Source organism: Acanthochromis polyacanthus, chromosome 15, assembly GCF_021347895.1.
Source record: "Acanthochromis polyacanthus isolate Apoly-LR-REF ecotype Palm Island chromosome 15, KAUST_Apoly_ChrSc, whole genome shotgun sequence".
NCBI lineage: Eukaryota > Metazoa > Chordata > Actinopteri > Pomacentridae > Acanthochromis > Acanthochromis polyacanthus.
The window spans coordinates 4,003,069-4,055,231 of record NC_067127.1 but is presented as its reverse complement, the minus strand read 5'-3'; the positions used below and the strand labels follow the sequence as shown (position 1 = coordinate 4,055,231).

The window sequence follows — 52,163 nt, the reverse complement described above, 5'->3', positions numbered from 1 at the left end:
GTGGCGGAAATGTTTTAGTAAAATGTGATGTTCGAGGTGGAGATGTCTGCATTCTCTCTGAGCCGTGGCGACCTTTATTTCTTTATTACTTTTACCATTCTTTCCTCACAAAACGGTGAAGCTAAAGAACGAGGGTGCTCTGTGTTGTTGCAGCAGATATTTATGCTAATGCGTGTGTGTGCGCGCCTCATGGAGTCGTTCTGCGGGGAGAAATGATAGTCGCATTAACCCTTCAACTCTTATTTCATGGCTGCCTCGTTAAGAAGCTTGTGGATTTAATTACCGGCGGTGGAGGCTGGGAAGGTACAAGGCCCCGTGTCGCCGTGTAATTGGAAGCATTTCTCTCTACACCCAACTTAACATTTTCCACCCATCTCTAATTGTCGAGTACAATTCACGCTCATTAATAAGGAGAATTATGTAATTTTCAAAACAGGACTTGGGTGTAGATGATTGGGGAGGGGTTGTTGAGCAATAGACTGATAATTCCCGCGGACTTGGAGCCACATTCAGCACAAATACACTACGCCGGCCGCGCTGCCTGCATATGCAGAAGCTATAATTAAAACCACATCAGTTTTGAAAGGCTCCTTTTGTGCATACATAGCATTAGTGTTGGTGGAACTCCAAGCGGCCATACAATCTGTGCATACATACTATATTTTAGCTTGTGAAGTCAATTTCAAAATAGCCATCTTTTGAGAAATCTGTTGTGGGCTGCACACACACACACACACACACACACACACACACACACACACACACACACACACACACACACACACACACACACACACACACACACACACACACACACACATGCACCCGGCTAATCTGCGCTGCATTTTGAGCTGTCAAATCAAATCATGGAAACAATGCTGCCATCAACTCATATACCGCGTGACCCTGTTGGAGAAGTTAAAGGATCGCTTTGCTTTAAATAACAATGGTTTGATGTGGAATGTAGCTTGCATCTAAACTGAGCAATCGGGAGACTTTTCTTTACAGAAAAACGACAGCATGATTTTCTGAGGAAGATTTGAAGGTTAAAGCGGCATTCATATATGATTAGAAAAGGATTGGCTTTGAGGGTTATTTTTCTTACTGAATTTGGTGTACTTGACAGCAAACTGCAGTTGTGACTTTTTACAACAAAGTGAAAAATGAGCTTAAATGTTCTGGAGTTCGTGAGGCAGCAAAAAGACTCCACTGTTAAAAATATGACCTTTCCTGAAGAGCATGAGAATATAAATTAGTCTGACTATTGTAATAGACTGGATGACTTCTCTGTGGCCACTGTATGGCCGTTGTCTTCATTAATTAACTCCACCCCTTCCGTCCTTATCAGTTCTCCTCTTTTTATTCGCTTCCCTGTTCCGTCTCCTCCCTGCCCTCCATGCATACCGGCTGTGAAAAACGTTTTTTTTTTTTCCCAGTTTGCTCACATAGTCATATCTTCTCTCACTCTTAATTGTTTTAATCACCATTCAATAACCCGCGATGACTGTGTGAATGGCAACATTTAATAGGCCACACTTCATTTGCTCTTTTAAAATTGGCTCGTCTTGATGGCAAACAACAACGCCGGGCCCTGCCTGGAATAGAGAAATCACACGCGGCGACAGTCGTGGCGAGGCGAGGGCCGAAACCCTGTTGCAAATGAAGTCCTCAGCCACAAGACTCCATTAAAATGTCGCAATGTGATATCAATCTGCAACTTTATTATTGCCAGGCCCCGCTCTCCCCCCTCTCCACCCGCCACTGTAGCCACCGCCATCCTCCGGTTTTGCATTATCAGAAAACACAGTCATTAAAACGCGTTTGACCTTTTTGCAGCGAGTATCGAGAAATTACCTTTCCTATTTGGTTCTCATCCACTCCCCCCTCCTCACCCTTCCTCCCTCCTCCCCTTCCATCCCACCTTGTTCGAGCGAATAAATCACTTCACAGGAAATTGTAATGCAACTCCTCCTTTGCTCTGAGTGGCGTTAGGTTCGCTCTTCCTCGACAGCGCCTGAGGAGATACAGCTCTAATTAAATGTTACATCTGCCAATTGTTTCACAAGGCACAATGAGGAGGGAGGGTGCAAGCTTGGAGAGGAGAGGAGGAGGAGGAAGAGGGGACGGGGGAGGAAGCAGTGGAGGAGACAAGTGGAGGTGAGACAATGGTGGACTGTTTGAAGAGAAGATTGCAGAGGCCAGGGAGTAGACAGGTAATACGAGGAGAGGAGAGAGGAGAGGTTGGAGCGAAAACAGACAGATGGAAAAAGCTCTTGGCCTCACATTGAGCATCTCAGTGTCACCGTCCCAGTCTATATTGATCTAATGTGTGTCGCTGTGCGTTCGTATCCTCACCCAAGTGTGTGTGTGTGTGTGTGTGTGTGTGTGTGTGTGTGTGTGTGTGTGTGTGTGTGTGTGTGTGTGTGTGTGTGTGTGTGTGTGTGTGTGTGTGAACCAGACAGACGGATGGAGTGTTAGAAGTGTAACAGCGTATCCTAACACTTTGAAATCCTCTGCTCAGACAGCAGTTATCTCAGATATCTTGGCCTCGCTGCCATTCGCTGCCTTTCACGGACACCTGGAGCCAATCTCCTCGCGTCGTCGGAAAAACAACCAAAGTGCCGGTCGCTTATGTGAGCGTGCGATAATGAATATTTATTGTCTTACGATGCATCTCATCATACACCTCAGCATCCGCCGACACACACGTCCGGGCTTTATACCCACACCCACCACACACACAACCGAAGACGCACACCGATGTAGCGCACACACTCAGCACCACCCCACATCCGCAGAGTGAGCCTTTGTTTACCCCCGCTGAAATGAAAACTGCGACGGGAGTTGCTCTAGTTGTTACATATCACCCTGTGAGCAATTAGCAAACTGCACAGGGGGTGGAGGGAAAACATACACAATCTCACATGACACCGTCTGTCTATGTGTTTGATTTCTGGAAAGGTTTGAGGAGTGTCTCAGAGATTTTTTGGCGAGGCCTATCTGTCTTTTTCAGACCAAAAAAAAAATAGTCAAAAAGGGGCACCGAGGTAAATGGAGTGCCCCTTTAAGTCACCTGTATTGAAAAAGACAATTTATCCACATAATAAAAAACACATTTTCTCACTCAACTTCAGCGGCATCGGCCCATGCTAACACTTTTCTTTGCCCTGCTCTTGAGATATCCGTCTGTGGGAATTCTTCTGCCACTCAAGTACAGTGCATGTGAATCGTATTACCTCTGTAGTGTGCACAGCATTGAAACATGGCATTTAAAATACTCAATATTTCTTAACAAAATCGGTGTCCCACTTAGTTTTCATGGGGACTATTTCTTAGCAGCAGAAGGTTGCTCCAGTAAAAACTACTCAGAACAAGGTCTCTGGATTATCTAGAATAAGGTGAACACTGATTCTTTTGAGAGACGTAGATTTAAAAAAAAAATGCAATGAACTCTCATTCAGCAGAAAGCTCAATACCTGTGGGAGTAAAATCAAGACTATTTCTGTAGCTTGATATTAGAGGATGAGATTTTCTTTTTCTTTTTTAATGACACACTAACAAAATACAGCAACAAAATATTAATTTTTTTCAGTCATTTTCTGTCTTCTACCTGCCACCACTGATCCCCAACTTCAATAAATATTTTAAGGACATACAGTAACATCTAAGTGCAATAATGTACTGTATCCCCAGGCTGCTGTCACATTAATCTAAGCTGTGCCACCGTGGCAAATCAACAAGAGGATGAGAAACGGATAAATTGAAGGGTTGTGTGGAATAAACCCAGCCTTATGTGCCCGAGGGTACAGATGCATTTCCATAACAGCGATAAATTGGATTTAACGGCGAATCATAGGCAACAATGGTGGAGGACGCTGAGGGCTGTTGTCTGTCCCACCCTACAGCGAGGATCTACAAAGACCTCTGTGTGTAAGTGTGTTGGCTGAGCGGGCCTCGTCTTAGTTAAGGTATGAAATCGCTCTGACCGTAAGCACCTTCTCCTTCCAGCCGTGACCTGTTATCCATTTAGTTGAAGAGAGTCGGGGGAGTCCTCGTTTCTGCCCACGGGCGGATGCCAGCACAGACTCAATCCGAAACGAGCCCCACCAGCCAGACTTTGAGCTGCGGGAAGCACCAACCTGTTACACCTGCTACTCAGGCCTACAGGTACCATTCAGCTGCAGGAAAACAAAGAAACTGATTCGCTAAAGTAGTTGTGAGACTCAAATGAATAAAAGGTGACATTAATTACAGTCACAAACTTTTCAAACATCCTTTAGGATTCTGTTATGTAAAGTTTCTTGGGTAGAATTTCCGTATTTTAATGTTCCTGAATGTGTGAAGTTTGAAGCATTTGCTCAGTAAACAGACACAAATGAAAGAACTGTTGCGAAAACACTCAGTTTGATCAGGATGGACCTAATTTTAGAAAGCAAAGAACACCGAGAATGATATTGTCAAAGAGCAGTAAACAGAGAAATCAGCTAAATACACACTCACACACACACAAATACGCACACCTCCCACTGACGGTGATAACAAACAGTGATTAGCATGTGAAAAACAACACAGACGGGGTGTAAGCAAGCAGATGCCTGTTTCCCTATTAGCCATGTTGATTAGCCCACTGTCTTAATATCTTTGTTTTGGTGGATGCGTGGCTCACTCGCTCGCTCTCCCTCCACGACACACCCAAGGCCACCCTGTAAAACCCAAACTCATCCTAAAGCCAATTCCTGCCTCTTTTTACCCAGAAAACAAATACACAATCAAACAACACTAAGCCAATTTCCTCCCTCGCCGAAGCTTATTCACAGACACACACTCACACACACACACCTCCTCTAATTTCCTGGGGCCGTGGTACTGGCAGGGAGTGTGTTGTAGCGCCAACAGAGCTCTGTGTTTGGGGTAATTGCTCTCTCTGCGTTAGTATGGAAATCTGCGAATGTGTGACAGGGCCAGATAGCTTCCTTCAATGTTGTTCTGATCCTGCCTCTAGGCCCGCAGCCAAACTATTTTATCTCTTAATGCATTAGAGTGATCTTCCAATTAGCCCACGCTCATAATACTCCCCCATTCCTGGTGGCTGCCTGCTCTGGGCTGCAGAGAGACGGGGAGGGAGGCAGCGCGAATGTAAGTGCAAGTGTGTATGTGTGTGTGAACGTGTGTTTTCTGCGGCTTGATGGGATGGTGGCAGTGAAGGAGGAGGTGGTGGAGGTGGTGGTGGTGGGCGGGGTTGGCGACCAGGAAAAAAGTGAAGTGGAGAGGATGCGGTACACGTGTGTGCAAGTGTGTACGTGCATGCAGGCGTGCGAGAAGGGGCGGGTGGGTGGCGGGTTGGTGGTGTGGCGATAGTTCTGCTTGAGAGGTGAAATGAGGTGCTTATTGTGCACGGCGTGGGGGTTGCGCCGTTAGTCCGGGGCTCCTGTTGTAAAGTTTGCTGATAAGGGGAACCCGGCCCTTGAGCATCCATTCTCCTCGGTGTATTAGCGCTCCCTTATCAGGGGCCCAGATAAAAACCGGCATGCCATTTGCCTTCGGTGGAATTAAGCCCTCCTCCTCCTCCTCCTCCTCCCCCACCTCTTCCTCTTCCACCCTCCTCCCCTTGTCTGCCTTGGCTAACCGGGCGGGCTGCGATTAACCTCGACACTGTCCAATATCCTCGGCAGACTCCCGCCTGCAGATTAGCTGCTATTAGTTATGACCAACTAAATTAACCACCGCCGCTTCCCTGAGAGAGAGAGAGAGGGAGAGGGAGAGAGAGGAGAGAGAGGAGGGGAGGGGAGGGGAGGGAGGGAAAAGGAGGATGCAGGGAGATGGAATGAGAATGAGGAGGTTCATTTGGAAAGAGAGGGACAAACAGGGGGAGACTGATGGAAAGAGGTTGAGGAGTGAGTGATGGAAAAAGAGAGGCCAAGTGCTCAGAACGGTGTGTGTGTGTTCACTCTGAAGTGGCTCATTTTGCGTTGCACACTCCGGGACTCAGGTATTGCAACGCATATAGACACACACTGTGCACTGATATCATAATACTAGAAAGATGCGTACACATGGTGCACCCACGCTGCCAAGAAAATGTAAAGAACTCTAAAAATATGTCATTATTTCATCACGTCCAAATGCAAATGTGTATATTTTCTATAATTCCTCATCTACACACACTGACCAACACACTGCCCACCACTGCTGTGATTTTTACGCATACTATGAAATTTCATTTATTTACTTAATGTCATTTCACTTGACTCCATCGCAAATTATATAAAATCTAACCATTGTCTCAGTGGACTCAACCAATCATCACGATAAGTTTGCCTTTGAGTAAAGCGCTTCTCCTTTTCATCAGTGTCAGTACAGCTGAAAAGACCATCAAGTGGAAATAAACACAATTTTCCAAGAGTGCTAACTGTCACAAACACTCTCTGGCTGACAGCGTCTCTTTGGTTTATGAGCCTCGGGGTTCATAGCAGGAAACATTCTCACATTAATGGCATGCCTCTGTTTGATTTTTTATTTTTTTAGAGATCAAATTAATTGCTCGCACCTTGTTGGAAAACATCAGGGGAATTAAACATCGGAATAAACACAGCACGCAGACGGATACGTGGAGAATTCTGCTTTGCTGAAATATGACTTCAGACACTTTAAGGGAAGTTTTTAGCGTTAAATATTAGAAAAACACGCATTCACATTATGAAGGTGTATATTTACATTTAATTCTGGATGCAAGTGATGTTTTTAAATCCATATTAAATGTCATTTTTTTCCAAATAAATCTTTGCTCTAGGTCCGTGTAGGTCCTCAGTCCCACTCTTGACAGGGTGTCACAAGAAACAATGCCACTGGCACAATAGGCCTTGCCGCAGTGTGTTTGAATGTGTGAGTGTGTGTTGACTTGGGAAATAGACCTGGTGGCTGGGGGCCATTCAGTACACACACTGCCTGTCTGTTTGCATGAGCTGACCCCTCACACACACACCCAAAGACACACACTCCCAGCGTCACACCACACCCTGCTAAGCCTGCGCTAACAGTATTAAGCCATCACATCTGGGCTATATTGACAGGAGATGCGACAGGGCAAAGCGCAGCGGCGTGCACGCGACTGCTGGGGCCGATCGCCTATCCTCCTCTCCCTGCGGTTGTGTCTTCTTCTCTCCCTGCTCTCACCGCCTTTTCTCCCAGCTTAGCATGTGCAGATATGATATTGGTATTCCTCCGGCCCCGGAAAGACACAGCGTATGTGCACAGACAACCTCACAGATCCGAAAAATCAATACTCAGCAGGTTTGCTCATTCAAAGACCTAACTGCGGTATTAATCAGAGGTATTTTTTAATGGAACCCAGTGTTTGCTTTTCACACCAAGGGTTCAACTGTGACAATTATTCCGTTTGAGTTTAATTTTTTCGCTTCGCTTGAGGTGAAATTGACTACACAGGTTGTTTTTATATTTATATTGGGATGATCCAGAGATGTGGATTTATATACAGAATTTTACATTCAGAAACTAAAGCGTGAATCATCCTGAGGCTTTCTTCACTAAATTAGCAAATACAGCTTCTTGTATTAATTGATATAAGTGTTTAAAAACATTAAAATGTCCAAAAAATGAATAGTCAAAAATCTAAATGCACTTTTGCTTGTTACAGAATTCTATTTTACCTCAATGTTTTATTTTTGCACAGAAAGTGAAGGACAGTTTCTCTACAGTGCAACACTTGATTGTCACTCAATACTCGTGTCACTTTGAAATGTAACCCGTCAGCAATAATACAACCTAAGCTGTAACTGCTACAACGTGTCCAATGTTGTGTTACAGGAAAACGTATGCGAGTGCTCTCCTCCTGTTTGATGTCGGTGGTATAGTGGTGTGTCTGGTTCACAAGATTGCCTGGTGACAGTATGTCTTCCCAAACCTGTCTTCTCCTTTTGTACTCGACTGTCACTCAGAAGCCTCGAGTATTGGATAATGCCATTGAAAACGGTCGCTGTAATTTTAATGGGGAACCAGTGGGCTTCAAAGGACATGAGAACATGGCATGGTTGTTGCCCTCAACTGTGTAAAAACGAAAACAGAAGTGCAAAGCCGGTCGCCCCACCGCTCCCTCTCCCGCCGCTACCTTCGTCCACAATGGAAAAACCTGTTTATCTCCGCGTACAATTAAGAGTGTGAAATTAGAACATGCCGAATTAACTAAGAAACCCTGCTTTTGTTACAAAAGAAACAAAGCCTCAGGAGAGAAGAGAGAGGGAGAGAGGGAGCAGGGACAGAGGACACAAAAGGATTTCTCAGTCATGAGAGAGAAAGACAGCTTGGCTCACTGATATCCAGAATAATCACATTTCCCTCAAATAAATCAGACTGGTTGGCATGTGGTGCAAACACACACACGCACACTTTCTCCCTCACACACATACTGTAGCGCATCTGCACACATGCACAGGTTGAAACCTCAGGAGAGAGCCGCATTTTCTATGACTTTGCACACTGACTTTTTATTTTCAGCATCCTTCGCCCCAGCACTTGTAAGACCAACCAAGGACATGCACGCACACACTGACACACAAAAGCCCTGAAGCTACATGACAACATGCCAACCCCACCCTGTGTGCTTGTTCATTCACCCACTGTTTTGGCCCGCTAACATGCCCCTGGCATCGCACACCAGCCAGACCACCCTGACCGCCCTCCTCAAGCCAGCAATCCAACCAGTCGGGCTCAGTGTGGCTTTACTTACTGCCACGGCACCTCGCATTGCCCCATTTCCACTTTAAGAGAATGAGTAATCAACATACTGGTAGACATTTGCAGACTGTCAGTCAAATCCAGGACTCCGCTACGCTATCAGTCCTCCGCCCGTCACCAAACCCTCCTTCCCTTCCTTCCTCTCCTCTAATACCAATTTAAATCGTTCAACGTGCCTTTTCTCCTGCTGCCATTATTCAAAAAGATCATAATAGTTTTCCCTGTGCCCAAAGCACAAAAAATCAATTATTTCCCCACAAAGACTTGAAAGTACTTAGCGCGGGCCTGCGAGGGGAAAAGCTGTGGGTTATATCAAATTGAAACTGCACTCATTACACAGGCACACAATTAGTTACCTCTGGTCTGCCTGCCGCTCTTTAATTTCCGAAACGGCATATCTGTATTATAACAGAAACAAGCATGCAAATGCTATTGTTGGGGATTTAGAGAAATCAATAGGACGGCTGGCGAGAGGCGTTTGGTGGCGCTGTCACTCAAAATCTGCTGCCGGCGACTGATAAAGGTCTGAATTCAAATTAGCGCCAAAGCCGGCCAGTGACATCAGAAGTGACATCCGAAATAAAAGGGACGGCTTCATGATATATGTAATTATTCTCCTCGCATTTGCGCTACATTTTTTTTTCTTTTCGCTCTCCCTCCTCTTTTCTCCCCATCCCTCATTCTCTCTTTCTCCTCATTGTGTGTACTTGTGTAACTGTGTTTTGCATAAAGGGATTAGGAGTGCCTTAATGAGAAACTGTAATTGTTTTTTTCAGCCTCGCTCTATGGATATGTTCGCATGTGTGTATCTCTGTGGATATTTGTGTGAGAGAGACAGGCTGAAAATGTGTCTTGAAGGAATGTGGCTTGTTTAATGCAAAATGAATACAGTGTTGAAATAATATGTTTTTTTTTCCTCTCTCTCCCATATCAGAGCACTATTGGTCTGAAAGCAAGGAAGGTCTGGGAGAAAACTATGTTATGAAATACACTTCCTCACAATAATGAGCCAAGAACTGATACTGAACAATGGAAACACAACCAGCCTCGGCTTCAGTTTGTCTCAGATACCAAATTATTGACATCTTTTCTTTTTCAGTTTTACCAGACTTTTTCTGTCTTGCAGAAATCCTGATAAGGCATAAAAGCTAGCAGCACAACTTGAGGGAAATACACGAGTTTAACACTGGATATTACACACAGGGAAGCGTTTATCAATGCTTTTTCCATTAGTCAGTGTTCATAAGCTGAAATGCTCTCTTTAAAGTAAAAACTGTAATTTATGGCTGAAATGTTTCTCGCAAATTCTGCTTGTATTCATCTGTTAAATAACATGTTTAAGGACACCAAACATAGAGCATCCTATATAGCCTATATTAATGTATATATTTAGGAAATATGGACTTAAATCTGGGGAGAAAATCAAGTGGATGTTGTTACTTTTTGTACATTCCTTGATGTTTAATTCAATTTTATTTATATAGTGTCAATTCACAACATAAGTCATCTCAGGGCACATGATTATATTATTATACTATTCCCTTTGAGGCAGTACTTTGGCTACAGTGTTGGAGTATTTTCTAAAGAAATGCTGTAATTTACTTTGTTTGTGATCACGTTTTTCTCATTTATGCCTTCTTCTGTCAGTGATTCCCACCGTTTCCCAAACTCCCCTTGAACAAACCACTAAGGAGGCAACACAAATTTTCACACTTGAGGGAACGTCAGAGTGGAAAAACAATAATGTTTAAATGTATTGTTTGTTCAAGAAGGGCATAATTTTCGTTTCAACTGTTCGAGCGACCACAACACTAATCTTTATCAACAGGAGGGCGACGTTTTTTAATGGGATATTTAAGTGGGCCATACTCTGTCTGCTGTTTGAAGCTCTTCAGAACTTAAGATGGCATCCTGACCTGAGCAGTGTGTTAAGCATTGTTTGTGTTAGCAGTAATTCTAATTAACTCGGGTCACCTGTAATATAATCATTTTGTTTCTAAGTTTTAAGGGGTGGGAATCTCCACTTTCTCTCCTAAAGCTAAAACCACCATTGAAACTCTGATTATGGATTCAAATCTGAGGTAAATTAAGTCTTAGTTTTAACTTATGACAATTTAAACACCTGCATTATAAAGAAGTCATTCAAGAAAGAGTAGCTATGTCCAAATCCCTCCCCATTTAATAAATGTTGCATTATATTCACCTTTTATTTTCAAAATCTATTGTGTGGACACACATAATACCACTGTCCAACATTAGGAGTGTCTGAAATTGCAATTTACTGCAATCTGACTGTTTATTATTCTAAAAAAAGTGAATATGTGCAGGACAGTGTGATTTCAGGAAAAATAAGGGTTAATTTGAGTTCAGCTTTGGGTCGGCTCATCACAACATCCATCCATCATCTCTACACCGCTTAACCGCTGGAGTCTATCCCAACTGACTTAGTGTGACAGCAGAGGACACCTGGACAGGTCACCAGTCTGTCACAGGGCTACATATAGAGACAAACAATCACACTCGCATTCACACCCATGGACTATTTAGAATCACCAATTAACCTCAGCATATTTTTGGACTGTGGGAGGAAGCCGGAGCACACGGAGAAAACCCACACATGCACAGGGAGAACATGCAAACTCCATGCAGAAAGATCCCAGGCCCAGGCCGGGACACGAACCAGAGATTTTCTAGCTGCAAGGCAACATTGCTCACCACCATCCACTGTGCAGCCCCTCATCATAACAGACTCGTCCAAATTAACCTACTTCAGCTCCAGGTAACTGTCTGTATTGCTGATTTCAGTTATTGAGACAGAACCATGAAAACTATATTTACAGTACAGAACCATAAGTTACACTGATACCTAACAGCAATAAAAGGGTCAAAATGTTCTTTGTATTAAGTTGAGATAATCATGACAGATGTTTCTTTTTTGGCGATATATTAAATTTTATATGGAAAATAAATTGCGTCTGTGTCCGAGAAATCACTTTCAACTAAGTTCCCCATTACAAAAACCTCTCAAGGAAGTGTCAGTTCCAGATCACATGACCTGCGTCACATGATGTCATTTCCTCCTGAAGAAAAGACTGGAAGACTCCAAGGCTTTCTGGATTATTTAATATAACGTAGTGTGTGAGTCTAGTGTGGATTTACTCCAATATCTCTATAAGTAACTTTTGATTTTACTCAATTGTATGTATAATATTTAGAAGAATCTTACTTTAAAAATGCCATGTGGTTTTAGGCCTGAAAACAGCAAAATGTCTACTACGATACAAAAAGGTCCACAATTATATATTGACCTAAAAGTAGCTTAAATATTCACCACTTAATTGTGGGTGTCCTTATTGCCTACCTCTGCAAAGATTTAGTGGTTTAAGTCCTGGCATTTCCAGGAGGTGAGATGCCGGTGAGGGATCATGTAGTCCTCGTCTACAGTCATAGCTACTGCCTTCTCAGACCACCTGGAGGAGGAGGAGATAAAAAGGATAAGAGATGACAAGTTTTGTCACTGTTGAAAATAAGCAGCTGCAGACACTAGTAGAATGTACGAAATATTTGTCTGCACCTTTCCAAGGCCGACAGTGGAATCAGTGCAGCGGAGAGGATCCAAGCTGGGGAGTTTAAGGAAGAAATATGCATCTCAGATTGTGAGATTTTCTTAGATTGTAGATGGAGTTTATTCAGAGGTACAAATTATTTGAAGTTGTTAACAAGTCTATAAGGTGTTTTTAATATGCTAGAAACCACGACTTGAGTGAAATAATAAGTCGACGCCATCATTTTCACCTTAAAACGGCACTGTACTGGTGAAAGCCTCTGAAATACAGATTCGAACGTCCATGGTTTCATACGTACAAAGCCTCCGAAATACAGATTGGAACGCCCATGGTTTCATACGTACAAAGCCTCCGAAATACAGATTCGAACGTCCATGGTTTCATACGTAAAAAGCCTCCGAAATACAGATTCGAACGTCCATGTTTTCATACGTAAAAAGCCTCCGAAATACAGATTCGAACGTCCATGGTTTCATTCGTAAAAAGCCTCCGAAATACAGATTCGAACGTCCATGGTTTCATTCGTAAAAAGCCTCCGAAATACAGATTCGAACGTCCATGGTTTCATACGTACAAAGCCTCCGAAATACAGATTCGAACGTCCATGGTTTCATACGTACAAAGCCTCCGAAATACAGATTCGAACGCCCATGGTTTCATACGTAAAAAGCCTCCGAAATACAGATTGGAACGCCCATGGTTTCATACGTACAAAGCCTCCGAAATACAGATTCGAACGTCCATGGTTTCATACGTAAAAAGCCTCCAAAATACAGATTCGAACGTCCATGGTTTCATACGTAAAAAGCCTCCGAAATACAGATTCGAACGTCCATGGTTTCATACGTACAAAGCCTCCGAAATACAGATTCGAACGTCCATGGTTTCATACGTAAAAAGCCTCCGAAATACAGATTCGAACGTCCATGTTTTCATACGTAAAAAGCCTCCGAAATACAGATTCGAACGTCCATGGTTTCATACGTAAAAAGCCTCCGAAATACAGATTCGAACGTCCATGGTTTCATACGTAAAAAGCCTCCGAAATACAGATTGGAACGCCCATGGTTTCATACGTACAAAGCCTCCGAAATACAGATTCGAACGTCCATGGTTTCATACGTAAAAAGCCTCCAAAATACAGATTCGAACGTCCATGGTTTCATACGTAAAAAGCCTCCGAAATACAGATTCGAACGTCCATGGTTTCATACGTACAAAGCCTCCGAAATACAGATTCGAACGTCCATGGTTTCATACGTAAAAAGCCTCCGAAATACAGATTCGAACGTCCATGTTTTCATACGTAAAAAGCCTCCGAAATACAGATTCGAACGTCCATGGTTTCATACGTAAAAAGCCTCCGAAATACAGATTCGAACGTCCATGGTTTCATACGTAAAAAGCCTCCGAAATACAGATTCGAACGTCCATGGTTTCATACGTAAAAAGCCTCCGAAATACAGATTCGAACGTCCATGTTTTCATACGTACAAAGCCTCCGAAATACAGATTCGAACGTCCATGGTTTCATACGTACAAAGCCTCCGAAATACAGATTCGAACGTCCATGGTTTCATACGTACAAAGCCTCCGAAATACAGATTCGAACGTCCATGGTTTCATACGTACAAAGCCTCCGAAATACAGATTCGAACGTCCATGGTTTCATACGTAAAAAGCCTCCGAAATACAGATTCGAACGTCCATGGTTTCATACGTTAAAAGCCTCCGAAATACAGATTCGAACGTCCATGTTTTCATACGTAAAAAGCCTCCGAAATACAGATTCGAACGTCCATGGTTTCATACGTAAAAAGCCTCCGAAATACAGATTCGAACGTCCATGGTTTCATACGTAAAAATTTTATAATTTATTTTTTAATCACTTTTATTTTATAATCACTTCTGTAATCACTTTTTTCCACAGTGCACTTTATGACCACTGCCACTGTACTTTGAGTATGCTTATTTATTTAAAATTACTATAGCTGTTTATTTTGTCAAGGGGGATCACCAAAGTAAGAATTCCCTTGTAGGGGTTAACTGACTGGTTTTCTGTGCATACGCTAATAAACTAATAAACTTCTAGAATCTGTAATATGGCCGCATTACTCCAATATGCCAACTTGCCCTTGTGTAGCGTGGGTGATAAAGTGAGCTTGAGTGGGCAGAGAGGCAGGGACCATGTAGATCTGTGTGCATTGCAGAGGAAGCAAATCAAGTGTGGCATCTAAGCCATTTTAAGGTAGAAAGGGGTAATTTTCTTGGAAACAACTTCTTTAAAGGTCATTCTGATCCACTGAGATGAGTATTTATGGGTTAAATCCACAACTGGAAAAGGATTGGCAGCATAAGAGTTCATACCTTTAATGTGTTTGTGAAAAGGTCACTAAGAGTAAGTAACATGGAGCAAATTTGATTCATGGTCAAATAGTTTTGCGTAATGTGTCTTAAATATGTCAGTGTTGATGTTTTTCAGGCCACATATTGCAGTTGATACAAATATTATATCTGCTTCAAGGGTCTGAAGAGGCGCTGGAGTCGTGTCCCTGATGATGTCGGGGCAGAGGTCATATTTAAGCACCTATTCTGGTGGCACGAACTCATCTGAAGTGGGAGGTATAGACTCCATCCTGAATTGGATCCATTCTCCTCTGTGACCTGATGGGAGGGTTACAGCAGGCGTTTTAGGGTCATGGGGGGGTTTGGTGACCTGTCGAGCAGGAAACATGACGTTCATCGCTTCCAGCCCCCCACTACAGTATCCCTGGATTCCAGCTCGTCTCCTCTCCCCTCCACCCCTCTCTCCCTGTTGTGATGCTCACTTTGGAAGAGTGGAGCGATCAGCCATATTTCTGCCTTGTTCCGGAAACAAAGCCCTCTGCTCTGGGCTGGGCCAGAATGAAGTGGGGCAAAGTATGCAGGGGAGGGGAGAATGTGCCCTTTGTTGCCCCCCTGCCCTATTCTCTCTATCTCTCCATATCCTGCCTCCCACCTCCTCCCACCCCTGCCAGTTCTCTAACACTGAAGGGAAACGGCGAGGGGAGGGAGCGAGGGGGCTGGCTGGTTCATTCAGCATCGGTTAAACGTTTTCACAGCGGCACAATGCCGGGGCGGAGTAGGCAGGTGCAAGCCAGGGAGAGGGAGGAAAGGAGGGAAAGGCAGGGAAAGAGAGGGAGAAAGGGAGAGAGAGGACGAGAACAACAGGTTGACCTACAACGGACCGTAATCATGTAGCACCATTAACCCCCAGAGACCCCCCACTCTCTGTCTTTCTTGCTTTCTCACTGTTTCTTTCTCTTTCTCTCGCTCCCTCACCAGTGTACACAAGCTTACTGCCCCGGCACTTGTAAGACCAACCAAGGACACACACACTCACACACACACACAGCAGACTGGCAGAGCATACAACCAGAATGCACACAGACACACTCACACCTCGAGCGGCACATTTGCACTCATTTCACATAGATGGCTAGTCAAGTGCAAGGAAAACACACATTCACGCGCCACACACACACCGACAACAGAGTGGGCATATAATACGTTAAATCACACATGCTAAGATAAGCACTCGTGTCATAATATGGACACACTCAAGCACGCACACACACCGGCTTTCTCCTGACCCAACCAAGTGTGTGATATCAGTAGGAAGGCTGCAAGAAGAGGAGGGAGTGTGTGTCTGGCTGTCAGCGTGTCATTCATCTGCTAGCAAGGAACAACCCTCACTCACTCACTCACTCACTCACTCAAGGCCTGATGGAGTGTGTTTGTTTCGTGTGTAAGGTTAGTGTGCTCAGTGTGTCCGCTACACCATCTTTGTGCTCTGTTTTTTAACCTTAAACAACTTATAGAAATTTCACTGCTTCGACCTTGTAGCAACAAAAAATTATTTTTCCTCGTGTGACAAACGCGGTGATAACTTTTCTGTAAACAGACAATAGGTTGAAATAGTTTCATCTGATTGCTTGGTTTGGCTGGAGGTGATGCAGAAATGTTTGTGTGTAATCCCCCCAAAAAAATCATTTTTGGAGTTCTTCTAAAATATTTTCCTTTCTTTGACAGTGCAAAGTGTCTGAGATCAAATTATTAAAGTCTGACATGTGAAGTTGCGTTTTTCTTGTGTGTATCAAGTTCCTGAAATTAACTGTGTGATTTGCCATAATTGGGAATTCAGTACTACACACAGGTGCTCATAGGTTTACATAATCTCGCCAAATTTATAAAATATTGTAATTTTTTTTTAGGAAATATGTTTGATCGTGGAAAAAAGTAAAGATCAGTCGTCAGAGTGGTTTTCTATTTTTGATTTGATGCAATTTTGAAGCATTTTTAAGTTGCCGATTTATAAATTAAGTTGTGTGAGACATGCATGTGTGTGATTCTCTGCAAAAAAGCTAACAGTAACTAATTTATTTACTCAAGCTTTGTTTTATTCAGTGTACTTTGCAGGTGAAACAGTTAAAAGACAAACAGTTCTGAGGCTGATGCACATGAGAAATTAAAATTGTGAAGCCAAAATGATGAAACCAATTGAAGTGAATCTAAATTACATAGATGAAACTTTATAAGATTTAAACAATGAAGTTCATTTTAAATCTAAATAAATAGTGACCATAAAGTGCATATAATGAGCTCAAGTTCTTTTGCTTTCATGAATGATCAAGAAACAGCGCATTGAACATCCGAGGTCTTTCTGTGGGAGCTGATTCTGTGTTCAGCTTCTTTTACCAAACATCCACTGAAACAGATCTGGAGTCTGTCGGTTTGGATGACAGAGGGCAGTTCAGTTTGCTGTGAAGCTAAACTGTCTAACACAACAGTAAGATGTCATTATTTAGTTTTAAATTGAGCAAAATTATAACAAATTGCAAAACAAAAAACAAAACAAAAACAGACTGGCAGGAGGTGTAACGACTGAGTCTGTAGCTGCATCAAAATAAACTGACTTGAATATTTCCTGTTGCTGCTCCTTCTCTCCTCCATCACTGAAAAAGCCTTCTCCGTCTCCCACCCAAACATTGTATCTGTTCCTCCTTCCTCCCCTCCTCACTCCTGTACACCTCATCGTTCCCCAAACACACCTACCGCTCCGGATCCTTCCTTCCTATCCGACTCCCACAGGTGATCGATGACCCTGCGAACACGAATCTTCCATTAAAGCTGGAGCGGCGAGGTCAGGATACATTTCCTCCTTAGCTGTCAGTCCCATCCTCTTTCTTTATCTTTATGCCCTCCCAGTGGTTTTGTTTTATTTTTGCACAGTTTTCTGCGCTTTTCCCTCTTTCTTTTCCTTATCACACCTCACATCTCTCCTCGCCATCACTCAGATAAAACCTTAAGGCTGTCTGATCTACTACATTCTAGATTTCTGGGCCGGTGCATCCGCAGTGTAACACAATACGATAAACTCAAAGAAAAATGCAGCGTCTACTGTACTTTTGCACACACATGACCAAACACATTCATACATACATGCACCGAGACAGAAGTAGGCCTTCCAGTGCACTACCATTAAGCAAAGCAAACAGTGGCTGCAGTCCCATGTGTCCACCTTGCTAATTTTGAAATGCCATGTGATATTAACATAGGCAAATCAGGTCACATCTAGCTCAACTCCACTTTGACAACTACACAATACACTTGGGCTGCTTTATCTCTAAAACTGCACAACCCGCTATTCTGCTCCCTCACTGTCTCCATTGTCGGCCGCACTATTTCCAAGACAACACAGAGAGATGGCAGAGCCTTCACTCCGGGGACTGTTTATTTAATCTAGGATTCAATAATACGCAGATGGACCACGAGCGGTGGATGTAAGCAACCCATTAGCTGCCACGTAAAACCAGCTACCAGCAAGAAGCCGCCACAGCCTCAAAAGAATTCACTGGTTCCAGTTGCTGCACTTCTGCACTGTTGTCAAGGAGACTGACCACTGTGTTTGCTCAGTGGAAAGGTAATTGTGCTCGCAGTTTTCCTCCTTCCACTTTTGCCACACTGTAAATTGCTGCATTTGGAATTTGATTGTACTTCGGTAAATATTTACATCTGCATGATTTCCTGTCTTTAATTCTTCTCAACTCTGCAGACTGACCTGAAGAGACAATAAAACGCCCGTTATGTCGATCTGCACCGAGTTCAGTCACTGTTTCTGGTATTTAGAGTCGACTCTGTGGTGAGTAGATGGGAAGAAATCTGCAGTAACGGTGAATCAGATTTATTGAGCGCGTGAATGCATACGAGGAATTTGACCCTCGTGTTCACTTAGTGCTCAAAGTTCCTACACAAAATAAAACACATGTAGATGTAAACAAAGATAACAGGTTGCAGAAGGAAAATGAGTATTAAACTATTATGTACAGCTACAGGTATGTGTAAATTGTAATGTGTGTATTTATCTCAAAATTCAACAATAAGTTAAAAAAATAGCCAAGGACAACAGAGAAAAAAATAAATCTTGATGTAGACATTTCTTGCATGTCACGAGATCACAAATAGCAAAAATCACACGAGTGTCTCCAAGTGGCTAAGGATTAACACAGTTAAAGCCATATTAGTTCCTTGACACAGACTTGACAGATATTTAAAACCCTCAGAACAATGCTAGCTGATGTAGATCGCCCTTTAGTCAACCTCCCTGAGAGGTGTTTGAAAGGTACTGAGTGTTGTTTTGATGCAAGGCCTCAAACATCGCACGTTAACGGTCTCTTGGTCCCATCTCCAGTTACTTCTCTTTTAAGACGGGAACCCGAGGAACAATTCTGAATGTCACACCTCTGATTTTGTTCAGAACATGTCTGAACAACTGCAATGCACTCAGACTGATACGCCTGAAAATATACTTAATTTGTCCAAGTTGAGCCGGGGATTCCCCCTTTTCTCCTCAACCCCATGGTGCCAGAAGTACAATGACTTCTTCTTGTTGTTTATCCAAAGTGGGGAGTTTTAGTTTTGGATGGGCATTTAGAGGATTATCTGGGTGCTTCCAAACATTCCTGTGTAATTAGACACCAGCGCTGTCAGTCATGCAGAAGCAAAAAGCTGATTGGCCGAGTGTCAAAAAAAACGCTGCCTTTGGGAATGTCCCCGACAGAGTGTCAATAGTTCGTCTTTGAGCCCTCGAGTTCACTCACCTCGTCTGCTTTATTCAAAGTCAGTGGAAGAAAAAAAACACCTGAGGGCGAATGAGTGTTTGACTGAATGTGAAAGAGAGACAGAAAAGAGAGAGACCAATCAAGGAAAACCCTCGAAAATACTGTAGCTCAGGCAGTGCCACTGGAATAAAGAGAAGCATTTGCATCATCTACATTTCAGTTGAGAGTTATGAGAATAGAAGCAAACCCAACCAGAGAGAAGATTTTACAGCAGAAACACAACAAAAAGAAGTCAAACAGATCAGCAGACTTGGAGTGAGCGTTTGGGGAAGAGGGGAGCATGAGGGGAGCTAAATGTGGATCGTCTGATCTGGATCATATAGTCTACACTGATGAATGATAGATGAGCGCAGCATTACCAGCCCTCTGCAAATGCTGGAGAAGACAGGAGGCAGCAAGCAGAAAAACAGCACATCAACGATGCTACTTCCTGGAACCCAACGTCCCCCAGCTGACCCAAACACAACAGGGACACTTCCCATTCTTTGTCCATTCCTTTCTGTCCTGGCTAAAAAAAAAAAAAAAAATCAAACAAAAAAACAGAATTTGTCTTTTTTTTTTTTTAGATACCTAAAAGACAGTTAAGCCTTTCTGACAAGGACGTCTTGTGACCGTGTGAATTAGGACTTTTGCATGTTACAAAGAAGGACAAGAGCCTCAAGAAGAGGGCTTTGGGTGACAGAAACAGTCAGAGAAGAACTTTAACATGTGAGACCCAGTCCTGTTTCCTGCCAGTCGAAGTTGAAACAAAAAGTCTTTCAAGCCATGAACACAGTGACTACGTTTATATGCAGTCAATAACCCTTTCATAACCGGAATATTAGCAATAACCCGGTTGCGTACGGCCATGTAAACACCCGCAAAAACCCGAATATGCTCATATTCCGGTTTTTAAAACCCAAATAAGACCCCTGGGTTACTCCTTTTCTAACCCGAATATCTCGTCATATAAACGCGCATCGGAATATCCCCATAGAAAGAAACATTCATTTGCGTTCTGCGCATGTTTCATCCGAAAGGAATCTTGGTCTTTTGAGTACCGCAACTACTTGTATGCCGCATCTGGCGAGCAACCCACCGGAAATACACAAGGAGAGGTAAACAGACATGGCGAAACCCATACGCGGCAGCACAGCGCCACACTTTTGTAGCGAGGAGGAAACGGACTCATTTTTTTTTTTTTTTTTTGTCTTTGGGTACAGGAAGAAGAAACGGAAATGACACAACTTGCGTCATGACGTTGTCTGTGCGTCCCGGTTTGGATGGGAATATCCCAATTGATTACGTGATCATGTAAACAGGAATAACTCTGTCTGTTTAGGCATGTAAACGGGTTATTCCAAATGTTTCAGAAACCGGAATATTAACCCAAATATTAATGGCATATAAACGTAGTGACTGTTACCACAATCTCAAGTCCTCTTCCTGTGTGAACTTAATACAATCTTCATCAGCAGTGGCAAATCGGAAAAACATAACATCATTATACCACATTTTGGCAGAGACTGCTATATTTAGGTGGATTTTGATGATAAATTTGGAGCAGAGTCGGTCATGATGCAGTTTCTCTTGTAATCTACGGTGCTTTCTGTTGTTTGATTGGAGAAGTACAGACCTCAGGTAAAACTCAAGGAACAAAAGCACAGTTAATGTTTCGGTAAACTCATCTATCGACACACAGCTATTGCTCTTATTTGCAGGGTTTAATCTCAAAGCGTATTTTTACACACTGTTGACTGCAAAAAAAAAAAAAAAGCACAACTCTCCAGGATTAGGAGAGAAAGTGAGAGAAAGTGCAGATGTGAAGAGATTTACCATTTGTTCATTTAAACTGGCAAATGGACAAGTTTTTTTTTCACTTTAACTTAGCTTATGAAGTCAGTGTTGATTGCATAGAGTTGTGTCTAGTGAAAAATGAAACCAGCAATATTTTAATTGGTTCTCTATAAGTCTTGCTTTCACTACGCTGTTCTGTACGAAGCAGGACTGTCTTTTTTCACTCGTATTTCCCGCGTGGTGCAGTTTATTTTGCATATGTTGTTGGTGATTGTAAGGCTCTGAGGAGAACAGAAGGCATCATTATGGCACCAAGAATAAAACAAAGTGGGAGCATGTCGGGGGGAAAACTGAAAATCAACTTTAAAGGACACTTGCAAGTTGATTAACCGAAAATATTTCTGTGGTTTACTGACATGCGGAAGTTTTTTTGCAGACTAGGGCCGCATGGTATTGAAAAAAAACGGATTTGTTTTTTTGCTAAATTTACATTGTGGTATAAAAAATAAAGGGATTTGGAAAGAAAGATTGATTGGAGTGATTATGAGAGTAGTGCATGTACAAAAAAAACACAATGTGCATTTTAAAAGAGCAATCTGGAAGGTTTCTCATGTGGTATAACACAGGTAAAGACATCAGAAGCAGTTTTATGCGTTGAATGGCATTGTTAGTTGCCCTCATCATATGGAGATTTGTGGTGCTGATTTAAATGGTCGAACAAATTAGTCGTGTTGACATGTACAATAGGGCTAAGGTTAGGGGTCGAGTTGATTTGCCTGTCAATGCAAAAGTAACATACTGTGCAAACTTCCTTTCGGTAGGACGCCATTCAGATGGAAAATGTTGACTGTCCGTAGTAACAGGAACATTGTTTGATGCTGTGGTCTTTTTTTAATGTGACGTTTCAGTGCTGTTCTCGAATATAATTGTTGTATTTGGAAATCTCAAGCATAGATTCTGAAAATCAGTCAAAACAAAGCTGATATTTATATTTTGGGTGGACTGAGCCTTTATCGTGGAAGCTGCATGGTTTGACTTGCACAGTATAAAGAACAAGCAAGATAATTACATAAAGTAAATGAATTTATTATGCTTTTTCTGACTGTTTTAACTCAACTTTCACCATTTCTATAAAGTCAAAGTACAATGCAAACACGGACTGTTGCTCCGATGTTCATCTTTCTCATACATCTGCCTTTCTGCCCTTAAATTCTCTGACCTTTAAACATTATTTCATACATTTGTCTTTATGCTTTTGTCATTTTATTCAGGGTTGCATTCTTCTCACAATGCTCTCTTTCTCTCACATTTCATATTCAAGAGATTTCTTTCCTATTTTCCTAACAACCTTTCTGATGTTAATACACCGCAGAGCATTTGTCCTCATTATTCCTGCAGTCGCAATTCAGAAACTCACACTGCCGTTGCATTGAAAGTAAGCGCGAGTGTGCGTGAGGGTGAAACAGAGAAAGAGAATGAGCAAAACAGTTTGCGCGTCTTCTACTTCTTTCTCTTTTTTTTCTTTATGTGGCAAGGTTGCTTTAGACTGACATGCATAAAAACACACTCTGTGCCCCAGTGGCAAGGTGGTGAAAGGACGGGAGAGGACAGCACAAAGCCCCACTCCCTGATAGCCTGCACACAATGGCTTTCATTTTACAGTTCTTAGCAAAATATTATCAATTCTTAACAAGATTGTGGACCTCCACTTCTTTCTATTAAATGGTCACAAAGGCGTGGATGCACCTCTCAACGGGAAGAAATGATGACATTCCTGTGGCGGCATCAAAGTGCTTTGGAAGCAGCACTTTACTGTAATAATGTCACATCATCCAATGAAAGGAATAGTTCCTGCTGTGTGTTCAGCAGCCATCACTGTTCTTTGCTATTCTTTCAGCGCCAACATAACTTTCCAACCTTGAAAACTATAGATGTTTCAGTGCAACATTAATCATTGCACAAGGAACAACAAATCTTCTTTGAATTTCTCTAATTCTACATTGGCAGAGATGGAATTATTTCAAAGCATTGTGTCTCTTTCTTTGGGCAGTTTCCACCACTGTCTCTGCCACTGGCACAGGAAAAAAGCTTTTTATTGCACATAATTTAACAAAATCTGTGCCACAAAGTTTTGATATTGTGAGCTATTTCCACACCCTACTATAATTTATGAGTTATAATGGCATTATTGGGCCTTTTTAGAATGGGCTTTGGAACATTTGTAGCCAATTTATGAGCATTTTATATTAAAGAAAACTTAGAAAAACTAAGAATCTTGGCAAAAACAAAAGCTTCTCAGCGGTAAATCAGTTGAATGTAAAGGTCTTGTGATGTGAGGCCATTGTGTAGCGGGCAAATGTTTTACTTTACCAGATTTTTTCTTGCTTCAGTGAAGGATCATGTATTTTTTCCCCTTCGCCACCCAACAAACAACCTGGTGACATTTAACGATACGCTACAGTCCACTTTCCCGTATACATTTGGTTTAAACTTCTGAGATGCTTCAATGTCTTTTCACTTATTTTTTAATTCCAGATCAGGCGTTTTCTCAGGCCGTGTTTACCTGCACACAGCCACGCTGCCACTCAGCCAGGATTTATCAAAGGAATTTGACCTTCAGCCGAGGCTTGCTGCTTCTCCTGAGTGGTCAAAAAAGTACATTGAGCCCTTACTAGCAAATATTACGAAACACGACTAACAACTGTATTGTGATACTGCTGACAAAATAATGGGGAACCTTCCCTCTTATTGTCCTACTGCACAAACATACGTGGATGTTGTGACGCCGAATAAGCTGAATTGAAGCGATGCATTAATTCCCCACTGTTCCTCCTTTCACTCCGCTCTAAACCCGGTCTGATCTGCCCACGGCAAATTTCCTGCTGCTCGCTCAGCTGAGGAAAAGCTTAAATTCTCCCTCAGGTAAGGATGTCTCCAAGGAGCCCTCCATCTACACACACACAGACGCACAAACACACACACAAATAAACACACCTGCAGAACAGCAGTGAGCTCAGAAATGCCTCTGTTGGGTTAGCTTAACATTAGCATCTCTTTAGGCAGAGCTAATGAGGGGCTGAATGGTGAAGTGTGCCATGAAGAGCGTGTGTGTGTGTGTGTGTGTGTGTCTCAGTAAATAGTGTTGACACTGTGTAGATAAGCGCTCAGATAAGTCAAGCTAACAGATTAACAACTGCAGGCTAAATAGCCAATTTGTCTAATGTTACAGATATGGAGAAAAGTAAAGGGCTCATTCTAGCCATGTAGAACTGTTCACATACAGTAATATCTCTTTGTAGCCGTGGGTTATTTCAGATCACATCATCTGTGGCCTTCTTCTTCATCATCTCTGAATTGGTTTGACATTTTTATAAAATCAAAATCAATGGATACTTGAAATGGCATCTGTGAAATTTTATATTGATATATCAAGAACTTTTTGTGTAAGTTTTTTTGCACGTGGCTATGTTTGAATGACAATATCTGAGAAACTATTAGTCAGAATTTTTCTCAGTTATTTCTCATCATACTATTGATTTAGAATATACAATGTTGGACAAGTACATCTTAAGCTGTAAAAAAGCCTTAATGAAAAGTCCTATCTTTGAGCACATATTAACCAAAAAACTGACAAGACAGAAGTCAGTGACAGATATTTTCTAAATCACATATTTGTGCATGTCACAATAATAAAAAACAGAACATACAGAATACTTTAAATGTAAACTACTTGGTCATAAAATGAAAAGAAAGTTATTTTTCTTTCTGATTTTCTTAACTAATTTAGAAGGTATGACATTTTCTACCACAACCGAGTTCAGTAGAGTGAAATCTTTTAGAATATCTACACAAATATCTTTAAATTCAGGCAAATCACAGATGGCTGAACAGATTTATTTATTTTCTGAACATTTTAGGTTATTTGGAACTAGAATCCAAACACAGAATCCAACAGAAGCGAGTGCATCCATTTGTGCAAATATCACTCAGGTTATTCTAAACTGTATCATCTTACAATAACAACAAGAACATTTCTTCTCATGAACTATCAAAAACAAAGATTTGAGAGAAAACAGAATTAAAACATTGGTCCCAAAGTATAAACTCCACACAGTAAAAGTGAACACACACGTGTGACAGAAAACCTTTGATCATTGAAACTTAACTGAGTATGCTTGCGATTTCCTGCTGGTATAGCAGCAGACCTGTGGGCTACGTCCATCTACATGTCTGCATCATGGCTGCCAGATGAACTGAATAATCAGATTCTGAGACGTCACAAAGATAGAGAAGGGCAGAGGAATATGTGGGATCAGGTAGAAATCACTTGTAAACAGGCAGAATAAAACGATATTACCACAAATCAGAGTCACAATCCTCCAAAAATACCCACAGACAGTGTGCTACTAGTTAAAACAGGATGGTAAGTGCTTCAGACTTGCACAAAGCTGCAAGACGAAACTGTAATGAAATAGAAAATAAAAAGAAACTTCATGTTTGTCGTCAGAACTACCACAGTGAGGGCATAGTCCTGACAGTGAAGCACAGAGGTGGGAGTGTGATTATGTTGGGCTGTATGAGCAAATCATGTTGAGGAAATGACATTTATAGAAGGCACAATGAATACCTGTGGATATACCAAAATACTAGCTGACAAGATGACTCCAGAAGTTTAACACCTGATTTGGACCTAATAAACACATTCGGGGTATTTTTGGAGAGGAACGTAGAGCAAGACAACCCCTCCAGCAAAGAGTAGCACAACAAAAGTGTAGAAAGATAGAAATCTACACTGGTGTCTTGCAGGCAAGGACATACAAAAATCCATCCATCTATTATCTATACACAAATTAATCCTAACTAGGGTCATGAGGGTGCTGGAGTCTATCCCAGCTGACTTAGGACAGGTCACCAGTCTGTCACAGGGCTACATATACAGACAAACAATCACACTCACATTCACACCGACAGACAATTTAGAATAACCTCACTATGTTTTTGAACTGTGGGAGGAAGCTGGAGAACCCGGAGAAAACCCACGCATGCACAGGGAGAACATGCAAACTCCATGCAGAAAGATCCCAGGCCCACACCGGGATTTGAACCGGGGATCTTCTTGCTGCAAGGCGACAGTGCTAACCAGTCACACATGTCAGTAAGTCAATCAGTTTCAACTAGAATCCCCTTCAAGCAAAACTGTGCCATTCAGGGAGTAAAATATAATGATGTTTCTTGCATTGAGTTCCTGCTCTAGGGTCTGTGTTTTGAATATTTTAAATGTGAACTGTTAGTTTTGAATTTTACACGGTGCCACAAATAATACTGTTCATTGAAAAAAAATTGTGCAATTACTGTAAGGTGACAGTTTTGAATCATTTGACATTTAAGTAATATTGCACAGGAATGCACTCACTTCTTTTTTTGTACTGAATTAATAATATTAACCTTCTATTGAGCAAAGTATAGAGCTTATTTCAAGTGTTTAATCATATTCCTTTGATTAACATTAGACACTAATGACAGGCAGGTAATCTTTGCAAACACACAAAGTGTATTTGTAGAGTTTTTTTTTTATCGTCAGTGAAGTCTCCTGTTTAGAAATTTCTGTTTCCAGCACACAGATGGTCAAGAGCAAATGACCTGCAGTGCATGATGCTGTTTCCAAGAAGCAAAATCATTACCAGCTGAAAGGCATGCTCTTTTTTTGACTTCTAAAAACATTCATAATAAAAACATCGTTCAGTCGTATTCAGTCAAGTGGATTAATTGAAGGTCAATAACATTGATTCATTAAAAAATACAATATCATAATCAAATAATCAGTGTAATACTGGTACAACTGGAGCATTAATGAAATCCCATGGTTTTTTAAAAAACAATAAGCTACTTGACTTCCATATGTAGCGTTTGGACCTACAAGGCAAAAATGTCAAGTGCTGCCTGCTACATATGATCTTCTACAAAGTGTACAGAAGAATAAAGAATATAATGGTTCAGCTGAGCAGTTGAAGCAAAACATTTTTTCATTATTCCCTGAAAATGAGTGATAAGAAAGTAAGACGATGAGCAGATTTGTTCATGTTTCTGCAGCCAATAACGGTAAAAATGTATTTTCAAACAATAAAGATAATAAAGTTACAAGGTTAGTTTTCTGAACCACACACATTTTACATGCTGCCCCAAGAACTATCAGATAATCACGATAGTTTCAGTTTCATATGCTGATTTTTTTTAAATGAAACTCTTCTTTAACAGTGACAGTGAATAGAACTTTCTTTGTGTTGCTAAAAAAAAACTCTTACTTTGAAATGGTTTTATTCCACAGACCTTGACTACCTTGACTTAAGAATATTAACAATATTAAATCAAACAACAATTTAACAATAAAACTTTTATTTACAGGGAGTAAAAGTGCCACTAAAGCGATGTTATGTTACATTTAACAAAATAAATCAACTAGATCAGTTCTATATTCTATTAATGTGTGCATTCAAATTATCCCAAATGCTTCTAACAGTGTTCAAACTCAGATAAATCTGTTATTGTATTCAATGTAAGGAGCGATTAAATTCAGCAGTGGCGTCATATACGTTCATTATCATCGTAATCTGACGTTCATCACAGTAAAGCTTTCTGTTTACAGGCATTTCAGTTTGCCATAGATGAGGAAATAAGACAGAATGCAACACACATGTTTTGTGATTTTGCAGAGGTCTGTGTGTGTTTCTGTCAAATCGCCACCTGCACTGAGCTTATTACATCTGGTGTGGTGACATGGGGTATCTCATGAGATTTAGGGAGAGGCCATGGTCCCTGTGAACCTCCTTCAGAGGTTCCAGCTTCTGACGCTTTATCACGAGGCCAAATTAAGTGCAGTTATTTGTCACAGAATATGTGTATTTAAGTTATGAAAGGTGTAACCACCGGCTTAGCTGACATCTTAGACACGACATCACAAACTTTGATGAGACAAGGTGTTATATTAGCCGTTAATGAAGATTATATAAGCGAAGAAAAAAATAATTCAAACAACATTTAGTTGCTTCAGGTGCTTAATTTATATGTAAATATAAACCAAAAACTCAAATGTGTCCCTACTCACTCAACAAATACACTTTATACTGAGTAACAAGTGTAATTTAAATTAAAAATGTAAAAATGAAATGTAATATATCAAACATTTGTCAATGTTCTTCTTAATTTCACAACATAGCTTTTGTTTTAGAGAAGAATAGTCACTAAAGATAAGTTACATTTATGCACTAACAAAATAAAACAATAACGTTTCTGCTGAACTTACGTTCATCTAGATGGAAGTTTACACACTTTTGCATGTGCAGCTAACACTGACCTTGCACTTTCTAATAGAGGCACTATAATTAAATGTTACATATTTTAAATGTATGATTTTATATTGATGAAAGCTCTATTTTAAGATCAACATTTCAAAAAAAGTGTAAAGTCTCTCCTTCTTTCCCAGCAGCCCAGTTTGATGGCAGCTCTGTCTCCTAGAAATGAAGTTTTAACTAGTTTTCTTAGTTAGACGTAATGTAACCGAGTTCAGAGGCATGCTTTGTGTTCCAGCAGGCAAAGAACTGTGAAGTTTTACGAAACCTTAAAAATATAAATAACTTTTAATAGAAAGTGAATTGATTTTCCATTTTGAAGATGAATATCTGGTCGACTGCACCTGACATTCTCATCCAGCGTGATAATTGCAGTGGAGAGCAATAGACGGGTAGCGCGAGAAAAGATCACTGATTGAATAACAGAGGAAAGATGGGGATGAGTCATGAGAAGCTGATTATTAGAACAGTGGCTAAGATGTTAGACTTACAAAAGGTCATTAAGATATGGCAGCATTAAGATATCACAGATGAGAGCGGTAAAATACTCAGGCAGAGATGTGTGTAGACAGCAGGAAGAAAGCGAGGTGTGTGTTTAATGGCATGTGTTTGAGTCAACTCCCTCCTTGGCATCTTTAAACTTCCCTCTTTCTCTCCGTTTGTCACCTTCTCTTTCCATCCCTTCCCTTGCTTTTGTTCGTTCACACTCTCCCCTTAAATCTCCCTATGAAATCTACTCTTGCCACGGGTAATTACAATGAACAACTTCATATGGCTGCTCCGCCTGCTCCCTAGATAAGGCGTGGTGGCTCGGCGCACACACACACACACACACACACCAGCATCCCCTATCTTATCTCCATCGTCACAGAACAACCGCCTCCTGCCCAATTCTGCCCTAATCTTCTGCGTAAACAATACTGATATTTCACCACCATCCACAATGAAAGGAGGAGGATGGGAGGAGAAGGACAGAGGGGGGAGGAAGGGGAAGGAGAAAAGGACTAAGGCAGGATAGCTGGAGGGTGCAGGACTGATAAAAATCACTCCCTTATAAAAACCCACCTCCCTCTCACCCGATTCAGCCTATTAGTCCACATTTATGTGTGATAATTTAGACACACAATATCCATACAATAGCAGAAGTTAATGTGAATGCATGTAAGCTGCTTCTAAGATATGTTTTCACTATTGGATCTTGTGTTACTTCTGCTACAGTAACCTTGGGAAACCTGTTAGTGGTCGCTTTGTATTTTCAGACCTGAAGTTTCACTTTTACTACACCTTGGTGAAGCAGAGCACACATTCGCAGGTTATAAATCTACTTTAATGACATCTTTAACTGTTTACTGGGATGCAATATGCACTTTATATTCACTGTCATAATCACTTTATTTCAACCAAGGTTTACAATAATGCACAGTGCACTTTATGACCGCTGCCGCTGTCAGTTTAGACATGCTCATTTGTTTGAAATTGCTATCATTTTTCTTGAAATTTGTCTATTTGATAAGGAGGATCATCAAAATAAGAATTGTATTGTACAGTGTAACTATCTGGTTTTTTGTGCATATGACAATGAAACTCTTGAATCTTAACATCTCAGAGTTTTTAAGTGCAGTTACTCATTTTGAAATTTAAATTTGATCAAATCTGTAACAGATCTCTGTGTATTTTAGAAAAATATTTATACTGCCTTCCAAATCCCAGCATGTATTTTATTTATTTTGTTGAATGAGTTAGTGTTTGTTTTTAATTGTTGCACTTTTAATGTTCCTCTGACTGTTGTCTTGGCCAGGCTTCCCTTGGAAGAGAGGTCAGTGTATCTCAACGGGACCGACCTGGTTAAATAAAAAAAAAAAAAACTTACATATTTAAAAAAAAAAAAAAAAAATTCAGTATATACTACAGCTGCCCTCACAAAGTGCATACACTTTCATGCAGCATGCATTCAACTCAGACCTACTGCTTCATCTAAATACACCTTAAACATGACTCACTGGTTCAATCTTTTGTTTATACTTGCACAAGAAATCATAGAAAAATGTACAAAATGAGTCATAGTACCATTAATCAGAGTCAGAGTACCGCTTGCATAATTCAGTTGTGAAAAACAAGTGCTCCATAGCTGCCACAGAAATTATAATTGTGCCACTGAGCTTCTGTGTCGACTCAGACAGCATGAATAAGCATGTAGAATTTGCATGATTTCAACCTCTATGGAAGGTTTTCAAGGATAATCAATAACATGAAAAAAGCACATTATTTAGTCATTAAAGATCAGGTTTCTGCTTAGCCTGATCCTGCCACAGTGAATGCACAGTCCTGACAGTGAAGCGTGGAGGTGGGAGTGTGATGATGTGGGGCTGCATGAGTGCAAAACATGTTAAGGAAGTGTCCTTTACTGAGTAGAGTATTTAACAATTAGATAAAATTATGTATTTGCAGACTGTCTTGTGTGTGATGATACATAATTGTGCAGCGGATTGTAAATCAGATTGACCAGAAATGCAGGCTGGCTTGTACACTGCTACATTCAACCAGATGCTGAAGGACATGTGGGTATTTTTGACACCCTGCACTTTACATATTAACTATTCGACAGATTACCGCCTGTCTCCACTCACTGTGCCTCTGCAGCTCAAAGCACACCAGAGCACCTACAAGCTACTACCTTATATCAGTTTGTCAAATTAGAGTAATACCGCCATGCATGCTCAAACTGGAAACCAATTTTGAAGAATAAAGATACAGGAAGTGAAAAAAAACACCATTAGGGCTAGTAGACGCTCAGATTTGTCTACCCACATTGCAGCTGAATTGTTAAAACGACAATTCAGGTTCAGTGCAATACGACTCTTGCTTTCCTGTTGCTAGTTTGGTCATCATATCTGATAATCTGTAATGATAACAACGACACATACACATTTAGTTTCTCAGAACTGAGAGTGCAGCACCTGAGCTAAACGTAAGTAATGTGGGGTAAGAAACATGAGGCTAAGTTTTAAACAAACTTTTGTGATTTCACCAGACTTATTTGCAGGATAAAATGACAGAAAACAATATAATTATTACCCAAATTGTGTGTTGTTCATGCAAACCTCCTGGTTCAGACTATAACCTGTGACTTGACTCTACACTATGTAACTGCTGTGCTTGTGCATACACACAGTCTTCCAGTCAGTGCACTCTCATTTCTGATTTTAGTTCCACATAAAGCTGCTAAAGATAATCTTGCTAAACTATTTGTCATTTTGTCAGATTCAGTCTTTTGATTTGAGAGCATTAAGTTCCACCTGCAAAGAACAAGTTCTAGTTTTTTCCACTATATACACTTCTTACAGATCATGTCCTTTCTGACTCCTACAAGCCCAGCAAAATGAAATTAAATATTAAAAAAATGATATAACTTTGACAGTCTGAGATTCTCTTCATTGTAGCAGGAATTTAAATATAGAAGTGCTTGTGACTGTGCTGATAGACTAAATCCTGGAACACACCTACATCAGCTTTGATTGGCATCCCACTCAACAAGCTTCAACGGAGGCTCCTGTTGTGAAAACAGTACTGTTTGCTTTTAGTGACCTCAGTCTATACCTCAATGTAAAACAGTGTGGATCCTCTGAAGTGTCTTGGCATTTAAGTAGTTTTAGCTGACCTGCAAGTCCGTAGGACTGAAGCGATCTGAATATTGAGGCTTTTAAGAGGCTGCCCAGCTCCACCGCGGAGCAGCGCGAACCGACAACATACCGAGGTTTATGCATATATTTAGATTCGTAATTCAGCTCCTACTCTCAGGCAGCTTTCTTCCCTGGAGCTACAACCAAAGGAACACAGACATGAGCTGCATGACCTTTCAGCAGCAGATTGCGACTGGAGTGAAAAAAGAAAGCAATGCCAAGGAAATTAAAGACAACCTCTGTTATGACTAAATGTATATCTTGTTATTTATGTCTCCAGTGAACTACAAAAGCAGCTTCTAGTCAAAGCAGTTGAGTCTCTGTGTCTTCTGTCATCCTATCAGCCGCCTCCTCCCTGCAGCGATGGTGCAGGATAACCCCCGGGGGTCTGAGGAGAATTAGAAATGAAAGTTGATTTAATCAGTCGTCCGCTCACATACACCTCTTCGTTCCAGGTTAGAGGGGGGAAGAGGTTGTGTGAGTGTGTTTGTGTGTGTGTGTCATCAAAACACAGCAGCTCAGTCCTTTAAATCAGCCAGGACATTTCTATTGTCAACACTAACAGCAATGCTGAGGCCATCTGTTTTCTGTGGGAAACTGTCCAACAAGCAGCTTTACAACCTGTTCATTCACATAAACATGTTGTTACTTCTACTGTACATCATTACAAGCTTAAGAACAACTGTAACTCCATCATAAAAAAATATCTGTTGCTAATCGTTTCTCTCTCAATGGATATTTTAGTGTTTTTTAAGTATTAGAAAAGCAAGAAAATTAATTTTGTCTCAAAATTGTGATTTATATTCAATATTTATATGGATCTTAAGAGCTGCATGATGATTATAGTAAGTCTGAAACTGGCACAGTTGTAGAATCATACATTTTTTTTCTTTACGAATCAAAAATAGTGATGTAGAATGTCAATGAGCAGGACTGCACTTACATCTGTTTTTCCAGTATCGACTATTGTTACTTGCAAATGAGGGTCCTTCAAAGCTCTCTGTACTTTGCGAGAGAAAAAAAAAGATTGGAAGGAAATACTTGAATTAGCTCCCTTTGTTGTTTCTGTAGATATAATGAAATTACTGGCATAAGCTTGCACAACATGCGTCATGTGTACGTTTTCATTTATGTACAAGTTAAACACTAACAAATGTCTTTACAACACACAAAACCACTGGAAAAAACAAACCACTTGGCCCTGATCATACAAAGAAAATTCTGAAAAACTTAATAAATGAATAAAACAAATTAATTAAATCCATAATAGGTCTTTTTTAAATCAATGTCAGGTTGCTATTTTTGACATTAATTAATCATTCACAATATAAAAATCTGTTTTTCACAATACAAAATCTAAATCATTTGTATGACTACCCTTTAATAAAAAGATATTATTATTTTGATATAAAGAATAACAAAAATCTCACGACAACAGCTTATTTTCATTCCCTTGAGGGATGAATCCATGTTTTTGCAGCCTGTCACATCATAAGTAACGTGACGGTAAACATCACACAGCCTGTCCTAAGTGTTCCATGATGAAAGATAGCAGTGGACGATACAGACAGAGTTGATTCCAGTACCTCCGTCTTTAACAAAGTTATGAGGAGCCAGATAAAGGAGTCATCACTTGTTGACAGATTTTCAGTGGGTGATACCGTGAGAGCCTGTCTCAACCTGGTTGGAGGTTGATTTCACTGTGTGCTGTAGAAGCTTATTTGTTGTGGAAAGGATTATGGTGGCCGATCTAGTCGCAAACAAGATTAGTGGCAGCGGATCATGTTTGATTGGGAAGCTACAAAACAGCTCTCGCAACTGTGAGACAAGTTGTTGCCCGGCTTGTAGCCAGCAGGAAGGAAATCGCGAAGTACGTATGCAAGTATCAATACAAGGGGACAATCTGTGTCCTTTATTGCTCCCTCTCTGACTAACCTACTTCTACATGTCCCACTGTTTTCTGTCCAACTCACTGTGACAAGCAGGAGACAACAAAGCTCAGTCTGAGGTAATTCTGTCTTTAATTTTGAGATTGAGCTGTAGAGTCATGTCTTTTTATAGAGCTGGACACAAACACACACACACACACACACACACACACACACAGACAGCCATGGTCACACACACTCAGGAGTATCTGTAATCCTAGTTGAGACAGGCAGACACCCTCGACGCATCACTCTCCCGTTCATTTCATAGATCTGTCATCGTCCCCGGACAAAAGCACCTCACCAGGATGACTAATCTGTGCTCAGCTCGCTGTCCTGGCTGACTCAGGCTGCCATGTCGATTCTATTTCAGACGTGACTCAGCAATCACTGGAGCGAGCTGTGATTGGAATGGAGACAAGTCACACAATGGGGGGACACGGGCAAAGATAGAAAGAGAGCAACAGGGAAAGGGGGGCGAAGGAGGAATTTGCATTCGCTCTCGACTCATTAAAACTTCTTCAAAAGCTGAGAGGTGAGTGTTTACATCACCGTGCTGGACAGCGTCTCTGCGCTCTCATGTCTCCCCTCCAGCAGTGACAGTGAAGCCTGACACAGGGGACGGCCCACCTCAGCCTGGCCCAGAAACCCTCACCTTGTCTGGGCCACTAAGCACACAGCGGCCCCCTCAGTCACCGAGTGTAGCCATCCAGACAGTGATGCTGCTTAGCTGGGGAGCCCGAGACAGGAGTGGTTTGGGGAGTTTGGGTGCAGGTTGACAGGCTGTCATAGCAAATACACACACATACATTGACCTGCCCACACACATACACACACACACTTACAGAGTATATAATATCAATATGACGATAAGTGAGAGAAACTACATCACTGTTTCCACCTACCGCCAACCTGCAGCATCCTGACATATCATCCTCAGTGACCCAGATCGGTGAACTAAACAGAGTCTGATGCTCACACACACCGGCACAGACACACAATATACCTACACACCTCACTCACACACAATCACAGAGCATATAATATCAATACAGTATGATGAGAAGTGAGAGAAACTACATCACTGTTTCCACCTACCACCAACCTGCAGCGTCCTGACATTCATCCCCAATGACCCAGATGGGTGAGCTAAGTAGAGTCTGATGTGCATACACACCGGCACAGACACACAAATATACCTACACACACTCACACAGATGCAGGGTAGCTAACACAGACAAGTGTATGTTTCCTAAAATGGCAAGAAAACAAAAATCTGTGTTTAAAATACTGAGTTAGGACTGGCAAACTGAAATGTCTATTCAGATATAAACTTTTACATCAGCCGGAAAATGATGAAAAAAGATCTCTATTAAAATAAATGATATATTTGTGAGTTTTTTCTCTCTTCTTTTGCTATTCACTCTACTCATAGCATTCACTTTGCTGCTACTTCATTACAATATAATACGAAAAAGCCTTTATTAATGCCACACTGGATATAGTGCAACCAATTTATGCAATATCCGTAGAGAAGTTTTAAATAAATCAAACTATACATACATGCACACAGATTTTAGATGTACACTTGTGTATAACACGGTAAAATACATGAAGTTGACATATTTTTTGAATAGTTTCAACAAAAAGTGAGCCTTTATGAGTTCAGGATTTATTGTAATCCAACAAATTTACAAAGATGGAATGGTTACAGCTGATATTCTTTGTGAATGAAACCTGGTTTTGAAGCTCTTTTGTGTCAGAATCTAACTAGATAGGCTTAATGGCACAATACAAGTGCAATCAAATAGTTTTGCTTTGTGCACTAAATTGCCAACTTAGTGCATTTTATCCTAAACAAAAGGGGCTAAAACACAATTTGGTGACTAATGTGTGTTCTTTGGCTTTCTGTGTGTCACCAGAATATGACATGGAGCTACAGTGTCTTTTTGAGTAGACTGACCAAATGTCTGACGCATCCTGGAAACAAACTATCACCAGCAAAACAAGACCACCTGCATAAAAAACACAATCTGTTGAACTGGGACAAAAAGTCTGGAGGTTTCAGACAAACGAAGTCAGCTGTCTGATTTTGGAGACCCTTTCTTCTGGCCTCCCTCCCTCCTTCTCTCCCTCTCTCTCTCTCTCTCACTGTCTTTCCCACAGATACATTGCAGATCAGTGGGCCTGCTGTCTTTTTGAGGCAGCGCTACACCATTCCTGCTGAATTATTCACATCTTGCAGAGAAGAGGAGCAAAGAGAGGGAGAGAGACAGACCGTATAAAGCCAAGCTAATTAAAGTAGCGGTATTAAATGTGCGCCTGTGTCTCTTCCAAGAAGAGAGGAAAGAGAGATCAGCGGTGATACCTTTCCTCTCCCTGCATCTCTATCACTCGTGCCCCCCGCCTCCCTCCTTCTCTCGCTTCACTTATCCCCCTCTTCCCTCGGCTTTCTCAGGAAAATTACAACCTGACTGCTCACTTTAATATTTCAGCATCTAAGTGAGTGTGACAGGCTCTCCTTTGTGTCCCCCCCATCACCACCACCACCACTGTCCCTGCCTCCATCCATCCATCCGCCCACCCCTCTCTCTTTTCTCTCTCTAGCTGTCCCTACCATCCTCGTGTCGTTTGCTTATAGTTCTCCCGACGGTTCAACTTTTACCATGTGACAGGAGGGAGAAAGAGAAAGAGGAGGAGGAGGAGGAGGAGGAGGAGGAAGGAGGATGGGGGGGTGGAAAAAACAAAAACAAATCAGGCTCAAACCGTGGCCGCTTTGCCAGGCTATCAGGCTGTCTCCCTGTGAGTTCTATGACATGTACACGACCATGAACCTACAATGAGGAGAGGTATCGCTTCACCCTGATGTACGCCACTCACGCTCAGGCTTAGGCGCACACAGGCAGTGTTTCAGAGTGACAGGTAGGGTAGTGATCTCATCCACAGAGACAGACATTGACTCAGAATGGAGATGTGCGTGTTCCTTTGTATATGAGAAGTCACCTCGTATACTTGAGCCACTTCAGCTCATGAGATCTCTTTGAAAAGACTGCAAAACCAAAACACCAGTTGTCTTTTCTGTGTATGCTACACTCATACATATCACCGGGAGTGAATATGAATGGGTGCCTGGACACGTATTCTACTCAGATGTATTATACATGTTGAGGTGAGAGGTGTACTTGTTGGTGGAGTGATAAGAGCGTGTTATTGGAGGTGAATAGCCAAGAAGACGGCTCAGTATGTTGTGTGTTCATAGGCACTATGATACACATCAATAATTTAGCCAGTCTCTCCTGCTCCCCATTCATTCTATTTTCATCTCTGCCATTTGATATCCCTCTCTGTTTCCACTCTCAAACAGAGCGTATTATGCCCAGAAAGCGAGAAAGAAAATATACAAAGAGCCTCAGGAAACGGGCCTTTTATTCCAATAAGTAGGAAAGCAAACGAGGCGGCACACGAACAATGTATGGACAAAAGCATTCAGGAATTACACGTCTGCGCTTCCACATGTAGTGGTATGTCTGCACACAAACGCTGGCTCGCACAGCAAAAGAATCGCACATACAAACAGAAACTCTCAAAGTGAGCAGGTAGCGACATTGTACACAGCATTGATCATATAATTTACTCCTCTCTATCAAGCTACGAGGCTATTGATCAAATAATTCCATATGTGGGCCTCGGCTACTGCCAAATTGCTAAAATGGGGCTGCTCTACTTAAAGTGTGTCCCGTAATGGTTTTGGCATTGATCGCGGCTCTCCCTCACTCACTCCCAATGCAAACAAACGCCATTCAGCTGCAGGAGTTCAGAGCAAGAAAAGGCTACGTGAATATGGTCAAAGTGATTGCACAAATCACACATTCACTCACACAGACACACACACAGACAGCTGAGCGGCAGAAGCAGTCTGAGACTTCAACATACTCATACAGAACATGCACACACAAGCTTTCAGCTTATAATGTCCTGTTGGACGTTTGTGTGTTCGGCAGATGTTCAAATGAACTATCTGCTGTCGGTGTCTGAGTAGAGTTACACTGCAGAGCGGCAGGCGGGTTTTTATGAATGATTGGAAGATTAAGGGCAGTTGAAAGGCCAATTTGACCCCGTTTTTACTCTGATGGCTCAGCTGACCGATTTCTGCTGCTGAAGTCGCCCGGAGGCTGGAGAGTCACTCACATGTTCACATGTACAGTAGGTGTGTTAATTCATGTGTTCAGCACAAGTGCCTGCATGCATCTACATACAATACCTGCATATGCATGTTCTGCTCATGAATACTTATCTGCAGCTGGTGATGGGTCTGCAGTTAGAAATGAAAAGGAAAGACAAGGCGACAAGACAGAGAGACAAAGGAAATTACAACAGTGCTGAGGCCCAGGCCATTGAGGCTGATTGAGTGGTCTTCCTTCACAGCCAGAGGGATGTTTTTCTGCTTACATTTATTTTGAAATTCTTTATTTCAGGCAGAAATATTGTGAAGCAGAAAGTCACTCTTGCCTCTCAACACAGGATATGTTTCAGCCAAGTTTTTTTTTATCTGTCCATCTCATACACCTGATGGAAAAACATCTTTCTATTAGAATTAACTCAGCTGTCTGCATAGACCTTGTTAGGGAATTCTGCGATGTCGAGAGATGAACGAGGATATCGGGAGAAGTGGAACAACAAGCTACACAGTGATGTGAGCACTGGCAGCACCAATTCTGAGGATTCTCTTCAACCTGGGGTATATATTGAGTTGGGAGGAATGCCATATTTAGATTATGGAGCCATATGGAGACAACTTTTCTACTCCATAACATCAGACTAAACAATATCTAATCTTAACCAAGTCATGTTTCTCCTGCAGCGTCTGTCTCTGTCTCGTGTATCTTCTTTTGCAACATCTGCATTTCTCAGGCTCATATTAGGGACAGAGAGGAGCTGAATGAGCTCCCAGCTTCAGTTTGGGAGAAACAAATAGGAACAGGTGTCAAAGATGACAACCTGTAGGATAATTTGAGGTGATCTGTAGGTTCTACAACTTGATTTAAGGCGACTGCAGTTGACAGATGCAACCTGCATGATATTCTGGGATGTTTTCAGCTAACAGCTGCGAGGAAATTCCTCAATAAGGAGAAAAAGAGTCATTTTTCCTTCACAGACCTCACAGTTGCTTACATTTTAGCTTTTCTTATCATTCTTATCCTTTGCCTCTCCATGTTGGTAAAACATAGCTGAGCACACGTAAGCACTGTGGCCGATCACATCCTGCTGCCACCGATAGAAATGAGGACTGAAGCTGCTGTTGCTGATGTGCTGCTCTCATCACAAAGTTCTCTGTAGACATCCACACTAAGCTGCACAAAATGTACCTTTCTTCTCTCCGTTTTGACCATCCGTCTACGCTGACTTGGTATTTCTCAAATGTAAAAGTGAAGTTTAAAAAATAAATCTTCATTAAAATGCCAACTTTGCTTCTTCACACAGACGGGGAAATTAGTTTAGATGTCGCCTGGCAGAAAATTTAGGAAGACTTAGTTTTGTTTAACTGATAGAAATATACTGATATTGCACAAATTCTTAAATATGTGGAACAACTGATATTGCACAGAGATTTTAAATGTGCAAAATATTCATAACACATTGAAAGCTGTGTTTATGAATATTTTGTACATTTAAAAACGGGTTTTCTATAAACAAACATTTGCACAAAATGAAGATCCACATATGGAAGGACCAGTACTTATGTAGATTTTTTGTTTATTTTAATTTTTCTACTGATAAATGTTTGCATCATCCCTTTTGCTGCAGCAGCAATGAAAATGTTCCCACTGTGGGATTAATAAAGGCTTATTGTATCGAACTGTATCATCGTTTTATTTGCCCCTGTGGTAATCGTACAATACAAATGTTTTCAGCAACAGATTTAGCTGTGGTCAAATCCCTATTTTAAGCAGAAATGAAAAATATGTTGGACAGAACAATCAAACTCTAGCTGTATTAGGACATTATATATATGATAATGGAGAGGAAGGGAGGTTTGAATTGTAATGGAAGACTCCACATGTTGGCTGTGATGTAAAAATGTCCTGTTGTTAGCTAACTAAAAGGAAGAAGAAAATATTTTGTCATTCTCCTCCTATTCTGATGTTTCAGCACAGAGAGAGAGAGGTGTGCAGAAATGAGTGGAACGCATCATTTAAACTTTGTGTTTCTAAATTTTTAGAAAGAGAAGGAGAATCAAACGATGTCTGGAGAGGTAAAGAGCTGACAAGTGTGACAGCGGCGATGCAACTCAGGACAGGACAAGAGCCGGAAATGAACGGCAAAGATAGTGTGACAGAAAAGGAGAGGGAAGGAGAGTCCAGCTGGTGGCAGAAACAGAGATGTAAGGATATGACACCTCCTGTCTCTGCACTGGCCCTTGCTGGCCTTTACGGGAACATACATGACAGCCCTGTCACACTCAGTTACTCTCCCCGTCTCCATCAACAGATATATGGACGGAGGAAAAAAGTCAAACACAGAGGGCGAGAGGAGGACGGAGAGACAAGAGGAAGGGATAAAAACAAGCAAGCAAGCAAGAAAGAAAAGGTTAAAAGAGACTCAACATTGACTCACTTTCACTATCTCTCAGCCTGCAACAGCACTAATGTCCTTGACATACCACCAGCCTGTCTGCATATGTGATTCCTCTCATCACAAGAAACTATCACTTAATCACTGGGAACTTTCTACAGTCTGTTCAATGAATGCTTATGAGCATCTCTGTCAAATTACTTTGTAACCTTCAACAAAAGTTTTAATTAACAAAAGAGCAACTGTTCTGTGCACACACTCATACTAATAGCCTACTGTCATTTTACTGTAATTGTGCTCGTCTCCTTTCTGCCAAAGGCTTTTTGGCAAGTACGTTTGTGTTCCGAAAGCACCCATAATGTGTAATAAAAAATGTTTTTATGAGGAGCAGAGGCAAGAGTTTGGAACCAGGATTAGCAAGAGTGTTACAAGTCTGAAAGCAGCTACAAAAAGAGCAATGAGATGGAGATTCCAGCTACCAGAAGACCTGATTAACTAAACAGAGAATTCTACCAGCTTGCAAATATTTGACCTATGCACTGAATAGCTGGATGGCATTGCATTGTTCAAAAAACGTTGACTCAAGTTCAACTATTTCACCAGACAAGTGTGGCTTTTTCTGAGTCCTCTGCGGTGGCGTCACGACTGCATCCTGCACATGAACCTAATTGAAGTACATGAGGAGTTTTCAAACACAATGCTAATGATGGAAGGAAGTTTTGGCTCTAATGTTGACTGATTTAAGGCTTGTGTGGAGACAACAGGTAGTACTTTTTACTGGAAAGATCAGGCGCAAAATTATAAAGAACCTTCTCTTTGTTATGAATTTATTGCCAATTTGTTGTCATATTTCAGGTCAATACTCCTTAATTGGGTGTATGTGTTGGATAAGGTTGAAATATCTCTAAAAAACCTCCATTATTTTATGGATCTTGGGCTGTTTTTCAAGCCATAACCAAACTTAGAAGTATAATATTGTCAACAAAATAGCCATGTAGACCACTGATTAATATTATGAAGGTGTCAAATGCTGCCAAATAAAATTAAACAAAATGCAGATGGTATATATATTTACATTCATTCCTGCCTCCCCTTTTCACCTTCACTTTCCTCTCAGCATCCATATTCATGCCTGTAGATGCAGGAGGGGGAAAAAAAAACATCTCTAGGCATCCCCATGATTTGCATGTGATAAATAAATGAGGTGAACCAATCAAAGGAGCTTTGAGCATGTGTGTGTGTGTGTGAATCACTGTCTGCCTATGTCCGTGGCGCTCAGTTGGTTAAAATTGCATGACATGAGGAGGGGAGGAGGAACCGTGAGAGAGAGGGGGAAAAAAGATCAGTCCGGCACAGTAGTTAGTTTATGCAAAGAAAGAGAGACACTGAGAGAGGAGGAGAGGGGGGGAGACAGAGAGGGGAAATGCAGAGTCTTGGAGGGCCCTGTCGCACCGCTCAACACAATAATGAATTTCAAATAAGTTATTCACTTCAGGAGTAAGTGGCTGGCACCCACTCCTTACAGCTGGTTTGTTGAGATAATTGATTTTCAAATAGTTTTGAGGACGAGGAATGGGGGACGGGGGGGGGCTGGTGGTGGAGGGATGGGAGGTGGGGGTGGGGGGGTGAGCGAACGGGGAGTGTGTGTGTGTGTGTGTGTGGGGGGGGGCAACAGCTACAACAGTGTGCATGTGTGTAGCAATGGCACTTTTGAGTGTGTCAATTATGTGTGTGTGAGTGTGTGAGAGCGAAGTTACAGGGATGTTTTAATTCACGTAGGAAAGAGGCCGTGTCGGAATGAAGGCCGGGGCGCTAGCTGTAATTAAACAGATACAGCAGCTCTGCACACACACACACACACACACACACACACACACACACACACACGTAGGGAAGATGAATTTTTTATGGCTAGCACGTCTACTTCATCTCTGCCGTCTCTCATCCTGGCTCAGGGCGTGTTGGCTAGCTAAACTTTGCGCTGCCTCTCGCCGGGCTGTTAACATGGCTGCCTTCCTCTGCTGGCTGCACTGACACAGATAACTGAGCATCCGGGATGACAGCGACACAGACTCAATGAGATGCATTAGTGGCAGGATTTGAATTGACAATGTAATTTACCACATCTCCCCTCACTCTCCACTCTTAACTCTCTCCCGCTCTGTATCTGCTTCCGCCACCCTCTTCTCGCTATCGCTCTGTTTAATTCATAGCAAGAGGGAGAAAGTGAGGTGAGGAAACTCAAGCAGCCGCCAGGGTTTCCATCATGAATATGCTTAACATGTGAAACGTCGCGCAGGAGAGGGGCAGAGACGGAGCAGCAGACGCTGACCAACAAACAGCTTTTGTCGTCTCGCATCAAATCATTAAAGAAAAATCTCTTCGGGGCAGATACCTCATTGTCAAACAGCAATTCAGTGTACAAGCTCCTATAATGAAAAACGAATAGAAGTCAGCTGCGTTGTTTGTGTGTTTATGTCAATATTAACATGGGGGGAAAAAAGCAAAATCAATAAGAATCATGTGAAATTACAGATTTTAAGTAATAAATGATCTCCGTTCTATGTGGAAACACTTCTTCACTGTGGTGGAATGATGCTCTCCATAAGCTATCCAAGGTTATTTGTCCACTTTTGTCCTCTTCCTCCAAACTTTTGTGGTGTCATACTTGCATTTCCATTTACGTCAGTGAAAATACACACATAAGAACAAACACTGAGATGAACAGATAACAAAATATTCTAAATGTTCCCAAAAAAGTAACATATCAGTGGTGTGAGCATTTAATTTTAAAAGTATCTCGATTAGAATAGGATTCTGCACTGATGAAAGCCTTTTTTTGTGTGTGTGTGTTTATGCCAGAATGGCTTAAAAAGGCAGTCAACACAATGGCTGAGCATTTCTACCTTGAAACTGCAATGTGTCAATGACCGTCTCAAAAACACGGATTCAGACCGCCAGGGTTTCCTATGTCACAAACCTAATGAACCAATCCTGTCCCATTCCACTGTAACTGACACAGCTTCCCGTAGGATTTTTCTTCTTAAAGATCAGTGAAATATTCTTAGCTTGCCATTGTGCAGCACAGTGTGGGTTTACTTTATTTGAGCAGATTTGTAGGTGAGCTGGTGTGCTTGAGCTGCAGTGAGTGGTAGCTATAGGAGAGAGGACTTCATGGATCAACATATTCTAAAGGAGGCAACAGTGTAGAGTTACATTAAAGGGTTATTTAATGGAGAAAACATCTAAATATGTTACTTGATTATTGTTTAGGGGTTTATTCAATGGACAGAGATGGATTTTAAGTGTTCCAAAGTCAGAACCAGCTCAGTGATTATGTCCATATTCCAAAATAAAGGCATTTTGTCGCTATTTCTGACGATAGTGTGACTTTAATCGCAACTGAATTTCCAAAAATTCAAGTGGTTTTTGCTGCTAAACTTGTGAAGCAGCTGGAGTCACAATCACAAGAGAATCTCTATCTCGCCAAGCTTTGAGCTGTGTGCTTGTGGTCCATCCACAGTTAACTGGATAGGCAGTGATGGGCGTGTTCCAGTTGTGACAGACAGATGGTTCATCCAATCCACTGCCAAGCATGTTTTTTTTTTTTTTAAGTGCCTGCCCTTCTTGCAGACAGCTTCCAAAGACAACTTCTCAGATCTTTCAGTGCAACAACCTATTTGGCTCTTCAGTTTAGCGTAAAAGCAATGAAGTTTCAAAAACTTTGTCATTGAACCTAATCCACGTTTTACAAGCTCCTTCACTCTGACGCTGTTGACAGTTTGTGTTGCTGAGCACACCTTCCTTTCCACGACTTGAATTCTCAGGCAACAGGACATTTTGACAGCTTTGGCCTTGGGCCTAGATACTCATTGAGACCATAATTGAGCTATAAGCTAAAAGGGTAATCGGTATACCCTCTGTTTAACACCTGACTGTCAGCCTGTGTGTGTGTCTGTGTGTGTGTGTGTGCATTGAAATCCAAATCTTGTCACAGTGTGAGAGGAGGAGTGAGCAGCGGGATCTGTACAGACATGTACACAATCTTTGCAGCCAAATTCTCACACAGGACAGAAGGTTAAAATCAGACGCACACATAAGAATGCATGTACGCACGCACACACACACACAAACACACACACAGGGGCTAATTACACACTTGAAAGCGCGCTCTCAAATAACAATAGTTTTTGTGTTTGTGTGCATGTGTACATGTGCGTGTTCCTTCTGATTCAGATTGACAGGATGCTTAGGAGGCTGTGTGCTCACTATAATTACACACACTTGAGAAATGTCGGCTCTCGGTGTAGGAGAGGAGGGTGTAATCAACGCTCACACACACACACACACATATATAGACACACACACCTGACATTCTTGCAAAGATTAGCAACACACCTCTTTGCTCTGGAATCCAATCTGAGGATGAAGAAAATAAGTCAGGTACACACACACACACACACACACACACACACACACACACACACACACACACACACACACACACACACAAAGGAAGCATCACTGTCATCATCGTCATCATCAGTGACAGCTGTTGTCTTATCATCAAATCTGTCACCATCATCACTATCATCATCACCTTCATCGTTGCATGTTGTTGGCAGCAATCTTTGTTTATGACTTGTTTCAAGAGCTTGTTAAGCGTGATCCATTTTCACCAACACGAACAGACGAACGCTTTGAGTGGTCGCACTGAATATTCATAAACCACATCCAAGTTCATGTTGAAGTCAGATATTAAGAAAACATCAGGAGCGGAAAAGATATGAAAAATGAGCAAAAATGGAATGTAATTTGGTTTATTTGTATGGATAATGTTTACACCAAAGTATGAGTAAAAGTACCTGGTTGTGGTTACAAGGAATCAGCACTGACCACTGTTGGGTCACATCAAAATTTTTGATGTTAAGCCACTAATGCTCTTTCCCGTTGAGACATATTGACAGGACCCCAAGTTTTCTCATCAGGAAAACGTAAATAGGCTTTTTTAAAACAAATAAATACAGTTGAAAACATGTTTTTCTTCTGGATCTGTGAACTTATTTGTTAAAGCAACTTTCTAAAGCCCAGGCTGCCTGAAAGTGTTTGCCTTTTCCGTTCCTACTGGGCACCTTAATTACCTCGGGCACTATTTACCAGAGGTTATTAAGGAACAGCTGTCCCCTCCCTATGTTTATGTATGTATGTTTCTGCCCTCCCATCTCAGCCCTTAGGCTACCAGTTCTGTCTTTTTGCATAACAAGCGTGCTCTCTGCGGTCCAGGTTCCATGGTCATTATTCTGCACCCTGTGGTCCCTGCATTCCCAAGTACTCCCCCAGGTCCTGGACCTCCTGCCGGGCAGTGTTGAGGGAACACTGTTTTCATTAAAACGGTCATTTTCTGCACACTGTGATTTGTGTGCGTTCTTTTAAATAGTTTTTAAAAAGCCAGGGCCCCCTTGCATTAAATACCGCCGCAGTAGAACTATTAAGTGGAGGGAAGCAGTCGGACGAACTGTCGCTGTTATGGCATTTCAATTCCGTCGCAATGGGATGGCGTTAAGACACACACAGGCACAAAAGCGCACATACACCACCTTGGCCTCTGTTATTGGGGCACGTAGCTGAACATCTAAACATCCTTATGCGTTCATTTTCCTCTGTCCTTATTGTTCTGGCACATACGCACTCACTCCTCTTTACCAACAGCCGTTATTCCCCTTTAGCCAAACTTCAAGACAGGCAAATTAATTACGGACTTCTTGATCTAGAAACAATTATGATTACAGCCCGGCCTCCTCGACGGAGCCTCAAAGTGTCATGGCTGCCACTCCCATCGTCTTTGAAGCCCTGTGCTGGTGGATGGCACCATCAGCACGCCACGACATCTTATCACCGCGGCCCCATCAACTGCCTAAGAACTCCGAGGAAGTGTACCCTCTAATAATTAATAATTACCAAATATAACTTCAGATAGGTTTTTTCTCATTAAGAAGGAGATACTTGATCATTTCCCCTTGTGTTGTGTGTGTGTGTGTGTGTGTTTAAATGTGTGCATTGCTGTGCTTATCTTTCTCTCTGGGCGCGTCGGCTTCCTCTCACAACCCAAAGAAATACATGTGAGACGTGTGGGTGTCTCTCTGTCAGCCTAGTGATGGACTGGAGGTCTGACCAAGGTGTCACCCACCTCTCACCCAGTGTCAGCCGGAACAGGCAACGGGCCTTGAACTTTTCTGGATAAAATTGTGTCGTTAATAGATGGAAGTCTGACAGCACAGAGTAACTGGCTGAGCTCACAAAGCAAAGGAAGCTATGGAATGATGTCCTTCAAGTCAGCATGTTGGAGCAGCCTCAGTATGACCATGCAAATGATAATCGTGCTTTAGTTGCAGTCTGCAAAATGAGACCACTTTCACGCTTTCTGATTACCTAATTTTAAACAAAACCTATACATTTAATTAATGCAAAAGCATACACAAACATCTAGAATTTACATGCACCAGTTACTACTCAAACATGATGCTGCTACCACGATCTGAGCACAAATGAGCTTTTGTGAAATAAGTCCCAAAAGCAGAGATAGTACAGAAAATAAATGAAATACATTAACAACGAAACATTTGTGGCTATGATGCTTAACATACAGGCATATATAACATAATAGCAGACTCCTGGTTAAAATATTTTGCATTTATGTGTCATTTTCCTGTATTTCTTTACCTTGTTGACACTCTTCTTTTCAAAATAAAGGCAAAAAAGGCCAATCAACCTTGTTCATTATGTTGATGAAAAACAGGAACTTGGCATTATTATATCGTACAAGTAAACTGGTTTGCACTGAAAGTATTTTTAGTTTTTTGAAGTTTCATTTGGAGAAGATAGTCAAGCACAAACTTATGCATCGCCTGCTGTCTTGTCTCAGTGCTCGTCACACTCCAGCCTTTATTTAAAGAGGTCAAATGCATATAAGTTTAAAAAATCATCAGTTTTGTAGAACTGGAGTCGATCAGACTTCCTTAAAGAGTATGAACTAGTTCAAATTATTTGTAAATTAACCTAATTTAAGAGTATTTGATGCTTTATTAATTCCCTTGGGGTAATTCCGGGTATCCAGGTATGTTATATTTAAGGAAAATAAGGTGGAAATTTTGCTGGTGTATTAAACCATATGGGTGGTTTTATGTGTTAGGAGTTTCTGACAAACAGAAGTGCAGGAAAGACTTTGTGTAAGAAGAGCATAAAAACTGTCCTCTGGCATGAATGTGACTGTTTGTCCAGAGTGGAAGAAGAGGCGGAAAGAGGACAGAAATTTTATCTGCCTCCCCTATCATAACTGAGACACGCACTCAGTCATGTTCACGTCAACTCACTGTCGGTAGCATAGCAGAGTCTGCAGGGGGGGATGCTCGCTCACACACACACACACACACACACACACACACACACACACACACACACACACACACACACACACACACACACACACACACACACACACACACACGGCCCAGATTCTAACACAGAAAAGCACTTCATGGACAGGCTGTCTTGGGAAAGGTGTGAACAAGATATTTTGTGGCCTTTTTCTTGGAGCTGCTGAGCTACGCAAATAGTTCTGCATGAACGTAAAAATGGTAGTATTTATATAGCACTTTTATCCAAAGCTCTTCACATAATACATCACATTCACCCATTCACATTCACACACTGATGGCGGTTCAGTGTCTTGCTCAGGGACACCTCAACATGAGCTCAACGGGCCGAGGATCGAACCAGCAACCTTCCAGTTACAAGACGGCCACTCTACCCACTCAGCCATGCCGTACGTACACACACATGCACACACACACACAGGGCCTAGAGAGGCAGGTCTCACTCTGCTATGTGGGGATGAATCTCTGTCAGCACCCATGTTGCACAGTAAGAGACCCCTATTTCTGCCACTCAGAGGGAGGGCAAGAGAGACGGAAACCAGCGAGAGCGAAGCAGCAAGAAAAGATAAATTTGTCGCCGTGTTTCCTGCCTCGTCTCGCTCTGGTACAATACGTCAGCAGTCTGAGACCTGCATCTTTATACAGCCGAGCTGCGAAAAAATTGAATTATTTCTCTCAAATGATGTGCGGCCCCAAAGGTCATTCCCTGTTCTCAAGTCTTTGTGTGGCGGTCCATGTTTCCCTGAATGGAAAACCTGCTTATCAATAAAGAGGCCAAGCACTATGAAAGGCCAGAATGTGGAAAGGGAAGACAGGACTGACTTTAAAAGGGTTTGGTCTTCTGCAAAGGCAGCACAGAAGAAATGGCAAACTCATAAACCCTCACTTATTCGGCTCAGCGGCAAAACTGACAACAACAATAAAAAGCTGCAACCTGGAGACTTTGGAGTGTGTATTTCTGTGTGTGCTTCTGATTGCGGAGGTGATGTACACGTGTGGGATTATGAATATGTGGGCGTATTCTGTGCAAATTGACTTTTAGCATCTTGTTGCTTTAATTCCAGGTAGAGCACAGTGCAAAGATGACAAGACGAGCGAACCTTTGGTCGAGGAAATGTGCAACAAAAAGCATCCAAAACAGCGCAGTATGACCTCTGACTGCAGAAAATCCAAGTAAATCACTCTGCTCAGGTTAGACAGTGAGATGATATGGGAAGTCTGGTTTGTTTGCTCTGAAATACTCACCAAACATAGCAGTAAACAGCAGGAAAACCTATGAGGAGCTACTCATTTTACAGAATTATGAAGTCTTACTCACTTAAAGTACAGAATGTCTTTTTTAACTTACCTCTGATGCTTATTATCCATGCAAACAGTTCACATGGACTGTCTTCTTCAGTTCTGATGTTTTCCAGTGTTCTTATCCAGAGTTACTCTGAAAAGAAAAGTCACACTTTTAAATGCAGTTTTTCAACGCTGTGAGCAATGCAAAACTAAATTCCCATCATCTCCTACATAGTGCTGTGAAATTGTATTGCACTAATTTTGAGGGATGCAATCATCTTTTAGACGGACACATTTTAAACAGCCCTGTATTTAAGTATATTGTGTATTAGAAATGGAAATGACTTTTTCCAGTTACTTACCTTGCATTCCAACAGGATGTTATTTGATTGCTAAAATGTCACTCAGATTACATGCCTGTGTCTTGGCTTGTGTTTTTTGCACAGTGCCTGTGAAAAAGAACAGAAATCTGCTATACAATTTATTTATCTAAAAATTTTAATATGAAAGTATTCTTTAGGATGGAACGCAGCAAAAAAGGTCAAATCCATCAATCAGTCGCCGTCGCCCGTCTCTCTCTGCACACCCCTCCTCCTGCCACTCATGATTTCTTTATTTGTCTCTTTTTGCATCATCCCTCCCTCATCTGTTCCTTCTCCTGCTTGTTCTTAAGATTCTGCCTGGAGGAAAACAACATTACACCCTGCTACTGAATGAACTTTTTGCATGCATGTGTGTGTGTGCAAGTGTTCAGATGCCGGCGGGCAAGCGGTGGTTTGGGTGTGTGTGCCTGTACCTGTTTCCATTCATGCTGTGTTCTTTTTCTTGCCTATATGAGCATGCCTGTGAATGAGTGAGTGTGTGTGCTGGTGTGAATGGGTCGGCTGGGTTGGGTGTGTTAGCTTCACGGCCGCCCTTGGCCTCCACACCTCTCCCTCAATCAGCCTTCCCCCTGCCCGCCTCGCCACGCTGACCCGAGCTATTGTCCGGCTACAAAGCACTTTAGAGAGCAGGACTGCACCAGGCATTAGCATTTTAATCACAACATGCACGTAAACATTGCAGTGAGCGTAAAGCCTGTCAACAGAGAGCCAACATGTCAGTAATAAAGTGATTTTTATTCCAGAAAAACATAATCTCCATCACAACAGGAACAAGACACAAGAGAAAGTCCATCAGGACAGAATAATAGGAATATTTTTCTCACTTAATAAACTTTATTTCTGCTTTACTACTTTATTTTCTTCACAATACTTCAATTACATCTCCAGTTTATGTTGATCCACAGGTGCTTAACATAATAAAATCTTATCCTCACTTTGTCCAAGGAGGATGTTCATCCGTCTTAATTGTTGCTGTTTACATTTACCGCAGTTGTACTTCTCAGTGAGCTAACTGCTTTTAAAAGCTTTTTCACAAAGAAGTGGTTAAAGATAAGGCAGAAACACCAGCCTTGTTCTCTCAGAAGGAGCCATTTGGAGCCATTAATTTATGCACAGTATGGAAAACAGCTTAAAAAGCTTTAATTTGTAGCCATTACTGTTTGTGCTGTGTTGCTATTTTGCTCTGTGTTTTCATACCAGTGTGCACGTTACATGACACGGCTTTCTGTCAATCACTTGACACCCACAGGGAGAAACGGAAATCTGTGCCAGGAAGACGCTTCACTGTAACATCCATGTTTGTCATTTATCTGGGGCATTACTGTAAATTTCAAGTCAAGTGAGTTACTGTAGGCTCGGTTTGTTTGTTTTTGAATGACAGAAGCAAATGTCAAAACTTCTAATTACCTGATAACGTGCATCAATAAGGTTCAAATCTAAATTGTTTTAGTCTAAATATGAAAAACAGAATATAATATTTTTGCTACTCAAGGAAGTACGTATCAAGTAGAATTCACCCGAGGAGGGGGGTGCCTGACTAATGTAAGTTCAGCATTCGCTCTCTTTCTATGGGGAGGAAAAAATGTGTCTCTTTATCTGCTAAATGCTTTAATTTGTTCACCAATGACCTCTTACCTTTGTCTGTTGTACCCGGATGAGGAGCTGTACACTGAATTCATTTGAGGTTTTTGTTTTAGAAATCAAAACAAGGAGAAAGACACTAAAATGCTCCTAAAAACTGAGTTGAGTTAAAGCAGGGTAATAATATAGCATCTCATTTTCATGTAGGCATCTGATCCCCCCCATATATGAAGTAGTGCAACTTTAAGCTAACTCTATATTCTATTATTATCCCCCGCCTCCGCGAAGTGGAAAAGAGGGATATAGGTTTGGCCTCCGTCCGTCCGTCCGAGATGAAGGGGACAGGTTTTCTCGGAAACTATTACAGCTAGGATTACGAAATTTAGTGTGTAGCTTCACACCATGGACACCTTGATCAAGTTCGAAAATGAGACCTGTGCGATAATATTTAACAGAGTTATGGCCCTTGATCACTATTTTGGATATAGACTCATAGACATCACGTGGCAGGGGATATTGATGACCATGTCGTCTTGTTGGAATTGCTGTGCCTCAAATATCATCTCTCTTAATAAATGACTTTATGCAGCAGCATGTTTCAGTCACAGTTCAAGCAGATATTTGTTTATACTCCACTTCATGTGTTCTGTCTCCCTGTGTCACAATGTAAACCCTCCTGGGAGAAACAGTGACGGTCGGCAG

At 41.6% G+C, this 52,163-nt stretch overlaps 1 long non-coding RNA gene across 1 annotated transcript; it reads right to left on the bottom strand.

The window, feature by feature from the left end:
• Positions 1-12,111: 12,111 nt before the first annotated feature.
• Positions 12,112-50,063, bottom strand: LOC127537384 (uncharacterized). Its single transcript, XR_007946998.1, has 3 exons — positions 49,860-50,063; positions 49,562-49,648; positions 12,112-12,221 (listed from the first exon to the last, which is right to left on the bottom strand). It is a non-coding gene; the product is annotated as an uncharacterized LOC127537384 (long non-coding RNA).
• Between the last annotated feature and the right edge of the window lie 2,100 nt (positions 50,064-52,163).